At 44.8% G+C, this 72,089-nt stretch overlaps 2 protein-coding genes across 2 annotated transcripts; both read left to right on the top strand.

The window, feature by feature from the left end:
• The first annotated feature begins 30,414 nt into the window (after positions 1-30,414).
• LOC141042919 (uncharacterized) lies at positions 30,415-31,776 on the top strand. The gene is made up of 2 exons (XM_073511833.1): positions 30,415-30,485; positions 31,428-31,776. The coding sequence occupies exons 1-2, from the start codon at positions 30,415-30,417 to the stop codon at positions 31,774-31,776; spliced, it is 420 nt and encodes a 139-aa protein (XP_073367934.1).
• Positions 31,777-34,472: 2,696 nt separating this feature from the next.
• Positions 34,473-35,956, top strand: LOC141042918 (uncharacterized). Its single transcript, XM_073511832.1, has 2 exons — positions 34,473-34,720; positions 35,539-35,956. Exons 1-2 carry the CDS (start codon positions 34,473-34,475, stop codon positions 35,954-35,956), a joined length of 666 nt encoding a protein of 221 aa, XP_073367933.1.
• Positions 35,957-72,089: the final 36,133 nt, after the last annotated feature.

The raw sequence follows: 72,089 nt of genomic DNA, 5'->3' as shown, positions 1-72,089 counted from the left end.
AAGTATGACATGCTGGTAAGCAGTATGACTAGTATCACCCACAACTCACTTGTGTTCTACTCGTGCATATAACATCTACGCATAAACCTGGCTCGGATGCCACTGTTGGGGAACGTAGTAATTTCAAAAAAATTCCTACGCACACGCAAGATCATGGTGATGCATAGCAATGAGAGGAGAGAGTGTTGTCTACGTACCCCCGTAGACCGTAAGCGGGAACGTTATGACAACGCGGTTGATGTAGTTGTACGTCTTCACGATCGACCGATCCTAGCACCGAAGGTACGGAACCTCCGCGATCTGCACACGTTCGGCTCGGTGACGTCCCACGAACTCACGATCCAGCAGAGTGTCGGGGAAGAGCTTCGTCAGCACGACGGCGTGATGACGGTGATGATGAAGCTACCAGCGCAGGGCTTCGCCTAAGCACTGCAACGATATGACCGAGGTGGAATATGGTGGAGGGGGCACCGCACACAGCTTGGAACAATCAGCTTGTGTGTCCTAGGGTGCCCCCTGCCGCCGTATATAAAGGAGCAAGGGGGAGGCCGGCCGGCCCTTGGGGCGCGCCAGGAGAGGAAGAGTCCTCCTCGTAGTAGGAGTAGGACTCCCCTTTCCTACTCCTACTAGGAGGGGGAAAGGAAGGAGGAGAGGGAGAAGGAAAGGGGGACCCCCCCTTCCCTAGTCCAATTCGGACCAGAGGGGGAGGGGGCGCGCGGCCTGTCCTGGCCGATCCTCTCTCTCTCCACTAAGGCCCATGTGGCCCATTAGTTCTCCCCGGGGGGGGGGGGGGTTCCGGTAACCCTCCGGCACTCCAGTTTTCTCCGAAATCACCCGGAACACTTCCGGTGTCCGAATATAGCCGTCCAATATATCAATCTTTATGTCTCGACCATTTCGAGACTCCTCGTCATGTCCGTGGTCACATCCGGGACTCCGAACTACCTTCGGTACATCAAAACACATAAACTCATATTACCGATCGTCACCGAACTTTAAGCGTGCGGACCCTACGGGTTCAAGAACTATGTAGACATGACCGAGACACGTCTCCGGTCAATAACCAATAGCGGAACTTGGATGCTCATATTTGCTCCCACATATTCTAAGAAGATCTTTATTGGTCAAACCGCATAACAACATACATTGTTCCCTTTGTCATCGGTATGTTACTTGCCCAAGATTTGATCGTCGGTATCTCAATACCTAGTTCAATCTCGTTACCGGTAAGTCTCTTTACTAGTTCCGTAATGCATCATCCTGCAACTAACTCATTAGTTACTTTGCTTGCAAGGCTTATAGTGATGTGCATTACCGAGAGGGCCTAGAGATACCTCTCCGACAATTGGAGTGACAAATCCTAATCTCGATCTATGCCAACTCAACAAGTACCATCGGAGACACCTGTAGAGCACCTTTATAATCACCCAGTTACGTTGTGACGTTTAGTATCACACAAAGTGTTCCTCCGGTATTTGGGAGTTGCATAATCTCATAGTCATAGGAACATGTATAAGTCATGAAGAAAGCAATAGCAATATACTAAACGATCAAGTGCTAAGCTAACAGAACGGGTCAAGTCAATCACATCATTCTCTAATGATGTGATCCCATTAATCAAATAACAACTCATGTCTATGGCTAGGAAACTTAACCATCTTTGATTCAACGAGCTAGTCTAGTAGAGGCATACTAGTGACACTCTGTTTGTCTATGTATTCACACATGTACTAAGTTTCTAGTTAATACAATTCTAGCATGAATAATAAACATTTATCATGATATAAGGAAATATAAATAACAACTTTGTTATTTCCTCTAGGGCATATTTCCTTCAGGGTTGTCAATCCCTCCTGGGCAAAAAGATAGATAAATTTGTAGTAGATTCGATAAATAGATCTCGCGGTAACGTGAGATAAAATAAATAATAATAAATTGCAACAAGATATTTTTGGGTTTTTGGATTAATAGAACTGAAAATAAAAGCAAATAATAATAGATCTCGAAGGCAAATATGATAAAGAAGAGACCCGGGGGCCGTAGATTTGACTAGTGTCTCTCGAGAAAAATAGCATACGGTGGGTAAACAAATTACTGTTGGCAATTGATAGAACTTCAAATAATCATGACAATATCTAGGCAATGATCATTATATAGGCATCACGTCCAAGATTAGTAGACCGACTCCTGCCTGCATCTACTACTATTACTCCACACATCGACCGTTATCCAGCATGCATCTAGTGTATTAAGTTCATGGAGAAACGGAGTAATGCAATAAGAACGATGACATGATGTAGACAAGATCTACTCATATAGGAATAGACCCCATCTTGTTATCCTTAATAGCAACAATACATACGTGTCGTCTTCCCTTCTGTCACTGGGATCGAGCACCGTAAGATCGAACCCATCACAAAGCACCTCTTCCCATGGCAAGAAAAATCGATCTAGTCGGCCTAACTAAACCAAAGGTTCGAAGAAGAAATACGAGGTTATAAGTAATCATGCATATAAGAGATCAAAATACTCAAATAACTTTCATGGATAAAAACATAGATCTGATCATAAACTCAAAGTTCATCGGATCCCAACAAACACACCACAAAAAGAGTTACATCAAATAGATCTCCAAGAGACCATTGTATTGAGAATCAAAAGAGAGAGAGAGAGAGAGAGAGGAAGCCATCTAGCTACTAACTACGGACCCATAGGTCTACAATGAACTACTCACGGATCACCGGAGAGGCACCAGTGAGGATGATGAATCCCTCCGTGATGGTGTCTAGATTGGATCTGTGGTTTCTGGAACTTGCGGTGGCTGGAATTGTGTTTCGTCGACTTCCCTAGGGTTTCTGGAATATTGGCGTATTTATAGAGCAAAGAGGCGGTGCGGGAGTCCACCGAGGTGGGCACAACCCATCAGGGCGCGCCTGGGCCCCCAGGCGCGCCCAGGTGGGTTGTGCCCCCCTCGGTGAGGCGGTGCGGGAGTCCACTAAGATCTAGGCACATATGTCCAGTTGAATATGGATAGCATGAGTAATTATTGTTGACATCACCCTTGAGGTGTATACGTTGGGAGGAAAAACAATAAGCCCCTATCTTTCTATGTGTCTGGTTGAAACATTTTGCTCATGTGTATGCGGTGAGTGTTTGCAATCGTAGAAGACTATAAGATGGTTGAGTATGTGGAGCTCTTACTTAAACTCCGTTGAACAAGTTGAATTGCAATTGCTTGGTGACTAAGAATATAGGTTGTTGAGTTTCAAGAGAATTCATTGTTTGAACCTTAACATTTGAATTGGTTGCTACTTTAACATGAGAAATTTTAAGAGAAAGAACTGTTGTTATGATGCTAGGAAAAGTGATTGAAATTGTCATTGATCAAACTTATGCACTTTGCTAGCATTCACACTTCATAAATTATTTCTTTTATCATTTACCTACTCGAGGACGAGTAGGAATTAAGCTTGGGGATGCTGATACGTCTCCAACGTATCTATAATTTATGAAGTATTCATGCTGTTATATTATCATCCTTGGATGTTTTATAATCATTTTATAGCAACTTTATATGAATTTTTGGGACTAATCTATTGACCCAGTGCCTAGTGCTAGTTGCTGTTTTTTGCTTGTTTTTTTACATCACAGGAAATCAATATCAAACGGAGTCCAAACACCGCGAAACTTTTTGGAGATTTTTTATGGACCAAAACACTCAGGATGGGCCAAAGCAGCACCTGGGGGTGCCCTAAGGGGGGCACAACCCACCAGGGCACGCCTGGGGGCCCAGGCGCGCCTAGGTGGGTTGTGCCCACCTCGGTGGCCGCCCGCACCCCCTCTTTGCCCTATAAATTCACAAATATTCCAAAACCCTTCGGGGTTAACCTAGATCAGAATTTCCGCCGCTGCAAGCCTCCGTAGCCACTGAAAACCAATCTAGACCCCGTTCTGGCACCCTGCCGGAGGAGGGAATCATCACCAGTGGCCATCTTCATCATCCCGGCGGCCACCACGATGAGGAGGGAGTAGTCCACCCTCGGGGCTGAGGGTTTGTACCAGTAGTTATGTGTTTAATCTCTCTCTCTCATGTTCTTGAGATGTCATGATCTTGATGTATCGCGGGCTTTGTTAATATAGTTAGATCATATGGTGTTTTCCCCTCTCTATCTTGTTGTGATGAATTGAGTTTTCCCTTTGAGATTACGTTGTTATCGGATTGAATACTTTTATGGATTTGAGAACACTTGATATATGTCTTGCACTTGAATACTCGTGGTGACAATGGGTATCGTATTGGTTCACTTGATATATGTTTTGGTACTCAACTCGCGAATTCCCGAGGTGACATTGGGGTCATCTATGCATAGGGGTTGATGCATGTTCTTGTCTTTGTTTCTCCGATAGAAATCTTGGGGCGCTCATTGAAGTTCTTTGTGTTGGATTGAGTATTATGAATATGAATTTGCTTTGGTGTTATTTTAGTACAAACTCTAGGATAGATCGAATGGAAATAATAGCTTTATGTTATTTTACGAACTCTTGAATAGATCGAACGGAAAGAATAGCTTTGAGGTGGTTTCGTACCCTACAAACAATTTATTCTTATGTTCTCCGCTAGATAGGAACTTTGGAGTGGTTCATCATCGCACTTTGAGGTCTGGTAATATGATCCAATTATATTAGCACTGTTGAGAGATTGCACTAGCGAAAGTACAGACCCTAGGCCTCATTTTCAAGCATTGCAATATCGTTTTTGTGCCCGTTTACTATTTGCTACCTTGCTGTTTTTATTTATTCAGATTATAAAAATATATTTGGGAAAACTTTGTTTTTGCCACTCTAGTTTTTTGCCAACTTTGCTTATGCCACTCTAGAATTTGACATTTCACTTTTGCCACTCTTAGCTTTTTACAATATATCACTTTTGCCATTTCGTGGCAAAAGCAAAATTTTAAGAGTGGAAATTATGATACATTGTCAAAAACTAAGAGTGGCAAAAGTGAAATGAAAAATTATCGTTTTTGCCATGGAATGGCATTTGTGATGTATTGTCAAAAGCCAAGAGTGGCAAAAATGAGATGTAAAATTCTAGAGTGGCATAAGCAAAATTGGCGAAAGCTAGAGTGGCAAAAATAAAGTTTTCCCAATATATTTCTACCATCCATATTACACTTTTATCACCATCTCTTCGCCGAACTAGTGCACCTATACAATTTTCCATTGTATTGGTGTGTTGGGGACACAAGAGATTTCTTGTATTTGGTGGCATAAGTTATGTGTTTAATCTCTCTCTCTCTCTCTCTCTCTCTCTCTCGTGTTCTTGAGATGTCATGATCTTGATGTATCGAGGGATTTGTTAATATAGTCGGATCGTATGGTGTTTCCCCCTCTCTATCTTGTTGTGATGAATTGAATTTTCCCTTTGAGATTTCCTTGTTATCGGATTGAATACTTTTATGGATTTGAGAACACTTGATATATGTCTTGCAATTGAATACTCGTGGTGACAATGTGTTATCGTATTGATTCACTTGATATATGTTTTGGTACTCAACTCGCGGATTCCCGAGGTGACATTGGGGTAATCTATGCATAGGGGTTGATGCACGTTCTTGTCTTTGTTTCTCCGGTAGAAATCTTTGGGCACTCTTTGAAGTTCTTTGTGTTGGATTGAGTATTATGAATATGAATTTGCTTTGGTGTTATTTTAGTACAAACTCTAGGATAGATTGAACGGAAATAATAGCTTTATGTTATTTTAGTACGAACTCTTGAAAAGATCGAACAGAAAGAATAGCTTTGAGGTGTGATACGTCTCCGTCGTATCTATAATTTGATTGTTCCATGCCAATATTCTACAACTTTTACTTACTTTTGGCAATTTTTTATACTATTTTTGAGACTAACATATTGATCCAGTGCCCAGTGCCAGTTCCTGTTTGTTGCATGTTTTTTGTTTGGCAGAAGATCCATATCAAACGGAGTCCAAATGAGATAAATACCGACGGAGATTTTTTTGGAATATGTGTGAATTTTGGGAAGTGGAATCAACGCGAGACGATGCCGGAGGGGCCCACGAGGGTGAGGGGCGCGCTCTAGGGGGGTCAGGCGCGCCCTGGGCCCTCGTGGCCACTCCGTAAGGCGGTTGGTGCCCTTCTTTCGCCGCAAGAAAGCCAATATCCGAATAAAAATCGTGTCCAAATTTCAGCCCAATCGGAGTTACGGATCTCCGGGAATTTAAGAAACGGTGAAAGGGCAGAATCTGGGAGCGCAGAAACAGAGGGAGATAGAGAGACAGATCCAATCTCGGAGGGGCTCTCGCCCCTCCCATGCCATGCAAGCCAAGGACCATAGGGGAAACCCTTCTCCCACCTAGGGAGAAGGCCAAGGAAGAAGGAGAAGGAGGGGGGCTCTCTCCCCCTCGCTTCCGGTGGCGCCCGAGTGCCACCGGGGCCATCATCGCCACCGCAATCTACACCAACACCTCCATCATCTTCACCAACATATTCATCACCTTCCACCATCTATCTATAGCGGTCCACTCTCCCGCAACCCGCTGTACCCTCTACTTGAACATGGTGCTTTATGCTTCATATTATTATCCAATGATGTGTTGCCATCCTATGATGTCTGAGTAGATTTTTTTTGTCCTATCGGTAATTGGTGAATTGCTATGATTGCTTTAATTTGCTTGTGGTTATGTTGCTGTCCATTGGTGCCCATCATATGAGCACGCGCGTGGATCACACCATAGGGTTAGTTGTATGTTGATAGGACTATGTATTGGAGGGCAAGAGTGACAAAAGCTTCAACCTAGCATAGGCATTGATGCATACGGGATTGAAGGGGGACCAATATATCTTAATGCTATGGTTGGGTTTTACCTTAATGAACGTTAGTAGTTGCGGATGCTTGCTAATAGTTCCAATCATAAGTGCATATAATTCCAAGTGAGGGATGACATGCTAGCAGTGGCCTCTCCCACGTAAAACTTGCTATCGGTCTAGTAAAGTAGTCAATTGCTTAGGGACAATTTCGCAACTCCTACCACCACTTTTCCACACTCGCTATAATAACTTTATTGTGTCTTTATCTAAACAACCCCTAGAATTTATTTACGTGCTCTTTATATTCTTGCAAACCTATCCAACAACACCTACAAAGTACTTCTAGTTTCATACTTGTTCTAGGTAAAGCGAACGTCAAGCATGCGTAGAGTTGTATCGGTGGTTGATAGAACTTGAGGGAATATTTGTTCTACCTTTAGCTCCTCGTTGGGTTCGACACTCTTACTTATCGAAAGAGGCTACAATTGATCCCCTACACTTGTGGGTTATCAAGGTGGTTCCGTACCCTACAAACAATTTATTCTTATGTTCTCCGCTAGATAGGAACTTTGGAGTGATTCTTCATCGCACTTTGAGGGGTGGTTATATGATCCAATTATATTAGCACTGTTGAGAGATTGCACTAGCAAAAGTATGGACCCTAGGCCTCATTTTCAAGCATTGCAATACTGTTTTTGTGCCCGTTTACTATTTGCTACCTTGCTGTTTTTATTTATTCAGATTATAAAAATATATTTCTACCATCCATATTACACTTTTATCACCATCTCTTCGCCGAACTAGTGCACCTATACAATTTGCCATTGTATTGGGTGTGTTGGGGACACAAGAGATTTCTTGTATTTGGTTGCGGGGTCGTTTGAGAGAGACCATCTTCATCCTACACCTCTCACGAATTGATAAACCTTAGGTCATCCACTTGAGGGAAAATTGCTATTGTCCTACAAAACTCTGAGCTTGGAGGCCCAACACGTGTCTACAAGAATAAAGTTGCATAGTAGACATCACACCCCTCTGGTACTTCCTTGGCCCAACTTGTGTCTTCTGGTCCAGAAAAATCACCAAAAAGTTTCACTGCATTTGGACTCCGTTTGGTATTGATTTTCTGCGAAGTAAAAAAAAGAAAAAACAGCAACTGACACTGGGCACCATGTCAATAGGTTAGTCCCAAAAAATGATATAAAGTTGCTATAAAATGTTTGTAAAACATCCAAGAATGATAATATAACAGCATGGAGCAATGAAAAAGTATAGATACGTTGGAGACGTATCACAACACGCCGGCGCCGGACTCACAAACGCCGACACCGGACGCGGAAACTGATGGTGGACATGGAGAGCGAGCAACAACACGCTGTCACAGAACAAGGAGCAGTAACACGCTGGCGCCAGGCGCGGAAACTCAGGGTGGACGCGGCTACCTGTGCTCCCTCGGGACGGCGGATGCAGCTTGATCTCGGGGGCACCGCGACGACCGACGTTCATAGTGGAGGCGGCGGCGGCGGTTGCACCAACACCGGTGACCTCGTCGGTGAGCGTCAGTGGTGGCGGTCGGAGCAACGGAAGGAGGTGATGCGTCTCCAACGTATCTATAGTTTTTTTATTGTTCCATGCTATTATATTATATATTTTGGATGTTTTTATGCATTAATATGGTATTTTATATTATTTTGGGGACTAACTTATTAACCAAGAGCCCAGTGCCAGTTTCTGTTTTTTCCTTGTTTTTGAGTTTTACAGAAAAGAAATATCAAACGGAATAAAACTTTACGATGATTTTTCTTGGACCAGAATCCACCTACGTAACTTGGAGAGAGGGCCAAAAGAGTCCCGAGGAGTCCACAAGCCTCTAGGGCGCGCCCGGAGGGCTTGTGGGCCCCTCGGGAGTCCTCCAACCCTAATTCCAGCGCTATATATTCTCATATATTCCCCCAACATCAGGAGCATCCACCACAATACTTTTCCGCCGCCACAAGCCTCTGTTCCCGTGAGATCCCATCTTGGGGCCTTTTTCGGCACCCTGCCGGAGGGAGATTCGATCACGGAGGGCCTCTACATCAACCTTGCTGCCCTTTCGATGAAGCGTGAGTAGTTTACCACAGACCTACGGGTCCATAGCTAGTAGCTAGATGACTTCTTCTCTCTCTTTGATCTTTAATACAATGTTCTCCTCGATGTTCTTGGCGTTCTATCTGATGTAATATTCTTTTGCAGTGTGTTTGTTGAGATCCGATGAATTGTGGATTTATGATCAGATTAACTATTAATATTATTTGAGTCTTCTCTGAACTCTTTTATGCATGATTAAGATATCTTTGTATTTCTCTCAAACTATCGGTTCGGTTTGGCCAACTAGATTGGTTTTTCTTGCAATGGGAGAGGTGCTTAGCTTTGGGTTTAATCTTGCGGTGTCCTCAACCAGTGACAGAAGGGGTAGCAGACACGTATTGTCTTGTTGCCATCAAGGATAAAAAGATGGGCTTTATATCATATTGCTTGAGTTTATCCCTCTACATCATGTCATCTTACTTAAAGCGTTACTCCGTTCTTATGAACCACTCTAGATGCATGCTGGATAGCGGTCGATGTGTGGAGTAATACTAGTAGATGCAGGCAAGAGTCAGTCTACTTGTCATGGGCGTGATGCCTATATTCATGATTGTCGGGGGAAATCGACACCTATGGAATCACTGGGATTCCTTCTACGGTTGGCGGGCGCGGGGTTGTACAAAGAGCGGGTCTGACAGGAAGCACACAGATCGTTTACCCAGGTTCGGGCCACGAGGATGCGTAATACCCTAGTCCTGCTTTGGTGGATGTATTCGAGTGTTCTTGGGTTCTTGAGCTAGCTACGGGGTGCAACTCGCCCAAAAGATCCGAATCCTTCTCTTGGACGCCTCGGGCCTCCTTTTATAGGCAAAAGGGGTTGCCACAGTGGCACACAGGAGGTGGAAAGGTGTACAGTGGATGAGTCTATCCTCTGGCACCGTCGAACAAACGCATTTAATGCGCTGCCGACGTGCCCCTCTCCCTTTATAGGGGACGGCAAGGAAGCACGTCCCAGCTGTCGCCGCCTCGCCTGGCTTCGACACGCGTCCGAGCTGACGAGGCGCCGTGGCGCCACGTTGGCTGGCTGCTGGGCTGGCACGGTGGTGGAGCCTTCAAGAAGACTTGCATGCCACCACGCAGGTGCTTGCTAAGTCGGTGTAGAGGCTGCATGTTGCCACGTAGGCGCCTGCTCAGCTGGTTGAGCTGGCAGCTGCATGGGAACGACGGTGGAGTCTTGGCAGGTGCGGGCCTGGCTGTGGCCCCGCTGATGCCCTCAGCGAGGGTCTTGCCAAGGGCCCGACAAGGGTCTTGCCGTGGCGTTGCAGTCGTCCCCGGCAAGGCGCTTGCCGGGGGTCTTGTGGATTTCCTCGGCGGCCGAGGGTCGCCATCTTCTGGTCCTCATCTGATCCTGTGTATTTATGATCTTCACAAAGATCTGCATGCCACCACGGAGGTGCCTCCCGAGCCCTAGTCCCAATGTAGCTGTTGGCGGCGTTTGGAACCCTTGGGCTCAAGGGTGGCTCGCTCCATTGGCGTCAGGCAAGTTGACCCGGCAAGGATCTTGCCGGAGCTGCGAAGGCCGCCCCGACAAGGGTCTTGCCGGGGGAGTCCACCTCGCCCTCTTGCTCTTTGTATCTCTGGTCTTGGCGTTGCCTTGGTCGTCTTGGGCTTCAGCTTTCCTCTGGCTTCCCTCCTCTGCCCTGCTAGGTGTGGCCGCAGCGCGCGGCTCTGACTGCCCGTGCACAAGTAAAGGGGTCAAAAGGAGAGCCCCTACTTTTGTACACCGACAATGATCATTGCCTTAGATATCGTCATAACTATGCGCTTTTCTATCAATTGCTCAACAGTAATTTGTTTACCCACCGTATGTTTTCTTTCAAGAGAGAAGCCTCTAGTGAAACCTATGGCTCCCGGGTCTATTTTCCATCATATATTTTCAGATCTATAAACCAAAAAAAGCCAAAAATACCTTACTTCAATTTATGTATATTGACTTTAGTTTGCTCTTCTATTTATCTTTTATACCTATCTCTATTAGATGTCACTCTTGTTCGTGGCCGTGAGGGATTGACAACCCCTTTTTCGCGTTGTGTGCAAGTGTTTGTTAGTTTGTGCAGGTGCATATATTGGGGACTTGCCTCCTACTGGATTGATACCTTGGTTCTTAACTGAGGGAAACACTTATCTCTACATTGATGCATCACCCTTTCCTCTTCAAGGGAAAAATCAACGCAAGCTCAAGAAGTAGCAGGAAGAATTTCTTGCGCCGTTGCCGGGGAGGTTCTACATCAATCCTACCAAGTACCCATCATAAACATTCATCTCTTGCACTTACATTAATTGCCATTTGCCTCTTGTTTTCCTCTCCCCCACTTCTAAAATGTTTTCAGAAAATCACAAAAATATTTGCCTTTTTATTCGCCCTTCTTTCGTTCGCCTTTTCGTTTGCTTGTGTGCTAGATTGCTTGCTTGCCTTCATGGCTCAACCCAACAACCTTGATCCTTACAATAGAAAGTTGGAATAAATTGAAAACAATGCAAAAGTTGTATGTCCTTACAATTTGAGCATAATAGCTTCTTTAGGAATGAACTTAAAGAACAAAAAACTATGATGGAGTGTATTAATAAAGAGCTTGATGATGTTACTAAGGAAATTTATGGTCTTAAATCGCAATTTTCTCATATTGAAAATTTAGTAGGCCAGATCTCTGATAAACAAACTACATTGGTAAATAAGATGGCCGCTAAACCGGAGTTTCGCAAAAATAATGATGAAGATCTTGAAGTGATTGGTGTGACTCCTATTGAATCTTTGTTTGCTAATATAAATCTTGATAAAGATGGACTGGAGATGAGTCAGCTTTAGCTAGAAGGCGTCCCAATAATTTGGAGTTTAAAGATCTTAATGAAAAAATTGATAAAAGTGGGATTGGAGAGGTGAAAACTTAAAGTAGCGATGAACCCACTCTTTTGGATTTCAAGGACTTTAATTATGATAATTGTTATTTGATAGATTGTATTTCCTTGTTGCAATACATGTTAAATTCACCTCATGCTTGTAATCAAAATAAAGCTTTTACTAAACATATCGTTGATGCTATGATGAAATCGTTTGAAGAAAAACTTGAGTTGGAAGTTTCTATCCCTAGAAAGCTTTATGATGAGTGGGAACATACTATTAGGATTAAAATTAAAGATTATGAGTGTAATGCTTTGTGTGATTTGGGTGCTAGTGTTTCCACTATTCCAAAAACTTTATGTGATGTGCTAGGTTTCCATAAATTTGATGGTTGTTCTTTGAATTTGCATCTGGCGGATTCTACTATTAAGAAACCTATGGGAAGGATTAATGATATTCTTATTGTTGCAAATAGGAATTATGTGCCCGTAGATTTTAATGTGCTTGATATAGATTTCAATCCTACATGTCCTATTATTCTTGATAGACCTTTCCTTAGAACGATTGGTGCAATTATTGATATGAAAGAAGGAAACATTAGATTTCGATTTCCATTAAGAAAGGGTATGGAACACTTTCCAAGAAACAAAATTAAGTTTCCATATGAATCTATTATGAGGGCTACTTATAGATTGCATACCAAAGATGACAATACCTAGATCTATGTTTTATGCCTAGCTAGGGGCGTTAAACAATAACGCTTGTTGGGAGGCAACCTAATTTTTATTTTTGTGTTTTTGGTGTTTGCTATTGTACGTGAATAAATACACATTGTTTACCTCTGTAGTAATTGTGTTTTGGTGTTTTAATTAGTGTTTGAGCCAAGTAAGACCTTTGGGATGGTCTATGGTGATAGTCGATTTGATCTTGCTGAAAAACAGAAACTTTTGCGTCCAGTAGCAGATTTTTTTTAAATCACAGAAGCATGATAAAATTCTGAATGTTTTACACAGGATTGATATACAAATTTCCTAGGTTGTACTAATTTTTTAGAATTTGTGGAGTTACAGAACTATACGAAGTTTCTAGATTACTACAGACTGTTCTGTTTTTGACAGATTCAGTTTTCTATGTGTTGTTTGCATATTTTGATGAATCTATGGGTAGTATCGGGGGGTATGAACCATGGAGAAGTTGGAATACAGTAGATATAACACAAATATAAATTTAGAATGAGTTCACAACAGTACCTAAAGTGGTGATTTATTTTATTATACTCATAGAGCTTACGAGTTTTCTGTTGAGTTTTGTGTTGTGAAGTTTTCAAGTTTTGGGTAAAGATTTGATGGACTATGGAATAAGGAGTGGCAAGAGCCTAATCTTGGGTATTCCCAAGGCACCCCGAGGTAATATTCAAGGACAACCAAGCATCTAATCTTGGGTATGCCCCGGATGGCATCCCCTCTTTCGTCTTCAATCCATTGGTAAATTTACTTGAGGCTATATTTTTATTCACCACATGATATGTGTTTTGCTTGGAGTGTCTTGTATGATATGAGTATTTGCCTTTTATTTTGCCACAATCATCCTCGCTGTACACACCTTTTTGAGAGGGACATGCATTTATCGTGAATTTATTAGAATACTCTATATGCCTCACTTATATCTTTTGAGCTAGGCAGTTTGCTCTAGTGCTTCACTTATATATTTTTAGAGCATAGCGGAGGCTTTATTTTATTGAAATTGTTGAACTCTCATGCTTCACTTATATTATTTTGAGAGTCTTAAACATCATGGTAATTTGCTTAGGTTATGAATTTAGTCCTAATATGATGGGCATCCAAGAGGGATATAATAAAAACTATCATATAAGAGCATTGAATATATGAGAAGTTTGATTCCTTGCATTTGTTTTGAGATATAAAGATGGTGATATTAGAGTCATGCTAGTGAATACTTGTGGATTGGTAGAAATAATTGTGTTAAAGTTTGTGATTCCCGTAGCATGCACGTATGGTGAACCGTTATGTGATGAAGTCGGAGCATGATTTATTTTTTGATTGTCTTCCTTATGAGTGGCGGTCGGGGACGAGCGATGGTCTTTTCCTACCAATCTATCCCTAGGAGCATGTGTGTACTACTTTGTTTTCATGGCTAATAAATTTTTGCAATAAGTATGTGAGTTCTTTATGACTAATGTTGAGTCCATGGATTATACACACTCTCACCCTTCCACCATTGCTAGCCTCTCTAGTATCGCGCAACTTCCGTCGGTGCATTAAACCCACCATATACCCTTCTTCAAAACAACCACCATATCTAGCTATTATGGCATTTCCATAGCCATTCTGAGATATATTGCCATGCAACTTCCACCGTTCCGTTTTATTATGACACATACCATAATTGTCATATTGTCATGTAGTTGACATAGTATTTGTGGCAAGGCCACCGTTCATATTTTTTTATAGATGTCACTCTTGATCATTGCACATCCCGGTACACCGCTGGAGGCATTCATATAGAGTCATATTTTGTTCTAGTATCGAGTTGTAATTCTTGAGTTGTAAGTAAATAAATTTGTGATGACCATCATTATTAGAGCATTGTCCCATATGAGGAAAGGATGATGGCAACTATGATTCCCTCACAAGTTTGGATGAGTCTCCGGAGTTTACAAAAAAAGGCCAAAGAAGCCCAAATGGAAAAAAGAGGCCAAAGAAGCCCAAACAAAAACAAAAAAAATGAGAGAAATGAGAGAAGAGACAATGTTACTATCCTTTTTCCACACTTGTGCTTCAAAGTAGCACCATGATCTTTATGATACAGAGTCTCCTATATTGTCACTTTCATATACTAGTGGGAATTATTCATTATAGAACTTGGCTTGTATATTCCAATGATGGGCTTCCTCAAATTGCCCTAGGTCTTCGTGAGAAAGCAAGTTGGATCCACACCCGCTTAGTTTCTTTTTGAGCTTTCATACACTTCTAGCTCTAGTGCATCCGTTGCATGGCAATCCCTACTCACTTGCATCGATATCAATTGATGGGCATCTCCATAGCCCATTGATTTGCCTAGTTGATGTGAGACCTTCTCCTTCTTTTTGCCTTCTCCACAACCACCATATTCTATTCCACTTATAGTGCTATATCCATGGCTCATGCTCATGTATTGCGTGAAAGTTGAAAAAGTTTGAGAATATAAAAAGTATGAAACAAATTGATTGGCTTGTCATCGGGGTTGTGCATGATGAAATACTTTGTGTGATGAGGATGGAGCATCCAGACTATATGATTTTGTAGGGATAACTTTCTTTGGCCATGTTATTTTGAGAAGACATAATTGCTTTGTTAGTATGCTTGAAGTATTATTGTTTTTATGTCAATATTAAACTTTTGTTTTGAAGCTTATGTATCTGAATATTCTTGCCACAATAAAGAAAATTGCATTGATAAATATGTTAGGTAGCATTCCACATCAGAATTTCCGTTTTAATCATTTACCTACTCGAGGACGAGCACGAATTAAGCTTGGGGATGCTTGATACGTCTCCAACGTATCTATAACTTTTTATTGTTCCATACTATTATATTATCTATTTTGGATGTTTTATATGCATTAATATGCTATTTTATATTATTTTTGGGACTAACTTATTAATCCAGAGCCCAGTGCCAGTTTCTGTTTTTTCCTGGTTTTAGAGTTTTACAGAAAAGGAATATCAAATGGATACCAAATGGAATAAAACTTTATGATGATTTTTCTTGGACCAGAAGACACCTACGTAACTTGGAGAGAGGGCCAGAAGAGCCCCGAGGAGGCCACAAGCCTCTATTAGATCTCACTCTTGTTCGTGACCGTGAAGGGATTGACAACCCCTTTTTCGCGTTGTGTGCAAGTGTTTGTTAGTTTGTGCAGGTGCATATATTGGGGACTTCCTTGTGCCTCCTACTGGACTGATACCTTGGTTCTTAACTGAGGAAAATACTTAACCTCTACTTTGATGCATCACCCTTTCCTCTTCAAGGGAAAAATCAACGCAAGTTTAAGAAGTAGGAGGCGTCAGTCTAATGGGGAGCTCGGGATGAGCACGCATGGCGGCTGCTCTCGAGAGGACTCAGATCCCATAACACACCAGTTGTTGCGGTGGGGGAGATTGCAATTATGACTCAGTTGCAAAACCTAGCCTATGTAATTCATTTCTCCTAGCCATCTGATTAAAATCAGATCCGATGGCCATGAAGGTGGAGGACGCACGCTGAAAAGACGAAACGAAACTGATCCTATCAGGAGTTCATCTCGAACGCAAAACTATGACAAAAGCTAAGATTTAGTTGCGTAACGTTCGTGTGTTGTCTCATGACAATGTAAAAATGTTTGTTAATTGTGTTTTTCCTACTTCATCCCTCTCTTCAATGGTCCTATTTTCTTAAACATGCATCTTAGATTTCATACCCCACCTTGTCCCTGTTTATCTTGGTCTACTAAGTCGCTATAGCTTTGTTATAGCCACTCTTCTTCACTCCATATAGCTCCGCCATGACATGTTAAGTTTGCACTTATGATCCTCATCATCTCGATTCAGGCTGGTCTTATCCACTGCCCACCTAGCCACGTGTCAGTCTTGACGTGACGGTTAACGTGATGTGCGGGAGTGGGTCAGGGCCCCACAAATGCCACATCCATCGAGAGGGGGTGTGCGCCTCGATCACCATGCAAGGATTAATAACAACCCCTCGATTCCCTACGTCATTAAGTCTTAGCCATGGGATGCAAAGAGATTTACTCTCGTCTGGCAGTACTAGGCTGCCGCGGCTTCACTTTCCCCACCCCCTATAAAAGGGAGGAGGCGATACGAGAGAGAGCCTTATGCTCTCACTCCCCTCACAGTCATCTTCTTCCTCGTGCTTAAGCGTCCAAGTGCTCCAGTGCTCCAAGATTGTCTCCCCATGCACTGCAGCTCTCCACCACAGTGAAAGCGATGGTCGGAGAGAAACATGTGAGGAAGGCTAGCCAGGTTATCGATACCGGCAAGGCACCTACTCAGGCGCACAAAGTGGAATCCGCCACCAAAGGCAAGTGGAAGTCGTCAATGATGACGCACAACCAGCTTGACCAGCTCTCCACGAAAGTGCTACAATAGCCCTATGCACTTGCAGGACATCGGGACCTCCGTTTTATGCGGAAAAAAGTCAAGCGGCAATGAGATAATCGCGCTACATGGCAGTAAATTCTCCACTCCCCCATGTTCATGCGTAGAATGCACACGGGGATCGAGTGGGCTCTTGCTTAACTAACACGGGTGCGTGTTGGACCTAAACAAACATTTTTTTACCCCTTTCCGCGACGGCCTTCGGAACCGTCGCCAAGTGAGTGTGTGCGATAGGGGGTCCTTCCCACACGACCCAGACACCGTCGGGGATATGGAACAGTGATCCAGAGGCCTTCCAAAATGTAATCATGTGCGATGCAGCACACACTAAATTCTTTCGCACGTGTGGTATCGGTGATTAAGCGTTTCTAATGATGCAGTGAAACCATACGGTCTGTCGTAACGAACCGTTTGGGAAACAGTATGTAAGGCACACGGGCCAACATATGAACTGTGTGTGATTTGTTCCCTATTGCACATGAGTTTTCTGCGTAACCCGTCTGCCATGCTAGACTCCATCGCACACGTTTTCCAACAATTACCATCTACGATAATGTTCTATCACAAACGGTTCAGGAGCCCCTTCGCACACATACAAGTGCTGCAGACCATTTGTGATTTGTTAGGTATCACCGACGGTTGCCGCAAGAGTGACGTGTGCTTTTCGTTTGGGATCCCACACGTTTCCTGGAAAAAATACGACTGGGATTGTATTTTGCATTGGGCACGGTTTACTCCCAGTTCTCGTGTGCGATAACGTGATACCACAAACGGTTCCGGAGAACCTACGCACACGTAGTAGCGCTGCAAATCGTTTGCGATCTGTTGTGTATCACCGACGGTTCCAATACGATTGACGTATGCTTTCCGATGTGGATCGCACACACTCATTTAGTTGAATCATGTGCGGAGCAATTGCCAGGTTAAAACAAAAATATCCCATTTTGAATCGGCACGCAAAAGGCAAATTCACCACAATATTCAATTGAATAAATAAACAAAAATATCCCATTTTGAATCGGCACGCAAAAAGCAAATTCGCCACAATATTCAATTGAACAAATAGTGTCCACAGGAAGAACATTCATCAGATTTCGCAACAATTGCAATTGAACATATGGTAGCTAAATTCCAATGATTTGTCCACACATATATGCATTACATAATTAATCATAGTGTACGAAATACGAAGACCTCATTAGATGGAAAATAATGGATCCATGCGTTATATGTTTAGTGGCTAACTCTTGCTCAATGTTTCAGGAGAAACCATGCTGAAATCTTCATCATCACCAGTGGGATTGATGTAGTGATCCAGGAAGAAGTCGCTGATAAATCTCCAAACCATCAGCAATTCACCAGCCGGGAGCGGTTCAAGGGTCCTCGGTTTTAAGATGAGCTGCAGTATATTTAAGATCAGAATGTGCCATATGAGTGGAGTAGAAGATATTAATTAAGATAGACTTACTGGTACTAATTCGCGAGGATCGTCACAACTATCAGCAGATTTGCAGATGGAGATCATGTGTCTGCAAACATAGTATCCACAAAGGTTGGTCCTTGCTTCTTGCTGAGGACACTGAATTTTTTTGTACAAAATTAGTCATGTATTTGTCCTGTTAGGAACAACCTAACCGGTGTTAGATGTATTATTTTTTCTTTGGACAAAATAGAAAGAGGTTTATTTAGAAGCTTGAACATTTGACTAGCGTAAGGAAAGGTATTTACAGACTATTGGATAAATTTTCCAAAAATAAAGGATTTCGGTGTGTTCCAGAGAAACGATCTCGTGCTGCAGAGGTAGTTTCCTCTTGAACAGGTTCCCTGTTTTAGTTTCCCACAATGCCATCACACTGCAAATGATGATGAATTTTGAGAACATCAATTATTGAACCAGATATGAATGCAAATTAATTTCAACATCATATAATTCAATACCTATCCAAGAATTGCTGCAGATGCGTCAGATCCTGAGCGTTTGTTGACTCTCTAAGAGAATCGATGTAGTAAACCGTGTTCTTGTTCGGAACAATGAATACCAATATCCAGTGATTGCTACATATTAAGAAAGCCATGAACTTATGAATGATGTCGAAATCTGAAAGACAATCAGTGTATGCATGGTTGTTTACTTGACTTACCCTTCATGATATGGCCAGAGAAATGATTCTGCATGGGACGTGTTTTTGAAGATACAGACGACTGTGTTAATGGCCCAGTCCCGTTGGTCCTTTTCATGTAATGCTGTGCCATTTGCTAATGCAAGATCTATGAAATACACATTCTCACTTTGTCTTCTCTGCGCGTTCAATCCCCTAAGAGGAATAAAATGCAGTTAGCTATTTATCATTTAGAACCTTGTATGGAGAAGTTGATCAGAGTTTGTTAAGTACTTACAAAATCACGCATCTAACAAGAGTGGCATCAAGCATGTTGAAGTTGAAGAAGAGACGTAAGTCCTCGAAACTCACAATGATGGAACCAACATCGTGTCGGAAATAATCTTTGTTGTAGTGGACTAGCAAATGGTGATGACCTTCTGACATTTGATCCATGCAATATTCATGTAACTTGCGGCAACTGGAGCTGCACTCATCAAAGTATTCGCCAACAAGAAATGGCTGACCATGGACGTAATTGCGTGCTTCAAGTATGCCTGCTTTTCTTTTAGCAAGCAACAATTCTACTTCTTCATCATCCATGGCGTCAGAAATAATATTACTCCCCGATTCGAACAAGCTGCTGTTAATTTGGTTATGGGCTGTGAGTGCACGGTAGACTGCCGAGCAGACGGTGAAGCTTGGACGGACTTCTTAGTAGACTGTTTATCTATGCCGGACCGCTGAGCTAGCGGTGCTGCAGTGATGGACTGCTGGGCGATAGGAGCAGAGGCATCGGACTGCTGACCATGCGTTGAAGCTATGTCGGGTTTCTGCATAGGTGGTGCCAACTTGTCAGTGTGCTGAGGAGACCGTGCCGACGCGTTGGTTTGCTGAGCAGGAAGTGCTGACGCATTGGTATGCTGATCACGCGCCTACGGACCGATGGACCGATGAGCAATTAGTTCTAGACCTACGGACTGATGTACGCCACAAAGTTGGTCCGGCTGATCACAGGTTGATGCATCAGCCCGCGAGAGCTGCTCTGGCAAGGAGAGCATCGCCGATTGAGGGATGATAGTGGTTGGTCTTGGCGGGGCTTCAGGAATCTCATCGATGAACTCTATTTCCTTTCGTGGCCACTGGATGTGATGTAACAGTGTTTCTCCCAAGGTCCTTTTCTCATCGAAGTCTCCTAGGACATTCTTCAGGGCAAATTCATTGAATCCAGGCTTTACTTCAGTCACGTAGCACTTCACACAGCCCGACTTCAATGGCACATTGTCCAAGAAGAGGCCATCTTCCAAGAAGGGTGGGCAAACGCAGGCTGTTGCACATTTTAATGTACCTTCATAATGTGTAAGCATGCCCTTCAGTCTGTCTTTCATTCCAGATACATCAGATATAGCATCATCACGAGCAGCTGCAGTCTCAGTGTCGCTGGGGTTAGCTGATGCACAGCTACTCTTGTGAAGTGTTGTCGCACAATAAGCAGCATCATCCATGCCCACCCCCTCCCTTCTGCTGGTATCTGTCAATGTTAGAGTCTTCTGCATCATCATCATTGACTCCTCAACATCCTTTCGAACAGCCGGATAAATCTCCTTCTTCAACTTTTCAAACAATGCATTCTGCTTCGTTTCACTCCTCGCTTTTTTCATGCCGAGCCTCTCTTCTTTGCTGAGTGTGAAAGCCCTCTTGTGCGGGACATTAACGCCTATACCCCTTGCACGGCCAGGTGGCTCTTTTGTGTCCAGAGCAATGGACAAAATGTCACATGGCCCTGAGTTCCTGTAGAACCTTCCAGGGATCTTGGAAGCCTCTACCATCACTTCATACAGCTTGGCGTCACGTGCGTTTTCAAAGTAATAAGTTCCGTCATCACGCCTGTTTGCACATGCCCGCAAGTAGTCTCTGGCGCGTTCACCCTTGATTTCACTAAAGGCCGGACTCCCACCCGCCGCTACTACTTCTTTGTCCTCCTGTTCCCATATCAGTTTCATGCCGTAGTATCCTGCCACACCCATGCGGTGGGGGTGTATGTTCTTCTTCTGAAGTTCCAATTGCTTGAAACTCTTCGCAGCAAACTATGGAGTTGCCCTGACCCTTTTGAATTCTGCCCAGTCTGCCTTTGTAATTTGGGGGTATGCGGGGATTGGGTCCTTGCCTTCACTCAAGTACTTCTTGTACAGCACGTGCTTCCAGTTTCTCCAAGCATCCCTAGACTTCTTCAGTGCAGCGTGTTCCACCTGCATTCTCCACTGCTCTGGAACGTTGAAGTGATCCATGATCTCCCGGACTATCCTTCGCCGTGTTTCCGTGTCAGCCTTCCGAAACCATGGCAGATTAATGTTGAGCCTTGCCCTGCCAACAAATCCACACACACTCCTGAACCTCATGCATGCTTTATCTGGTTTAGTTGGAGCCCAGGACTTTAAATCAATCTCGATTACTTCATATACACCTTTAGGCTGGTGTGTGCGCTTCCTTGGAGCGTTCCTCCGTGTCCTGACCGGATGGGTAATTGTTGCAGCTCTATCCCGTTCAAGACTACTTGATCCCTCACAATCTGCTGAAGACCTAGGGTTGTCCAAATCAGATGAAGATACATGGCCTGAATGAGTGCTGTCGCTGCTACTCGGCATCTACAGAGAACACATGCGAAACTTAGGAAAGGAGGATAAGCATAAACCTAACAACTTGGTATCAAGATTTCTAAACATGCCATGCAATAATTTAGAAAATGTATGGCTAATTTGTTAAGTATGTGTGACTCGGGCGCCCGCAGTCTGTAAATAGGCAGTAACTTATTGGAACAAATACAACTTATATGTAGTAAGGAAGGTAGATAATGAACATATATACGCTCTCCGTTATTTTATAGCCAATTTGGGAACATATGGAACAAAATTGGAAGAGGGATTGCAAGGAAATATGCCTCACCGCGATGGAGAGCAGTAACTAACAGGCTTATTAATGCTAACCCGGCCGGACCACAGGAGAGGCAAGGGTTACTGCATCGATATGCTCGAGGGTGGCTGGCGAGCAAACGAAGATGGTGAGGCGTGGGCCGCCGCGTGTTGGGAATGGCAGTGGAGGTAGGCTTGACACCGAAGAGCGGGCACACGGCCGGGGTGAGCACGGCGGCGCCGGAGAGGGTTCTGCTGTGTATCTGGAGGAGGGGGAGCTGGCGAAGGAGATTGGGTGGACTAGTTGAGTGAAACGCGGGCGGACGATGGGGGGGGGGTGTTGGCGGCCTAGGTGAAAAGGGTGAAAAATATCCCCGGTCGCCACGCGCGTGGAAAGGCCTATGCAAACAGTTGCCTCTAAGCGCTCGTGTGCACAAACAGAATAATTTCGTTTGAAACGAAGATGTACTAATTTTGAAATGAAGACGTGAGTTCACCGTTTCTCATCTAAATTTTTCGCACGTAAACCAATCACAATTTTACCACGGGTTTGATTTGCTGGTGCATTTCAGGTCTCGTGTGCTATATGTAAGACATTTTTTGGCATTTACCGTGCATGTTTGCATATAAATCAATTCCTAGCCGGACTGCATTCCTGTCGAAAGGGATGAGGATTGCCGTTCAATCTGGGAGCATCCAGTGGTGCAGACGTACGATCCGTGGGGTTTGGGTTCTGGCCAATCAGAATGCACACGCAGCGGGGGGGGGGGGGCATCGGCCACGGTTTGGTAGGCACATGGCTTTCATGTGTGAACCGTGTGCTATTTGAAAACATTTTTTTGGGAGGGGCTATTTGAAAACATGTACATGTGTTGTCGAAAGGGATGAGGATCGCCGTTCGATCAAGGAGAATCCAACGGTGCAGACGTACGATCCATGGGGTTTGGGTTCGGGCCAATCAGAATGCACGATTCAGATCATGCGCGTGGCAGAGGGGTGGGGGGGGGGTGCATCGGCCACGGTTTAGTGGACACATGGCTTTCGTGAGTGAACCGTGTGGTCTTTGAAAACGTTTACATTACCTAACATCATAATTTTGTTTGAATGAAAACATGAGTTCATCATTTCGCTTCCAATTGTTTTCCACGGTAAGAAATCATGAGTATAGTGGAGAGTGTCATATACTAGGATCATGAATATACAGTACATATGACACTACCTTTAATTAATTATAGCGCATAGTATAATACATAGAGTATAGTATATCATATATATATAGATCATATTTATTGCCATGCATGACACAAATTAGCATCGCATTTAACATGATACGGTATCTACCTACTATATGTTACTCTAACCCTCTTTATATATATTTAATTCTTTGCCACATCAGCATATATACTTGCTATTTCCGAGTGCATGACATCGTCGGCTATTATACCACCACTATGGCCAGCCTTATATAGGGAGTATCATATAGCACTATATATATATATATAGTATCATGCATATGATACTAGTGTATGATACTACGTACGTACCTTCATAGTGCATATATAGTATCATAGAGTAGTACTAGCTCCCTCTGTAAAGTAATATAAGAGCATTTAGATTACGAAGTAGTGACCTAAACGCTCTTATATTAGTTTACGGAGGGAGTATATATCATAGATGACCGTATTTATGGCCATGCATGACACAAAGTAGTATAACATTCATTATATATATATAGGGCTGGACTATTCTGTTACCCGTAACAGAATATTATTCTATTACCCCCCGCCTTATATAGGCGCGACGCGCAGACCACCGTAGAATCCCCCCGACCCAGCCCGAACCCAACCCGCCTTCTCCGCCAAAGGCAGCCGTCGGGGGCGAGCGAGCGACGGCGGCAGCCGGAGCGAGGGAGCCCGCGGCGCCGTGACTGGCCGGCGACGGATCCGCCGCCGCCTCCTGCCTCCTTCCGTTGCTGGATCCATCGACGGGGCCGTGATCCCCGCCTCCTGCCTCCCTCCGTCGCCAGATCCATCGACAGGGCCGTGATCCCCGCCTCCTGCCTCCCTCCGCCGCAGGATCCATTGACAGGGCCGTGATCCCAGCCTCCTGCCTCCCTCTATCGCCGGATCCAATGACGGGGCCGTCATCCCTGCCTCCTGCCTCCCTCCGTCGCCCGGGCTCCTTCTCCGGGGCAGTGATCCCCGCAAGGTGCTGCCTCCCCCGACCTCTTCGCCAAACGTCCACCACAAGCAGGAGCTGCATCAATGGCGCCGCCTCCCAAGAACATGCCAATACGCCGCCCATGAGAGGAAGAAGAAGTCGGTCCATTGGAGGTAATGTCTGCTTCCCACGTTTGTGTCAGTCCATCAGTTCATCAGTCCTGCTATGAAGAAGAACCTGACAGTACATTGCAAATGCTTGATCAGTTCATTACACCCCTGCCACTTGATGCACAATTTGGATGTCGAGGTTACTGTCAGTACCTCTAATATGCTAGCTTCAGTTCAAGCCAAAAAACATAAACTTATGCATCAGTCCAAGTAGCTACTAGGCTTTATATAAGGTTCAGCTACCACTGCAAGTTGTATGATGTTATTTCTAATAGTACATGCCGTGTAGTTGCGTCAGTTCGAACTAGTGAAAGAATGTTGTTGAAAAAATATACACCTGTTACACAGTAAGTTCAATGATACATAAACTAGGATTTCTTCTAGTGTAGTTGCATAAGTTATAGATGAACAAAAGAGAAGACATGCATCAGTTTTATATATATGCATATCCATACATCTCTGAAGTTCAATGTTCAATTTGCAAGCAGTGCACCAAAATGTTTATGCATCAGTTATAGGGAAAAATAAACTTTCCATAACAGATGAAGTTCAATGTTCAGTTTGCAAGCAGTGCTAAAAAACAGTACATCAGTGTTGAACATGTACGTTCATCAGTTCGACTGAAAACTAAACCATATACAAAACAGAGAACAAAGTTTAAATAACGGCCAGCGATGCAAGTTCAACTTGTACATTGCCTTCAGCGCATGACATGTTACCCATAGCATGTATACAAGAAAAATGCAGAAAAGATTAATCCCAAAACTGTTGAATGTCATTGCAGAAGCATGCAAGGCGGCACACGCAGTGAGCGTTTGATGAGCCAAGCAGATATGGGGCACCGCCTGGTTGGGTAACACCAGAAATAGCACCTGGATACTTCAACAATACAGGCAGATTTCAAGATACACCAGAATCATCAGAAGCACAGACAGGTTCTTCTACGCAGCAAACACCAATATCTGGGAATACAAGCTTTGCCACTGCTGGGTTGCAACAAGGCCAACAATTTCCCCAAGAACAAATGTTTTCCTTCCCTAGCGCATGCAGAAAGGCAAGGACAGGGAGCCGTGGATGGGTTGCAACAAGGCTTCCACCAGTCGCTCCGTCAACATCAATCATCCGTGCTGCAAAAGCGGTTGCGATGGGAAGACCAGGCCAAAGAGACAGAAATTTTGGCCACTCTAGCAGGTTCCAAAGTACAAGATATGAGCCATATAGACAGGAGCAACCTCACAATGAATCTAAGGGGAGACAGCCGTACAATGAGAGACGGAGATCTTCGTCAACATTGCTCCCTCCAAGAGATGCATTGCTGCATGTGCCAAGGGTGACACCACCCGCGCCCATACACCAGGGTGAACAGCAAACACCGGAGGCAACACAGAGCTATACACATGTAAGTATCCATATAGAAAAAAAACATACAAGCACAGTCCATACCATGGTACTGTGACCACCCCATCTAACATTTTCATAACTGCGTTTTTGTTTGCTCACTGTTGCGTGCAGCCACCTAACATTGAAGCTTACGTTCTGCCAAGGCTAGAGATGCACTTTGAAACTTTCGAAGAAGCAAAGAACTTCTACAACGTCTATGCAAAGGACGCGGGTTTTGCTGTCAGGGAAGGCCCCAAGTTTAAGACCAGAGCATACCTTTATTGCACGTGCTATGGAGTCTATGAATCGAAGGTGTCAGAAGCTAATAGACAGCGGAACAAGACGACAACCAGGACTAACTGCGGGGCTAAAATGAGGCTGAAGAGGGAAAAGGATGGAACATTTGTCGTAAAAGAGATAGTCTGGGAACACAACCACAGGCTACAGCTCACTCCGCAAATGCTTGTCTTCTTGCACTCCCACATAAACTTTCACAAAACAATCTTGGAGTACGTCAAGTACCTGCAGTTCAAAGGCATTGAACACGCGCAAATCATGAGCATACTGGGTGGTGATGACCCTGATAGCTACTTCCTCGAAATGAATGCCAAAGACCTGATTAACCTGTAAGTACAAACTTGTTCTCCTCCCATAAACCGCCTCCGTCTTTTTTCCTGCCAGTACGAACATATTACACAACGCATGACCTGACGCCAGTTCAACATGCATTTTTGAATGAACTTTTAATATGCAGGAAAGCAAAGAATTCAAGGATGGATGATGTGGACGATGTCCTAAAGACTGTCAACTTCTTTAGGGAGATGAAAACTATAAACAGGGAATTCTTCTGTGACATGCAACTCGATGAGTCCAACAGAGTTAAGAACATATTCTGGGCAAATGCAAGCTGCCGAGGGGCCTATCAGGACTTTGGTGACTGCGTAACGTTTGACACCACATATAAGACCAACAAGTACCATATGCCACTTGGGGTGTTTGTCGGTACTAACAACCACTTACAGACTACATTCTTTGGTTTCGCCCTGATAAGAGATGAGGATGCAGATTCATTCAGATGGATGTTCAAGACATTTTTAAGGTGCATGAGAGGGAAGGATCCTACATGCATCCTCACAGGTACAACCGCCAAAACCACCCCCCCAAAAGGAAAATAACACAGTAAAAATGTTGTGTCAGTTCTATTGGTATATATGCACAACCATCTGCTGACCACTCCATGTCTCTTTTCTCATTACCAGACCAGTGCCCGGCAATGGCTTTGGCGATCCCAGATGCTTTCGGGAACATGGTACACAAGCTACGCCGCTGGCACATTATGAAGAAGTACATGGAACACCTCGCATACCTGTACTACCTCCACGAAGACTTTAAGGATGAATTCACATCAATCCTCAACTGGCCCCTCATGCCAACTGAGTTTGAGGCTGCCCTGAAAAGACTCATGGATAAGTACAACCTCCATGATGATGCCACGATGGTGGCCATGTGGAACGAGCGTGAGAGATGGATATCAGCCTACTTCAAAGAAATTTTCTGTGCCAAAATGACATCCACACAACGAAGTGAGAGCATGAACTATGTGCTCAAGAAGAACTTCGTAAGTGAGAGACAAAACCTACACCGGTTTGTCAGCCAGGTAAACTCCTGCGTCAAAACAAGGAGGCAGACAGAGAACCAGGAGACAATGGGTAACCGGGTATAGCTCTATCACCTGTCGTAAGACAAAAATAACATGCTTACTAAAGTAAAACATTATTAGTTAGACAATTTTTTACTGCGAGAAAACTAATAATTTGGTCATCATTATTGCATGTGCAGAAGGAACAAAACACGTTGACCTTCTATGGGTTTGACACCCAGATGGCAAAGCTTTACTCATGAGCTGTGTACAGCGAGATCAGAAATAGGCTAAAACTGAGCACACTCTTCACGGCGACAGAGACGGAAGAGCCCACAAAGTACCTTGTGCGCTACAACAACCCACAAAAACTGTCTGTGTGGGCTCAGCACGCGTTCCAGGTGGTTGCAGACCCCGTGGGAGAAACATATGAGTGCGAGTGCAGGCTATGGGACCACACAGGCGAGGACTAAAAAAAGATGTTACATACCGTACTACTTTTTTTGCAAAGTTTTTCTTCGAATGAAATGACAAAAAACATGCACCTCTTCCAAAAAAATACAGGTCTTTTCTGCGTGCATGTCCTGTGCATGATGTAGACAATTAAGGCTGCCAGCGTTCCAGAGAAATACATCCTCAGGAGATACTCCAAACGCCCGAACATCCAGCCAACATTCAACAGAAATGACTTGCGGACAGTAGCGTCAAACAAGGCATCCCAATATTGCATTGAAAGCTCACTGCTGACGCTGAACATGAGGGTGCATAGAAAAAGCTTGAGAAGCCAAGAGCAAATGGCGAGGTCACAGGTCGTCATGGACAAACTTGAACAAGAACTCGACGCCATGCATTCTGCTGAAAATGGAGGTGTAGCGGACAATGAAGCCATTGAGCAGGATATTGCTACAATGTTATCCGAGATGAACCATCTGGGAGCTATTGACCCGTTCGACAACGAGGAAGATGAGCAACAGCAACCAGAGCTTGCCCATGTGCACACTCAAGAGCAGCAACATGCTCACATGCAAGATCATGAGCTTGATGGTGCTGCAGGCGAACAACATGACAACATGACATCCTACCGGCAGCAGCAGGAAAGGGTGATTAAACCACCCATATTCTCAAACACAAAGGGGAGGAAGAGTAAGACGCAAGCAGCAAAAGCAGCAGCCAAAAAGCCGCCACGCCCCATCAAGCGCGTGGAATTTGGCCCGGACGGCAAACCTCTCGGGATAAGGGCATGCGGATTCTGCAACATCGTGAGCAACCATAACTACCGCACATGCCCACTCCGCACAGATGCCAGCGTCAACAATCAAACGCTGCACAAGAAAATTGGAGCCACCCAAGTTTCTACCAATAGAGACAACACACGTAACAGCTACACTTGCCGCAAGTGTGGGGGAACTGACGGACATAATGCCCGCACGTGCAAAGTGGGCAAGGAGGTAAGTGGCGCTGAACAGAAACAGGGCAAGGTACAGAGTTCCAAAAAATCAAATGAAGACGATGAAGAAGAAGATTTTGACGAGAATGACGACCAATCAGACGAAGACAATGAAGATGACAGTATCGGGGACGAGGAAACTGAAACTGACGATGAAGCTGCCAAGGCTCAACCAGAAAAGGGCGCCGGCAAGGCACAACATTCGGGGCCAGTTAGGAGAAGCTCAAGACTGAACAATCCATAGTGGTTATGCTGCTGCGTCAACTGAAAAATAAGCTTGTAGTCTTAGTTGCCTCGGTACACAATGAGGAAACATTTCAGAAACACTGTCGCTACCAAAACTTATCTAGCTTTATCATCGATTTCTCGATCAGAACTATAGTTACGATATAATTTGTGATTTGTGCCCGCTGGACCAGTGACATTATTATGTAAACCATTTGATAATCCTTTTGAATGCAGTCACAAATACATTTGAAAAAACTTATCTGGATTTATCTGACGCAAACACTACTGTCGACCAGTAACTCAGCCAAAAAATGTTAAGGAAAATTTAAACTCTTATAGTACATCAGTACTGATAATTCTCAGTCGTCAGTACAAAGGCATAGTAAAACAAACACACCCGTGAACACCTCAAAAAACATCGTTTGAAAAAACAAGCTATGTCTGCTTCTGCCAGTCCTAGTTCAGAAAGACCATCAGTACAAACAAATAATTACCTCAAGCAAAATGCGAAAAAAATACATTACTGATGAAAATCTAATTTATCTGTAAAAAATACTCAGAGATTATCTTGATATAAACAATCCTTTAAAAAATACAAAAATTGTTTTAAAAACATTAGCATCACACATAGTCTCACTGGTATTTGGTAAGTTCAATTACACTTCAATCACCAGTCCAAGTACCACAGTAGAGGAGTACATACCTCCATCATCACCAACCCTGACACGTGCAAGTGGGATAAGCAGCTGATAAGTACAGCTTGACAAGACGGATCAGTGCGATAGTAAAATGCCATCATCACCACCCTTGAGACGTGCAAGTGGGATTTAGCAGATCATAAGTACAGCTTGACAAGACTAGTCAGTGCAGCAGTAAAAACCCTTTGACTTGGACGGTTACTTCTTCCAGGCCACCACCCGCGCCACCCACTGAGCGGTTGCCACAAGGGACTACAAACGGGGACCCCCACGACCACCACACCCACGCCCCCGACGAACCGCCTCCCACACATCCCCATCGACGCACTGCAAAATACCCCTTTCTCTTCCATCTCCGCCTCATTGCCAGGAACCACCATTGCCCCCTTCCATCTCCACTTCACACAAACCAAAAACTTCTCTCTCCCAAGCCCACAACCGCCGAAGGAGGGCGATGGCGGAGGAACCGTTTGCCAAGCGTCATCATGGCGAGCCGTCGGACAAGAGCAGCAACCTCGTCGACGTTCACGTCCCCGGCGAGAAGCGCGAGTACACCAAAACCCTCACAGGGGTTGAGCTCCACGGCAAGGAGACACTGGAGATCGTCCGCACCAGCGAACCAGACAAGGCCGACGAGGTGATCTCCAGGCTCTGGAAGAAGGTTTGCGGCTAGCGTCGTAGGATCATCCGCGTTGGTGTGCACTACACCAACGAAGATGAACCTACCCAGATGGCAGCAGTCCAGCAGTTGTGCGTCGACGAGCTCTGCTTGGTGTACCACATCGCAGCGGCAACAAAATGGTGAGCCATCCTACTCATTTGCCCTGTTTGGCTTATCTGTTTCATTAGTACTGTATCCTGAAAATTTCATCAGATTTGTTTCCCCAACTAGATGTACTAGTGTGGTTTGTGAAAAGTAGATGCACTACTGCATTTTCTCAAGTAGATACACTATAAATGTATTTTTGAACCTGATGCACTGGATTACTATTTGGAAAATCTTGCGCAAGATTAATTGAAGTTGATCGACTAGTGTAGTTTCTGAACTTGATCCAATAGTGTAGTTTATGTGCTCGATGTATTAAAAAGATGTTTCTGAACTTGATGTAGTGAAGTATTTTCTGAATTTGATCTAATGTTATTTTCATAAGAAAATAAACTAAGGACTTGGTGAAGCACTGGTTATGTGTTATCCTATTCAACAAAAGTAAACTAAACTAGTACCAAAGAAGAACATACAACATTGACTGAAACTATGTATAATCCCAAAAAAATAACATGATGTACTTGAATTTAATTTCAGAACTTTGTTTACTAGTTTCTGAAGTACATTCATCCATTAATTATGCTATATAAGCATCTACTTCATGGATTCATGTTTCTGAACTTGATGTAGAGAAGTATTTTCTGAATTTGGTCTGATGTTATTTTCGTAAGCAAAAAAACTAAGAACTTTGTGAAGCACTGGTTATGTGTTGTCCAATTGAACAAAAGTAAACTAAACTAGTACTAAAGCAGCACATACAACATTGACTCAAACTATGTATAATCCAAAAGAAAAATAACATGATGTACTTGAATTTAATTTTAGAACTTTGTTTACTAGTTTTTGAAGTACATTCATCCATTATTTATGCTACATAAACAACTACTTAATGGATTCATCGCTTGTAAAACAAAACAAAAATGAATAATTCAAACATCAAAGTAATGCTAATTTTCAAAATGTCTCTCCCCTTGCAGGCCCAAGCGCCTGAACGACATGCTGCAGCATGAGAGGTTGTTCACATTTGCCGGTTTCAGCATTGAAAGCGACAAAGAGAAGCTGAAGTTGTCCGGTTTGGAGATCAACCCCAACAAGTTCATCGACATTCAGCACAAGTGGAGAGTTCCATACACTGGAAAAGAGTACGACTCCTTGACTGATGTTGTAGCCAGCGTCATCCACCCATTCTACAAAGGCATGAAGAAGAACATCAACACGCAGGAAGACCACAAACTGTGGGGGACCAGCCCGCTGCCAGACAACCTCATCGAGTATGCAGGAGTAGATGCGTACGCCACGTACAAGTCATGGATCATAATCGACTAGATCACAGATGGTTCAGAATTTGCAAAAGAGCGGGAGGCTGAAAACTTCTACGACCGCCCCTAGTGCCCCTTTATGAGATGAAGATACATCAAAACCTGCCTTCGTTTTCCTTCCGCTTGTGCTTGCCTTTTATCTTGTTGTTTCAAATTAGTAGTTTGCTCTTGTTGGGTTGAACCAGTATGATTATGTCGTGCTTGTCATGGTTGAACAAGTTTACTTATGTCATCAAGTACAATGTTTTGCTTATCTCATTATATAAGTTTGGTAGCTTCGTATGTTGTTAATCCATCATTTCAAATTCAAAAGTAGCTTCTGAATGGAACTTTGTGGCTGCTCTAAAGTACTAGTTATGAAGCAACTAATCACACAACGTTGTTCCATGTCTAGTTTTGATTCAGTATTGTATAGAAAACATAACATTGAAAACAATCAGCACAATTTGAGTTCCTTAACAACGCTTCAAAAGTTGAAGCAAAAATTCTTAGTACTTCATGTAGTGTTCTCATTCGTATGTAGCTGCTAGAAAATTAACAAGTACTACAAATAGAAAAAGTTAAGAAGCATCAGCACACACTTATGTTTGTCACTTGCAGATTAAGAATGATAGTACTAGTACACTTGATCGGACAGTACATACTTACTACAATAAAAAGTACAAAGAAGCATCAGTCCGTAATCACCCAAAAAAATGTCAGACTAAGAACATAAGCGCTACTATGAATGGACTATCAGTACAACCTAGTCTACACGCAAGTACCATAGTTCTGAAAATGACACCAGAAGACCCTTGAGAATAATCACAAAAACAAACACAAAAAAGAAGGCAAAAAACTCAAAAGAAAAAGATTACACTTACACAAAACTGACAAGAAACAGAACAAAAAGTATTAGTCCAAGTTACTGGTGGAGTCAAGTACTAGATTCAAACAAACAAAAAAAAGAAAAAATTGACCACTCAAGGTCAGGCGCAGGCCCTGACGCTGCTAGATACTTGAACTCGAGCCCGTGGGCGAATCCCTAGTAATCCGCACAACGCAGGGCCCGCCGACCAGGGCCCACAGGTCACGAGAGAGAGCGAGCGCCGTGTATAAGCGCTCAGGGAAGTATTCAGAGGAGTTCGACCAGTGAGCCTCGGCTGCGCTTATAAACAGGTCCGGAGCCCCCTCGACTAGCGAGGTGGGACTAAACCCAGAGCGCACGCGCACGCCGCACTGCACAGCCCCGCGGACGAGCTATCTGGGCCGGAAAATGGCCCAATAGCCTGCATCGTCTACAAACACCCCACCAATAAGCCAGTTAAACAAACCAGAGGGCGGGGCAAAGAAATATAAACTACAAGAAAAAGTGTTTTAGTTCTTGAAACTGAAAATATCTTGAAACTGAAAATATATAAATTCAAATACTAGTTCGCAGGCAATAACTTTAAATACTAAAAATAAAAATAAAAATAATTTTAGCTCTCCACCACGGATGATAAAAGAAAAGGAGAAAATATGATACAAAAACAATGAACCTCTAAAAAGAAGAGAACTTAATAGCCTATCTGTTAAGTGTACATAATTTAAAAAACCGAATTAAATATTACTTTCAAGTTCAACTACTAAAATGCAAAAAGTTCAAACATATAATGTTTGTCAATTATGCTAAATTTCTTATTTATATAAAATCTAACAAGTTCAACTACTAAAATGCAAAAAGTTCAAACATATAATGTTCATCATTTATGCTAAATTTCTTATTTATATAAATTCTGACAAGTTCAACTACTAAAATAAAAGAAGTTCAAATATATACTGTTTGTTAATTATGCTAAATTTCTTATTTATATAAATTCTGACTACTTCAACTACTAAAATGCAAGAAGTTCAAATAGAATTTATTTGTCAATTCTGCTAAATTTCTTATTTATATAAAATCTATCCACACGTCAACGAACGATCTGGTCGTAAAATAATCTCAATCCCCCAACCCACCCGAAAAAACAAAATAACTCAGTTCAAACATACATATGACATCAGTACTAAAAAAGCAGGATTAGTCAGGCCACTCACACCACCGTGACACCAAATTTCAAAACCGCACGCTGTATGAAATTACATTTCAGTTCACACATCACTAAACCATAAGTGCACTAAAATGAGAATACAAAAACTATAAAGGCCTAACTTAGGTTAGTACAGATGAAAATAAAATAAGTACCAGTTTTGAGCAACAACTCCCAGGGCACTCAAAAATGTTTTGAGATAAACTAGTCTATAAGACTTCAGTGGAAAAACAATACTTAACATCCACACGGAAAAACATCACAAAGCATACGTCACTTAAACAGTGCAAAATGCCATCATCACCACCCCTGAGACGTGCAAGTGGGATTTAGCAGATCATAAGTACAACTTGACAAGACTAGTCAGTGCAACAGTAAAAACCCTTTGACTTGGAGGGTTGCTTCTTCCAGGCCACCACCCGCGCCACCCACTGAGCGGTTGCCACAAGAGACTGCAAACGGGGACCCCCACGACCACCACACCCACGCCCCCGACGAACCGCCTCCCACACATCCCCGTCGACGCACTGCAAAATACCCCATTGTCTTCCATCTCTGCCTCATTCACAGAACCACCATTGCCACTTCAATCTCCACTGCACACAAACCAAAAACTTCTCTCTCCCAAGCCCACAGTCGCCGGAGGAAGGCGATGGCGGAGGAACCGTCCGCCAAGCGTCATCATGGTGAGCCGTCGGATAAGAGCAGCAACCTCGTCCATGTTCACGTCCCCGGCGAGAAGCGCGAGTACACGAGAACCCTCACAGAGGTTGAGCTCCACGGCAAGGAGAAGCTGGAGATCGTCTGCACAGCCGAACCAGACAAGGCCGACGAGGTGATGAGCAGGCTCAGGATAAAGGGCGGCGGCTTGTATCCGAGCTTCATCGGAGTTGATGTGGAGTACACTAGCGACGATGAACCTCCCAGATGGCGGCAGTCCTGCAGTTGTGCGTCGAGGAACTCTGCTTGGTGCACCACATCGCAGGAGCCACAAAATGGTAACCCATACTACTGTTCATTCATCTGTTGTACTAGTAATACTCACTAAAAACTTCATTAAACTTGTTTCCCAACTAGATGAACTACTATAGTTTGTGAAGTGGATGCACGAGTACATGTTTCTCAAGTTACATGCATTTCTGAAACTGTGAAGTGGATTGTTTCACCAGATTAGCATCTGAAAAAATGTTTATAGAATTCTGAACTTGATGCACCAAATTAATTTCTGAACTTGATGTACTAGCATAGATTCTGATATTGATGCACTAGTATAGTTTATAGAATTTATGTATTAAAAGATGTTTGGTGAAGTGGTATAGGTCCATATCTTGATGCACGTGTTTCTCAAATTAATTTCTGAACTTGATATAGAATTGATGCACAAAGATGTATCAAGCACTGGTATAGGTCTTTTATTCAACAAAAAAGAAAACTAAACTTGAATCAAGCAGCACATATATCATTGAATCTGGTAAAATGATTCTTGAATTTGGTGAAGCATTAGGTGAAGCACTGAAGATAGCAAAAAAGAAAAATAACATGGTGTAGTTGAATTTAATTTCAGGACTTTGTGTACTAGTTTCTGAACTACATTCATCCATGACTTATACTATATAAGCATCTACCTCATGGATTATCACTTGTAAAACCAACAAGCAGAAGAATTAAATCGTCAAAAAAGAAGACTAATCTTTAAATGTGTGTCTCCCCCCTTGCAGGCCCAAGCGCCTCAAAGACTTCCTGCAGGAGGAGAAATTGTACACATTTGTCGGTTTCAGCATTGGAGGTGACAAGCGGATGCTGAACAAGTCTGGTTTGGAGATCAACCCCAACAACTTCATCGACATGCAGCGCAAGTGGAAAGATCCAAAGACCGACAAATACTATGACTCCTTGGCCGATGTTGCAGGCGGCGTAATCCACCCATTCTACAGCGGCATGAAGAAGAACATGGACAGGGCAGACCACAAACTATGGGGGACCAGCCCGCTGCCAGACAACCTCATCACGTATGCAGGAATAGATGCGTACGCAACGTACAAGTCATGGAAGACAATCGACAACATCGTGACAGGTTGGGATATTTCAAAAGAGCAGGAGGCTGACCCCTACTACCACTGCAACTTCGCGGGATGAAGATGCATGAAAGTCTGCATTCGTGTTGCTCGCACTTCTGCCTGTCCTTAATCTTGTTGTTTCAGATTTGTAGTTTGCTTTCGTTATGTTGAACCAGCTACCTTATGTTATGTGTGTCAGGGTTTGAACAAGTTTGCCTATGTCTATCAAGTACATCGTTTGCTTATTTCGTTCAACAAGTTTGCTAGCTTCCTATTTTGTTGATCCATCATTTGAAGTTGAAGTAGGTTGAAGTTGAAACTTGATTGCTGCCACGCAGCACTAGTCATGGAGAAACAAAAATCACACATGGATATTTTCACAAAAAAACAAAAACAGTGGCAGACTAACTAAGGACAACAGCAAATAGTAGACTTGGACGCTCAGTACAGCTTAGACATTTACAGTAGTACTATCACACTAAGAAATCAGTTTTTAGTTTCAGAAGAACACTAAGAAGACTAAGTTTCAGCCGAGGACAACATTCACTACTAACAGCATCGTGCTAATAGTAGTTAGAAATTTACTGAGTACTGCAACAGGAAAAGCAAAGAACAATCAGTACGTATTTCCTAGTCACTAGCATGCTAGGACTGGGAGTTCTGGTACACTTGAACAAACGGTACATTCATTCTACAAAATAAAAAAAGGAACGGGAACCTTCAGTTCGCATTCCATAAAACATCGACACACTAAGAATAACAGTAATAGTACAACTGAAATCTCAGTACAACTTAGTCTATAAGGCAAGTACTATGATCATACCAAACATTGCCTTGAGAAGAACCACAACCTAGAAAAAAGAAGGCCAAAACTAAATCAAAAGGATATCAGTTCGACCAAGGAGAAAAATCACAAGAAAACAAAACAGAAGCATCAACCCACATTGACGAGTGAGGCACTAGTTTCAAACAACACAAGAAAATGAAATGATCAAAGTACTAGCACAATTGAAATCTCAGTACAACTTAGTTTATTCGGTAAGTGCTATGATGATACCAATTAATGCCTTGAGAAAGAAGGCCAAGACTCAACCAAATAGATTACAGTTCAACCAAGGACAAAAATTAACAAAAAACAAACAACAGAAGCATCAGCCCACATTGACTAGTGAAGTAATTATGAACTTTATATGGCTGTCTGTTAAATGTAGCCAATTTAAACCAGTGCTTTAACTTTTACTATGAAGTTCAACTACAAAAATTCAAGAAGTTCAAACAAAAGTTTGGCTCTCAAATTTTGCTAAATTTCTTATACTTAAATAAAATCTGGCCAGAGATCACGTAGCAATTTGGTCGTAAATAATTTCAATCCCAAAAAAAACTTCAGTTCTAATACATTATATGAAATCAGTTCTACATAACAAGGAAGCATCACTCCACTCACGCTAGATCCACAAGTGTCGTCGTGACACCAAATTTTAAAAGCCTTACGCTGAATGACATTACAATTCAGTACTAACAGAACTATACTATAAGTACAAGAAAAGAGGGTACAGAAACTATAAAGGTCCAACCTAGGTTGGGACAGATGAAAATATAATAAATCTCACTTTTCCAGCAACAACTCGTAATGAACTTGGAAAAAGGTGTTTTCAGTTCAACTAGTTTACAAGACTTCAGTACAAAAAATAGAACTTAACCAAAACGAATTCCCAATGAAACATACACAAGTGAAAACAGCTATTCAACCACACTATCATCATGGAAAAAAAGATTGTTAAACATTGTGCCACACTTAAACACAACACAAAATATACCAGTAATTACATAGTACTTGACAAGACATCCAAACACTACAATCAAAGCCTACAATGCTTTCAAGAGATATATCACACAACTATCCATTTAACTATGCGAATGATGACATTTCTTCTATGCACCAGGAGCCAAAGCCTGAAACTCCTTGGGAAGCTCCGTCACCAGAAGCTGGTTATTCCGGTTGAACACAACTCTATACGGATCCTCAGCATCCCAATCAACAATACGAGGCTGCAAAACAATAAAACAAATTATCAAAAATCATGACACATTAAAAAGAAGAATACACAATCAGCCAAACACAGAAAAGTGAAAAGCTCAACTAGAACCCACATCATTATGTCGAATGTTCCCAACAATCTTTTCACCATCATAGGATCCCGCATACTTCACTGTATAATGGCCACATTCATTCGCCCCTTGAAGTGGAACCTTCACAAACGTTGGTTTCTTTGCAAAAACCTCCCATTTGGGCTGCTTGCTCACATTGTACTGAGCATCACCATACACAGCCTTCATTACTTGGACCATCCCGGAGATCTGTAAAAAAAGAAAAGAAACCACACATTTTCAGGTCTATGAAAAGCAGAAACAAAGATGCGGAAAAATTAATCCAGTACAGATAATAAATGTCACTCACAATCTTCTCACAGTCTTTATGATAGGTGTTCTTTGAAGGACGATGGTTCTTCGGATAAGGTAAAGAGTCAAGGATGTCGATGCTACTGCGGTACCAATCCATGACATATAAGGAAAAGTGGTTCACTTTCTTATCCTTTGGTAAAACCATAGGCTTGAATAGAGGCATCATGATCTAAAAACAAATTACCAAAAAAGAGATATTAAATATTCAAAATAAAAAACTAGCATGACAACAAACAAATAAAACAAAAAATCAGCTAGTAGAACTCACAAGGTCGGCAGTGAGCAAATCTTCCTCTTTAACATAGCTCCTGAAATCTCTCGCTGCACTCTCCACATTAAACTCTTTATCTTCACCACCGTAAAACGTACAGTCAAGCACAACCTGCAAAAAGCCTAGAAAGAAATAGACAGGGGAAAGGATCAACAAGCAAAGTATTATTAAAACTCGTAAAACAATAGGCAGTCTTGTTTAAGAGAAACAAACGATCTGATTGATTACCGTGATGAAATATGGACTCAGCAATACCCTTTTCCCAGACGCAAAATCAACATTTCTATCGGGATCTTTCTTCCAATCATCAATGAGGAAGTCCAATACATCACCCTCCATCATTTGCCCAGGTGCAAAAACTTCCCAGATGCGTTTCCCAGTGAAGTTGGTTACGCTACCATCGGGCTGAGGTATCATTGAGAATGTATTCCTGCAGCACAGACAAGAACAAAAAACAGGGGAAGCAAGATAAGGCATTCATAGCAGTTCAAGTTGTATAAAAGGTAACAGTTCAGGTCATATTTATCAAGCAGTTACAAACAACAGAGGAAAAGAAGAGGAAACGTAATGAGAGATACTCACTCGGCATACTTCTCACATGCTTCATCGCTAAGCAACAGATTATACAACTTGCAAGCCTTGTCCAGGTGAGGGAAATTATGAGGGTGAAGCTGCTGCACAGGGGAGCAAAACTTTATAGGAGCTCTGGGTGCACGCTCCGTGCTTGTAATATTGCCAGAATACAAAGCAGGATCCTTCCTAGCACCACCAGCTCTACGGGCCACTATTCCAGCAAGTGGGGATAAACCCTTGGCAGCAGCAGCGCTCCTGGTGACTCTTCCCATGCCAGCAATCTTGTCAAACGCATCATCATCACTGTCTATCAATTCCACAATGGGATTCTTGGGTGTAGAGGGGCTCTCTGCACAAGCAGCCGTAGAACCTTTCAGAGCTCCCAACCGCCCCTTAATAACACCAGATCTTGTCTTTTCTGGAGAACACCCCTAGCTAAGATCAATAGATACGCGGTCGAGCTCCGAGAACTGGCTGCCAAAGATCCTGTAGTCATGCTCATCAAGATCCAGCCACTCACCTGCAAAAATAAAAAAATAAAAGACCGCATCAACGGTGAAGTTCAAATACATAATTCATGACAGTACCAATCAAGAAGTACAAGCTGCAAAAAATTACAAAAGGTCATGCATTATGTACAGGGTTCGATGCCAAACAAACCACGGAAGTCAACATCAAACACATCGCTAGTTGCGCAGGTATACAGAAAAGTCTTCCTAATGTCAAGAATGTCTTCGTGGTTGTAATCCAACATTTCAATCACACCATCCTCCCGGCAATGATAGGTCTTGCAGCTTTGTAGCATAAAGAATCCACAATCATGCCTGTTAACAAAAGAAAAAACAAAAGGGTACATCACAAATCCGAAAATAGAGGAACACCACCCTCCCAGCAACAAAAACAACTAACAAAAAATCATTAAAAACGGATACTCACGTGTTTTTCTGCTGCGGCACCCGCACAAACTCGCAAGAGAAACCATCAATATGCACTGGCGAGAACGGTTTGGCCCTGTCTACGCTGGACTCCCTCCAAAGCTTCTTTATGTTATCTGTCATAGTCCTTAAGAATCTAACTGCATCACTCCAGGTTTCATCACGCAGTGAATCAAGACACTCAAAACGACGGAACCTCAAATTCAGAACAATCAAGCACCAATGCCCAGATTCTTCGCTAGGCTTCATGGTAGCCGCAAATGACGGCGGATCAAAAGTAGGGAAGAGAAGCTGACAAAAAAATCACAGAGGAAAAATTAATTTAACAAATCATAATGAAACAAAAAATTCAGCCTCTAAACAATAAAATAAAAGAAGGAAATTGAAATTCAGAAGTACAAACAAAAATCAGATAATCATAAGTTCTAATTGAGTAATCAAAACACTACAAAAAATAAATGCTACTCAAGTTTATATTGCAACAAACATATCAGCTCAATTTCCTTGCGGCAATAAGTTCAGCTTTTAAAAAAGAAGCACACATCATTCATAAGTGCAGGGGTAAAAGCAGGCTACTCAAGTTCATTCCCCCACCTCCCAAACTTGCAAGAAAACATGACAGTTCTAGTTCATGAGTACAAAAAGTTCAAGTTCACCTACTTGGTCAAAACCATCAGCCCCTGATCTCGTGTACCAATTTAGCACATTGGAACCAATATTTCCATCACGGATCTTGGTCTGTTGTACAAAAAGAACAACAACAGTTAGAAAATTGGCAAAAAAAGTTATCATCCTATCTACAAAGCAAAATACTGACCGTCACCCATCTGGGTACTATCAACTTGTCAGTGTCTCGGTACTTCTGACGTAGAGAATATAAAACAACGTCAGCACTGTCTGAGTTGAGCATGCCAATGGGGACAAACCCTTTAGCAATAGAACCAACACTGGCATCACATTCTTTATTTTGAAACATCGGCTTGTCACTAGGAAAACACAAAAGATTACATGAATTAAAACTACTGCAATAACAACAATAATCATATGAGAGAAAGAAAAAGAGACAAAAATGGTACGGGCAAAATCCCAAACTAACCGTTTCGTACGTTTCGTGCGCAACCTCGTAACAGCGAAGAAAAACATATCAACCTTAACAACATTACCACTTTCTACTTGCAGAAAAAGAAGAAAAATAATAAGTTCAAGCACTACAAATGAACATGTCCAAAATGCCAAAATTGAGAACTACGCCTCATTTACAAGTACCTATCTGCACCATCAGCGTTTGACGACGACAGTAGTTCCTGTGATGAGACCTATATGCCTCCAGTTTCAGGGTTTGACGATGTGAGATCTTGAGAGGACACCAATATCGCTGCGCTTTCAGGGTCTGTAGAAAGAAAATCCTGGGACGACACGAGCGCCTCCTGCGTCAAGGGGCCAGAAGAAATCGACAGAAGTAAATCATCATCCTCGGATGGCACCTCCTCCACGCTAGAGGCATCTTGCAATGCATCACCGTAATCAAGACCTCCAGGCGGGAAATTCTCCGGCGGCAAATCTTCACAATCAGAAAAATTTTCATTCCCAGCAATACCAACACCAGACGATTTGGCATCAAGTATGCTGGCAGCACCAACATCCTCATCAGCAACTTTGGTACCAACATCGCGCCCACTACTCAATGGAACACCACGAGCATCATCTCCACCACTAACGACAGCCTCACACTCAACATTAGTCATCTGAAGAAATAAAAATTCAGAAAAAGTGAATAATATGAGCAAAACTAACAATCAAAAATAAGCTAGCAAGAGGTGCATAGAAAAAAAAACCTTAGAAGCATTCACAGCAACATCATCCATCTTGTTGCTGCTAACATTCAAAGGAACATCACCAACGGGCGAACAAGGCTCGTCGCCAACAACAAGACCCTGATTCATATGTAATGAAGCAAAAAACAATGCTATTATTAGCAACAATAAACACAAGGAATTAAACCACAGTAACAAAAAAGGTAGGTATCACCTGCAAACTCTTAACGGTGTGGGATAGAAAAATGAACAAGCAAGGCACATTGGTGCGCATGAAAATTCAAGAAATATGTATAAACACACTAAAAATAAAAATAACCTTGCACTTATCAGTAGATGGATCATTAACTCCACGGTCAACGGCAGCCTCAACATTATGACTGGTCTCCTGCATGAAAAGAAAAATTAATAAACAGATGAAGATGAGGAAGTTCAACTACAATACTGACAGCAGAACAACATAGTAAAAACATACAAACACCGAGGACTGACTCGCATCACCAACAGGGTGCTCCAAGCCAACATCGTTCGTATGGTGATCAGAAACATTAGCCTCAGTACCATCATCAGCCCTACTGTCGGTGGCAGCAGCCTCATCCTGCTCAATCTGCATGGAAGAAAAATAAATAAACAGATGAAGATGAGAAAGTTCACCTACAATACTGACAGCAGAACAACATAGTAAACATTGCAAACACCGAGGACTGACTCACATCAACAACAGGGCGCTCCAAGCCAACATCATTCGTTTCGTGATCAGAAACATTAGCCTCGGTACCATCAACAGCCCTGCTGTCGGTGGCAGCAGCCTCATCCTGCTCAATCTGCTTGATAACAACATTTGCACTTTCTTCATATGGCTTGCAGCGAGAGTCTTGCATAGTTTTGAAACGCTTCATGTTGTTCAATAGACGAACCGAGCTCTGAACTAGATCAGCAGCACCGTCACGCATATCACCAATTTAAATTCTCTCCATCTCAATATAGTCCACTGCTTCCTCAGCGTTAAATTGATGACCTTCAGGAATGATACCATTGATACAGCTCAGACGCTCAACTGTCGTTGGGACCTTTTCCAGCTCAGAACACACATTTCTAAAAATATGCTCAGCGCGCTCCAACGCAGAAACAACAACATCAATACCAAAACCCTGCCTCTGTGAAGTACTAGCATTACTAGGGCCAGGGGGGACATAACCAACACCCTCAACACCACGGCCATCTCTCAACTCATCATGCAGAGATGAAAACTTGGGAACCTGAGACGACGGCATCTCCAGGACTGACCGTTTATACACTCGGAAAAAACAACCTTCTCTTGAGTTTTCCACTACAAACAAGGGGAAAAAGAGTTAATTAATCAATGCAACACACAGGGGAAAATAAAACATGATATTAACAGATTTAAATCAACAGCACTATCAATCTTTAACTGTCAGTGCCAATTTGTTAGTATTTACCGACAGGACAGTTGAACAAAGATATTCAGTTCAACCACACATGAAACAATAGTACTAAAAATCGTACCTAAACCTCACAAAGCTTAAGAAATGACAAAATCTAAATAGGTAACTCTGCGGGACACATGTTCACTCGAGCAAAAATAGCTATACCTAAATAAAAAAAGGTCTACAAGACACAAAAGAAATAAAACTCACCGGAAGCTTCCCAAATACCCAAGTCTTTGAATCTGCGTTGCCTTTTTTTTATCAAATCTGCATCAACCAGATCGGAAAGCTTGACAGGATCCATGAAACATATGCGGGGAACTCGCATGTCAGGCTCCGCAGTCTTGCCACGGATAAGGCAGTCAAGGTACATTAGTACAGGCCCTATAGCACAGCCTGTGATTGCCTTCCCAAGGGAAACACCATCTTGGTACCTGACAACAGCCCTTCTAAGCTCATCAACCATCAGCTGGCAATAATCCATATTAGCCATGTCCTCAATGACGAGATTCTCAAACATTGCTGCCTCTCTGGAAACACGCGGGGCGGCACCAAGCAACACAACCTTCATAAACACAATAATGAAGAACACTTTCAGAGCAAGGTCATCTTTGCTAGGATCCTTGACAAGCTCCTTGAGCCTAGCCCTCAAATCCTTTGTCTTTATATCTTTGTTCCTGCTAATGTGAAGCTCCGATCTTAACTTCATCAGAGCGTTGTCATATCCGTCCTCTGACGGCCTTGGTGCAGAACGACCACCACGAGGGAACCCAAATAATTGTTGTATACCATCGCTAGTGATGCGAAGCTTCTTATTAGCCTCACCCATGTCAAGAGTCATCGTATCAGGATCTATCCTCAGGTACAAAGCTCCCATCAGATGGCGGGAAATGTTAGACTTCACCCTCCACTTGAAGATAGAACCAAAACCAGCTGCATGAACCCTAGCCACATGGCGACTCTCAAGCAATTTAGCACAAGCTTCAACCTCTCCCAACGAACATCGCACAGTTAAGTTCAATTTCCGTTGGTCACCTTCATCCAAGGCAACTTTTCCGGCATTGCCTCCCACAAGCTTGACCGGACTCATAACGCTAACAGGCTGTAAATGAAAATAAACAAGCCACAGCTTAAATAAATGAATATAGAAAACAAAACAAGCATATGAAGGTAAGTAGAAAAAACAAAAGATTGCACAAGTTCAACTCTTAAAGCAACATCAGTACCACCTCTCAATTGATGCAAACAATGACCAGCCTCAACTGGCCAGCATACCAGCCCAGACACAATTAAATCATTGCAAGTACAACTAGTAAGCCACATACAGTACAAACACGTACCACTACAAATTCATCTTCAGAATCAACTTCAATATCATCTTCTTCAGATACAACATCTTCAGCTTCGACACGAGCACGCTTCTTCACACCTTTGTTCACCTTCGCAGGAGCAACTTTACGCTTCTTATTTTCTTTCAACAAAGAGCGCTCTGGAAGAGGAGACGAAGAAGGCTTCTTATTTGTAAAAACTCATGGACTCCGACGAACAGGGGAGCCACCAAGTGTGCTTGGACCAATCTTCACGGCAACACTATCCCCATCAGCTTTGCTATTACCAGGTTGGGAACCAGCTTTCACACATGGGCTACGCCTCTGTGTGACATCAGCATTTCGATCTGACATCTTCCTCTTCAAAACAACTTTCTTCTCCTTAACTGCATCACGAGTAAACACTTGCATCAAACGAGTTTGCATCAGGTTTGTCTTCACAGGCATGTCACTTCCATGAGATCCACCATCAACAATTGAAAAGGCCGCGTCACCACCTTCATCACCTACACCTTTAGGAGCTTGAGCAACATCACCATCACTTCGTTGCACACAGGCAGCCTTTTGACGCTGTTCCAACTCCTTTCTCCTCTGGAAATAACACTTCTTTTTTCTTATCCTTTCATGCTCAAGCTGTAACTGCATAGGAACATCCTCAGCCTGAGTAACTGGCTCAGTGCTATCAACACTCTGTGACTGAGTAACGGACAACTGCAAGCTGCCATCACCATCATCAACGTTAAGAGAATACATTCCATCATTAATATCTTTGACAACATCAGAAATGTCCTCAGGAGCACCATGGCTGTCATTAACAGCATAAACCAATAACATAAGCACACACATATAAAATTAAAACAAAATTAACATTGCAGAGACAAGATAAATAAAGCTCATAGCATCAGACACAAAGAAAAGGAACAACTGATCTAGCTAATCATATTTATGTATTCAAGGCTGATAAAAAAGAGCAAATATAAGGGAAACACCAGCAAGATTAGAAAGTCCTTCTAGAGGGTTTGGTGTCTCAAAAATAACATTCACAAGATCTTGAAACTGTTCTGATTTGTCAGAATCAGGAGGCACCGGCACTCCAACATCTCCAACAACATCATAATTAGCAAAAAAGTACACGAACAAAGCTATCAGTTCAACTATAAGAACACCACAAGTGCACCCAATAAAACAATATCAACCCACCCACTGGCACAACATCATAATAGTTCTTCACTGACTATGACACCGTATTTCAAATGTCAGGACAGCAGTTCAAACTACATATGGTGATCAGTACTACAACCTGTCTGTAGGTCACATCAACCGCGAAAACTATGCACACCACACATTCCAGGGCAAAATTAACAGCTATCAAAATACATACAACTTATAAAGTCGATACGACAACACCTATACAACCTAAAAACCAGATCTGTTAAAACATCATCCAAATTACAGGGAAAATCAACTGCATTCAACTTGTCCGGACTGGATGATGTACCCATTGAGATCTACAGACCTAAAATCTGCCCAACCATATCTGCAAGACACATGAACAAAAATTAGGGCTCTGACCTATTTCAGAAACGAAGCACGCCATACAAAGCAAAACTCTTACCAGCAAACACAAAATCCACCACGGAATCCAGTATCACTGTCGCCAACCGCTCGTTCAAGAGCAAAGGAACCCTAGCGAATCCAGCCTGAGACATCAAGAGAGCAATAGCTTAGAAATAGAGGAAAAATATGTACATAAGAGGACGCAAGGGAAATCGACGGCAGAGCAAAAGGAGCAAATAGAGCACCCAGACATCCACCCCTAGGGTTCAACCCGCCGGCCGACGCTCCCGCGGCAAAACAGGAGACGCAACTTTTCTGCGAGAACAGAAGAAGAGGGGAGCGAAGAAGGAATCGATTTGGGGAGGGGAGCGGAGCGAAACAGGGGAGAGAGGAGGTTAAAAGGTGAGTGGGAATAAACCGCCGGCTAAATCCCACAATCGTGGCAAAGCCCACTATCTCTGGGCAGTTACCAAAGGTAATAGCAAAAATTAAATATAATAAAAAAATTAATATACAGGGAGAAAACAAACGGCTAAAGTCCAAATAATAACTCACAACAGTACAATAAAAATTATCAAAAAAGTACAAATGAAATAATAATTCATAACGGTGCTGTTTTCCCCCTAAGAAGATAACATAATGGGGGCAAGTCATGTTATGGACTCGCCTCCGCATGCCTCTCGGTGCGGTGCGGTGCGGGGGCAAGTCATGTTACGGACTTGCCTCCGCATGCGACGTCGCAGCACGCCGCGTCGTTGCCTGCTACGGCTCGTTCCTGGCTCTGCCTCGCCGGGATGGGGGAGGGGGGTCCCGACCCCCTCCCCCCGGCTCGGCCTCGCGCTAACGCGGCAGTGCGCTCGTTTGACTGGCGTAGTGCGGTTATTCTGTCCTCCCCCACACGCACCCACACACCCCTAAGATAGATAATGGGGGCAAGTGCATACAAGGAAGATGTGTGAGTACAACTATGCCCCTCGGTGCGGTGCGGGGGCAAGTCATGTTACGGACTCGCCTCCGCATGCGACGCCGCGTCGTCGCCTGCTACGGCTCGTTTCTGGCCCGACCTCGCCGGGATGGGGGAGGGGGGTCCCTCCCCCCCGGCTCGGCCTCGCGCTAATGCGGCAGTGCGCTCGCTTGACAGGCGTAGTGCGGTTATTCTGTTCCCCCACACGCACCCACACACCCCTAAGATAGATAATGGGGGCAAGTACATACAAGGAAGATGTGTCAGTACAACTATGCCCCTCGGTGCGGTGCGGTGCGGGGGCAAGTCATGTTCCGGACTCGCCTCCGCATGCGACGTCGCGGCACGCCGCGTCGTTTCCTGCTACGGCTCGTTCCTGGCTCTGCCTCGCCGGGATGGGGGAGGGGGTCCCAACCCCCCCGGCTCGGCCTCGCGCTAACGCGGCAGTGCGCTTCTTTGACAGGCACAGTGCGGTTATTCTGTCCCCCCCCCACACGCACCCACACACCCCTAAGATAGATAATGGGGGCAAGTCCATACAAGGAAGATGTGTGAGTACAACTATGCCCCTCGGTGCGGTGCGGGGGCAAGTCATGTTACGGACTCGCCTCCGCATGCGACGCCGCGGCACGCCGCGTTGTCGCCTGCTATGGCTCATTCCTGGCTCGGCCTCACCGGGATGGGGGAGGGGGGTCCCTCCCCCCGGCTCGGCCTCGCGCTAATGCGGTAGTGCGCTCGCTTGACAGGCGTAGTGCGGTTATTCTGTTCCCCCACACGCACCCACACACCCCTAAGATAGATAATAGGGGCAAGTACATACAAGGAAGATGTGTCAGTACAACTATGCCCCTCGGTGCGGTGCGGGGGCAAGTCATGTGACGGACTCGCCTCCGCATGCGACGCTGCGACACGCCGCGTCGTCGCCTGCTACGGCTCGTTCCTGGCTCGGCCTCGCCGGGATGGGGGAGGGGGGTCCCGAACCCCCTCCCCCCGGCTTGGCCTCACGGTAACGCGGCAGTGCGCTTGTTTGACAGGCGCCATGCGGTTATTCTGTCCCCCCCCCCCACGCACCCACACCCCCCTAAAGATAGATAATGGGGGCAAGTCCATACAAGGAAGATGTGTCAGTACAACAATGCCCCTCGGTGTGGTGCGGTGCGGTGCGGGGGCAGGTCATGTTACAGACTCGCCTCCGCATGCGACTCCGCGGCACGCCGCATCGTCGCCTGCTAAGGCTCGTTCCTGGCTCGGCCTCGCGGGGATGGGGGAGGTGCGGGTCCCGACCCTCCTTCCCCCCGGCTCGGCCTCGCGCTAATGCGGCAGTGCGCTCGCTTGACAGGCGTAGTGCGGTTATTCTGTTCCCCCACACGCACCCACACACCCCTAAGATAGATAATGGGGGCAAGTACATACAAGAAAGATGTGTCAGTACAACTATGCCCCTCGGTGCGGTGCAGTGCGGAGGCAAGTCATGTTACGGACTCGCCTCCGCATGCGACGTCGCGGCACGCCGCGTCGTTTCCTGCTACGGCTCGTTCCTGGCTCTGCCTCGCCGGGATGGGGGAGGGGGTCCCGACCCCCTCCCCCCCGGCTCGGCCTCGCGCTAATGCGGCAGTGCGCTCGTTTGACAGGCGCAGTGCGGTTATTCTGTTCCCCCCCACACGCACCCACACACCCCTAAGATAGATAATGGGGGCAAGTCCATACAAGGAAGATGTGTGAGTACAACTATGCCCCTCGGTGCGGTGCGGGGGCAAGTCATGTTACGGACTCCCCTCCGCATGCGACGCCGCGGCACGCCGCGTCGTCGCCTGCTATGGCTCGTTCCTGGCTCGGCCTCACCGGGATGGGGGAGGGTGGTCCCTCCGCCCGGCTCGGCCTCGCGCTAATGCGGCAGTGCGCTCGCTTGACAGGCGTAGTGCGGTTATTCTGTTCCCCCACACGCACCCACACACCCCTAAGATAGATAATGGGGGCAAGTACATACAAGGAAGATGTGTCAGTACAACTATGCCCCTCGGTGCGGTGCAGGGGCAAGTCATGTGATGGACTCGCCTCCGCATGCGACGCTGCGGCACGCCGCGTCGTCGCCTGCTACGGCTCGATCCTAGCTCGGCCTCGCCGGGATGGGGGAGGGGGGTCCCGAACCCCCTCCCCCCGGCTCGGCCTCGCGCTAACGCGCCAGTGCGCTCGTTTGACAGGCGCCATGCGGTTATTATGTCCCCCATGCACCCACACCCCCCTAAAGATAGATAATGGGGGCAAGTCCATACAAGGAAGATGTGTTAGTACAACAATGCCCCTCGGTGCGGTGCGGTGCGGTGCGGGGGCAAGTCATGTTACGGACTCGCCTCCGCATGCGACTCCGCGGCACGCCGCGTCGTCGCCTGCTAAGGCTCGTTCCTGGCTCGGCCTCGCCGGGATGGGGGAGGTGGGGGTCCCGACCCTCCTTCCCCCCGGCTCGGCCTCGCGCTAACGTGGCAGTGCGCTTGTTTGACAGCCACAGTGCGGTTATTCTGTTCCCTCCCCACACGCACCCACACACCCCTAAAGATAGATAATGGGGGCAAGTCCATACAAGGAAGATGTGTCAGTACAACTATGCCCCTCGGTGCGGTGTGGTGCGGTGCGGGGGCAAGTCATGTTACGGACTCGCCTCCGCATGCGACGCCGCGACACGCCGCGTCGTCTCCTGCTACGGCTCGTTCCTGGCTCGGCCTCGCCGGGATGGGGGAGGAGGGTCCCGACCCCCCTCCCTCCCGGCTCGGCCTCGCGCTAACGCGGCAATGCGCTCGTTTGACAGGCGCAGTGCGGTTTTTCTGTTCCCCCCCCCACACACACGCACCCACACACCCCTAAGATAGATAATGGGGGCAAGTCCATACAAGGAAGATGTGTCAGTACAACTATGCCCCTCGGTGCGGTGCGGGGGCAAGTCATGTTACGGACTCGCCTCCGCATGCGACGCCGCGACACACCGCGTCGTCGCCTGCTACGGCTCGTTCCTGGCTCGGCCTCGCCGGGATGGGGGAGGGGGGTCCCGACCCCCTCCCCCCGGCTCGGCCTCGCGCTAACGCGGCAGTGCGCTCGTTTGACAGGCGAAGTGCAGTTATTCTGTCCCCCCACACACCCACACACCCCTAAGATAGATAATGGGGGCAAGTCCATACAAGGAAGATGTGTCAGTACAACTATGCCCCTCGGTGCGGTGCGGGCGCAAGTCATGTTACGGACTCGCCTCCGCATGCGACGCCGCGGCACGTCGCGTCGTTGCCTGCTACGGCTCGTTCCTGGCTCGGCCTCGCCGGGATGGGGGAGGGGGGTCCCGACCCCCTCCCCCCCAGCTCGGCCTCGCGCTAGCGCGGCAGTGCGCTCATTTGACAGGCGCAGTGCGGTTATTCTGTTCCCCCCACACACACGCATCCACACACCCCTAAAGATAGATAATGGGGGCAAGTCCATACAAGGAAGATGTGTCAGTACAACGATGCCCCTCGGTGCGGTGCGGGGGCAAGTCATGTTACAGCTCGCCTCCGCATGCGACGCCGTGACACGCCGCGTCGTCGCCTGCTACGGCTCATTCCTGGCTCAGCCTCGCCGGGATGGGGGAGGGGGGTCCCGACCCCCCTCCCCCCTGCTCGGCCTCGCGGTAACGCGGCAGTGCGCTCGTTTGACAGGCGCAGGGCGGTTATTCTGTCCCCCCCCAACACGCAGCCACACACCCCCTAAAGATAGATAATGGGGGCAAGTCCATACAACGAAGATGTGTCAGTACAACTATGCCCCTCGGTGCGGTGCGGGGGCAAGTCATGTTACGGACTCGCCTCCGCATGCGACGCCGCGGCACGCCGCGTCGTCGCCTGCTACGACTCGTTCCTGGCTCGGCCTCGCCGGGATGGGGGAGGGGAGGTCCCGACCCCCCGGCTCGGCCTCGTGCTAACGCGGCAGTGCGCTTGTTTGACAAGCGCAGTGCGGTTATTCTGTCCCCCCACACGCACCCACACACCCCTAAAGATAGATAATGGGGGCAAGTCCATACAAGGAAGATGTGTCAGTACAACTATGCCCCTCGGTGCGGTGCGGTGCGGGGGCAAGTCATGTTACGGACTCGCCTCCGCATGCGACGCCGCGGCACGCCGCGTCGTCTCCTGCTACGGCTCGTTCCTGGCTCGGCCTCACCGGGATGGGGGTGGGGGGTCCTGACCCCCCCTCCCCCCCGGTTCGGCCTCGCGCTAACGCGGCAGTGCGCTCGTTTGACAGGCACAGTGCGGTTATTCTGTTCCCCCCAACAGGCACCCACACACCCCCTAAAGATAGATAATGGGAGCAAGTCCATACAAGGAAGATGTGTCAGTACAACTATGCCCCTCAGTGCGGTGCGGGGGAAAGAATGACAAGAAAGAGAAAAGCGAGGGAAACACACTATAAAAAAGATGTCAATTCAAGTAGAGGACAACATTTAGTACTTCAAAAAATTCTTATGTTAGGTAAAAAAATAATAATTACTAGAAAGAGAGAATGCTAAGAATCAAAAATATTATACATTACACTTACACAAAACTGACAAGAACCAGAACAAAAAGTATCAGTCCAAGTTACTGGTGGAGTCAAGTACTAGATTCAAACAAGAAAAAAAAGAAAAGAAAAAGTTGACCGCCCAAGGTCAAGCGCAGGCCCTGACGCTGCTAGATACTTGAACTCGAGCCCGTGGGCGAATCCCTAGTAATCCGCACAACGCAGGGCCCGCCGACCAGGGCCCACAGGTCATGAGAGAGAGCGAGCACCGTGTATAAGCGCTCAGGTAAGTATTCAGAGGAGTTCGACCAGTGAGCCTCGGCTACGCTTATAAATAGGTCTAGAGCCCCCTCGACCAGCGAGGTGGGACTAAACCCAGAGCGCACGCGCACGCCACACTGCACAGCCGCGCGAACGAGCTATCTGGGCCGGAAACTACGACTCAGGCGGATGGCCCAACCCAGTAGTTCGCCCCATTACAAAATTCCAGCCGATCACCCACAACCAAAATAAAAAAACAAATGCAGATAATTTTAAAAAAACCTCACAAGAAATCAGTTCAAAACAAGTAATGTAAAAAGTTCAAACACATGTTAATTTTCAAAAATTAAACGTAGAAGATTGTAATAAAAATTTCAGAAACAAATTTATAAAAAGTTCAACTACTACAATTCATAAGGTTCAAGTAAAATTAGCACTGTGCAGCAAAAAGATTAAATTCTTGTTATTTAAAAAAATACTAGAACTATCATTTTTCAAACTGGAAAAATGATAAATTGTGCTCCAAAAATCACGTAAAAAGAAAGAAAAAATGCTATACAACAAACAAATTTGACTGCTCATTGACAACCTAAATAGTTCAGTACTATCATTAACAGCATGTAAGTTCAGCAAACTCAAAAACCAAAAGGGGTCCTACAAACATCATCAGCGTATAGTTCCGTCTGCGAGCCGTGTACATGAAAATATCACAGTCAATACAAAGGATGCCCATCACTTGAACTATAATTGTCCAGTTCAAATATAAAGAATATATATAAAAAAAGTTATGCTTGAGCAAAACAATAGGAAAGCATTACATAAAATTTTCCGAACCATCTGATAACACCATAGAATTCAACCATCCCACATGCAAATGTTTTAAAGAAAAAATACTGCAACATAATCAAATCATTTGCCACATTTAAATATACAGCACATAAATTCTGAACGTCAGGGCCTGGAGAACATAACCATAACCACATCACCATCCTCAAATCCAGACTCTGCCACAAACTCCTTCCACCCAGTAGTTAGGTTGATGCAACCATCAAAGTCGATGTGGTAGCCAACTTCCATCAACTGATACCCATTTTTGTCTGAAGTCTCCATCTTCAGTACGCCGGAACTAGGAGCAACAATCCTGATCTTGGGTGACATTTTCTGCAAATGGGCATGGGAGCACAAAACAAAGTGAACACCTGACATAATTGAATTTTTACACAGATATAGGAAAGGTTTGCATAACTAACTAAAAAGAATAAATCTGAACCAAAACAATAACACCAAACTAACTAGTCATGTGAACTAACTAAACTGAAGAAATATACATATCAATACACCTACAGTAAAAACATCTGACAAAAAACAGATCAAGGATTATACAAAAATGGATAAAATACTGTTAAGTAATGAACAAATACACACAGAAATCCCTACTGTTAAATTATGAAAAAACCAAATAAAAAATATAGACAAACTATTGATAAAACTGAACTACAAATTCAGTCCATGGGATTCAAAAAGAGACCTACAAAAAAGTAGAAAACAAAACGAATAGAAACACATACCCATGATTCCTTCAAGTCACCAACCGTCAGGCGACAAACATAGGGTGCACGAAACCCATGGTTGTTGTACAGCAGACAAGAAAGTTGCCCACGGCGCTGAGTCTGGGTGAGCTCCAAACTAGATTCGTACACACAGCCGTCAGCTATGCGCGCCATCTTTGCCAGGCATCCACACAAACAATCCTCCATGGAACACACATGAACAGCAAAGAAAACAACGGAGAGAAGAGGGAGGAACCTAGATCTGATTCTGGAAGAAGGAAGAAAAAGGAGGGGGAGACTGAGCCACACACCACACATAGATGGATAGAATTTATAGCCAGGGAGACTCGCAGATTATAAAAATAATAAATAGGCAGGTGGGCAGCCAGCTGGTAGGAAATAGTTATTATACAACCCATGCAACATTTGACAGCAAATCAGTTCAACTTTAGATAAACCAGCAGTTCAAAAGTGCACATAACAAACATATGCAGATAAAACAACACATTCAGAGGTAAATTAGTTGAATTCATTTAGTCATTCAAACATCTGCTCCCTCACAACACAAATCTTAAAAACATAATATTCACTACTTCAGTCATAACGATCAAAGAAACGACGCCATTTGGCCCTGGTGGATGGATGTGGAGCCGTGGCTGCTCTCACCCTAGCCCAACTGATGATCTGAATATGGTTCCTTCCCCTACCCTCTGGGAAAAGAAGCTCCAGTTCATTGGAATTGCAAGTATCCATCACCTCGCACGCAAGGCGTCTGTTCAACTCTGCCTCCAGTTCCTCCTCGGCAGCACATCGTGCCGCCATCTGCCTGCGCCTCCTCCTCCTCCTCCTCTGCTCCGCTACTGCAGCCCTCATGTTGACGGCATCCCCCTCCTCCTCTGTGACCTCTCCCAGCTCAGGATCCATCTCGCTTTTCTTTGGTTGCAGCTGGTAGAATGAAAGTGACAGAGGGCTCAAGCTTTATACTCAAAGTGCAGAGGTATCGGTAGGCAGCCAGTAGAAAAATACTTACTCCGATGTCAACGCGGCAGTAAGATAACTTTGACACGAAGCAGTCCAACTACACATACGGTAGCAATTCAAACAACACTGAAAAACACGCAGCTTAATTACACAGTTTGACCAGATTACAAGAAATCACAGGCTCCAGCCGGCCGCCATACACCACATCCGCAAACGACAAAATAACATGGGAATATGGGGTAGAAACAACTCAAAGAAGAAAAATTGACAACGCAAATATTTCATACAATCCTCATATCTCTCCCTGCAACGCCAATTCGAAAGTAAAACAACAGAAAAAGAAGAACACATTTGCATGGCGGGCGTGGAAAACGACCAAAAACACCAAAACTTGTAATCAGAAATTACAGATGAAATTAATCTCCGAAAACTCTAACATACCGATAATTCTCACTTCCAAAACAACAAACCGGACGTAAAATGAGGCCTACGAACACCACGGTAAACACCAACGCCCAAAACACGTCCGCCTGCCAAATGACCACGCCGTCACATCCGATGACTCCAGATCGCAAAACACGACCAGGTGAGCGCGCGCACGTGCGGAACCCCTTAAACGTCTCCTCTGGAAACAAATGGCCCGCAGCACCGTGCCGGAGAACGCCCGGAAGCTCCACGTTGCATCCCCTGTTTCCGTCTGTCGTACATGCAAGAAAATCAATTCAAGTAGAAAACCACATCAGTCCAACCTGTAAACTACGTCAGTTCAAGTAGGGTAACAGAATAATATTCTGTTACGCGTAACAGAATAGCCCAGATGTATATATATATATGTTACGATATCTACCTATGTTACTGCTTCTTTGCCACATCATCATATTTTCTATTCCCGGGTGCATGATACCGGCTATGATACCCCCACTATGGCCACCCTAATAAGGCTGGTCATAATATGGGAGTATCAAGCGGTATGATGCATGCCAACTAGACTTTTTGGATGATGTGGCACACAGTTAAATGATGAAAGAGAGGGTGTGTGGTATCATATCATGATATCGTATCATATTAAATATTGTACTACTTTGTGTCATGCATGGTAATTAATAAGGAACCTAAGATACTAACTCATGATACTATGCATGCGCGCATTACGGAGGTATTGCCGATCATATACTAGTATCATGCATATATACTCCCTCCTTTCCGGTTTATAGGATTATCTCAAAATTTTAGTTTTTCCATTTTATAAGGCTCAATTTGGTTGTTCCCCATCACATGTCCAGATTCTAAGGTGCATTAAATCATTGCATGCAAGTATTAAGAGAAAGTTGACCAATGCATGTACTTTATATATGCATGCATGTATTGCAATTAATACATTGGAAAACATAAATTTTTGAGGAAAACAAAAGCATTAATTGGGTGTTCTTGCAAACTACAAAAGGTATTCCACCACCTTGGTTGGTGAGATTTTTGAATTGAGCCCTATAAGGCTGGTTGTAGTGGGGAGTATCATATATATATATATACAAGTAGTATCATGCATATATATGATAGTGCAGCTAGGATACTAGCTACTTCCGTAATGCATATAGTATCATAAGTTAACATCTTAGGTTGCCTTACTAATCACACAAAGTAGTAGTACACCATTTAATATGATACCACATCCTCTCTTGTGTGCCACATCATCCAGAAAGTCTAGTTGGCATGCATGATACCGCTTATGATAATACCATTCCAACCAGCCTAGCTAAACCGGAAAGGAGGGAGTATGAGACTAGCTAGCCACAATGGAGAGTAGTACACTGGTAACATACACATATCCCTAGACTATATATGTTACTACCTTCATAGTGGGTAGTAACATAAGTGTAGTGTCATGCAAAGCTTCATTTCTTAGGTTACAGACTCATATGGCATTGGGACATGTGATGCTACAATAACTATCTAAGTTACTGAAACTATCTCTCTCCTCATTAACTTATTGCCACATAAGCAAGTTTGCTGAGTTGGAGTCAGTGTTACTGCTGAAGTTACTCCCACTGTGGCTAGTCTGATACTAGCTAGTCGTCTATGATATACTAGCTACCTCACTAAGAGCATGGTTAATAATACACCCAAGGGTCGGCTATAAGAATTTGACATGTCATATATAGCCAACCTCTTAGCGGGTATGTATAATAAGTTTTATATACGTACTAGTTTATCAATAGTTGGCCCACCTTACATCCTCACAAAGTGTCTTGGGTCTCCTGTTGCAGCTGGCTCTACTAACCAACACTACAAAGAAATACACTTCCGTGATGATACGTGTTTGTCACAGTAGGTCGCGTTTTTTGTCATGCATGTACATCCATGATGATTTTATGACAGAATCAAGATAGTCATACCTGTGCTGTCGTAGAAGTGTTCCATGACATTACCAAAATTATCATCACGGAAGCGTCCACTTCCATGACGATAAATCGCGCGTCACAGAAGTGCTTTCGTTAAGGGTGACCGACACATGGCATCCACTGTAACGGAACGCCGTTAAGCTATCGGGTCGGGTTTTGGATCCGATAACCCGTTAACAGCCCCGACCAATGGGGATTTTCCACGTGTAAAATCATCATTGGCTGGAGGAAACACATGTCGGCTCACCGTTGGGACAGATGTCATCCGCTCATTGGACCGAAGGCGCCTATGATACGGCGACACATGGCATGGCCCAATAGAGGCCCATTCCTGTGAAAAGGCCGGCCCGTTTGACTTGGTCAAAAGGTGGCGGGCCGGCCCACGGAAAGCCTGTTAACGGCCTATTCGCATATAGCCCATTTACAGCCCGCTAACCCAGGGCCCGTTACGCCCTATCTGAATTAGGCCCAGTAGCGTCATGTGGGCCGTCCAATATGATTCAGCCCGTTTTAACTTCCGGCCCATGTGTGGCCCATGACTTCTTTCGGCCCATATGAGGACCTTTGTAACTCTTGGCCCATTAACGGCCCGTGGTGAAACTGGCCCGTAATGAACAGTGTATCACTTTATACCCATTAACGGCCCGTTATTCCATTGGGCCGTTTCCAGCCCAAGTTATCTTTCGGCCTTCTCAGGGCCCATTGATTCTTGGGCTCATTTGCAGCATTCGGTTACATACGGCCCGTTACTGTCATTTTCTGCTTGTGGGCCAAATTCAGCCCGTCGTTACAGTCGGCCCGTTTGCGGACCGTTAATATGTTGGGCTGTTTTCATGTAAAAAAAACGTCGGGCTGTTTTCATAGAGTTATCAAATACGACCTATTAACGGCCCGTTATGGTCCACGAATAGTACGGCCCATGATTGGCGAAATGATGATACGCCCCGTAGAAGGCCCATGGATCCTACGCCCCGTATGAGGCCCATGGATAGTACGGCCCATAGAAGGCCCATGGATCGTATGGCCCGTAGAAGGCCCATGGACCCTACGGCCCATAGAAGGCCCATGGACCCTAAGGCCTGTATAGAAGGCCGATGGATCCTACGGCCGGACGAAGGCCCATGGATCATACGGCCTGCAGGAGGCCCATGGTTACAACGGTCCGTGTGTTGCCATGATTATTTTGGCATAGTTACCAAAAATAGGCTATTGTGGCCACTAGAAAAAAAACAGAAAAAGAACTACAGTGACTACAATCAAACAACTAAACAAGACAATAAGGAAATAAATAAGCAAGCAATTAACGCTAGCCTATTACCGCTATTACACATATTACATCCACTGGGCATCAAAGTTCGCCACCAGTGCAAATATAGGGAACAAAGCAGCACATTACATACACTGGCCATCAAAATTGGCCACCAGTGCAAATAAATGCGGCAGCAAAACAAGAGCATAACTGAAACAACTTCAGAAGAGCTCAAGAAACGTTATCCTGGGTATCCACCATGCTGGCAATAAGCTTAGCAAGCTGATTAGCTTTGTCCTGTTTGGCGCTAAAGTCCTCCAACGCTTGCTGTTGCACCAGAAAGTATGCATCTGAATGCTCTAGGGACTTCCGCAGTCCTTCCGCTACTTGTCGCAGCACAGCTGATCGATGTCTTTCAGCTTGTAGTTGAGACTCAAGAAACCGAACTGATTCAGACAGTGAGTTTGAATAGCTTGTGCAAGCGGTAGTGGCCAGTAACTCGAACACTAAACCAAGATAGGACTTTGGGGTTGTCTCGCTGTCTTCAAGATAGTCTTCCTTAGCTTTGTTAGAGACCAACAAGGATGTGTCACTATCCTGAACCTTATCTGCATTACTTCCTTTACCATTGCTTAATAAGGCACTCTTCCCCAATATTCTGTCAGCATTCTAAAAGAAGAAACAAGCAGACAGATAACAAGTTTAGCATGTACTAGTATATGAAACTCATTTCGGTGAACCAGTTCATTAGTAAGGTGGACAGGATTAAACTACCAAGTCTTCTATTGCCAAGTACTAGTACATAATAAAAGCATCAAACAAACATATATCTATGTCCTATGGTCACTGCATTGTCTTGCCAAATCAAAATAGAGACACGGTTCAAATCATATCAGTTCAAGACAAAGTAGCAGTGAAAGAATACAAAGCGTGGGAAACTACACGGCACAACAAGATTTCAGATGGGTACCACGGGTCTACATGTACAACAACACTATTGGCTCTGTTGTGATGCTAGTAATGTGCATGATATGAAAGTCAACCGTATACACAATTGAAATTGAAATCAACAGAGCTATTGATAAGAGCAAACCTGTTAAAGAAACATGCGTGAACATACCTGCTGTGCCATTGGAGTTTCGATTGGATCCTTCAATTTAAAAATAAGTTTGTATGAGTTAATACAGTGATACAAGAGCAAAGCAATCATAGATAAAAAAAGGCGCGCTTAAGCGAGCGCTTAAGCGCGCCTAGGCTCTAGGCGTTGGCAAACACATTGCGCATAACTACGCATAATCTGTGCATAACTGCGCATAAGCATGCGCTTTGGTCAGTAAAGCGCAAGGCGGTGGCAAAACGCACAATTAACGCCTAGCGCTTTTTTGAACTATGATAGCAATGGAATCTTAAATTAGAACAGTTGTTCTTCAGGTTTAGGCACTTGTTCTACATGAACAGAGTACAGTAAGACACAAGGATATAATACTTAAAAATAGAAAATGAGCTCATAGACCTTACCACATTCTTGGTTCGGGACCAGTACAGAACAAGGCGTTCCCAATCATCGTCCAGTAAATGTGTCTCAGGAGAACGTAAGGGAATTTCATGAGTTTCTTTGCCGGTGAAGTATGTTTTCTTCAGGTAATTACGATACTGCCAGCAAGCATTCTTGAAGATAGCAGAGGTATTAGCACAGGTTACCTCATCCTGAGTTTCCAAATCGGTCCTTCTCTATAGAGAAAAATGGGAAAATTTGCTGTATTATAACCATCATGGAGGTAGGATGTATGGGATGAAGCAAAGTAATTGCCATGAATAACATTACTTACACATAACTCCTGGACAAACACCTGCAACTGGCATTTTCCTTCATCTTCAGTATAATATTTCCAAGATGGGAAGATACGCACATACGATTTAACAACATCAAATGCGATAGATGCTAAACTACGACTAGCTGGTTGTGCTTCCTCCACGGGAATAGGCGTACTAACTGGTGGAGTTGGGGTTCGCCGTGATAGTACTGGCCCTTTGGGCACTGGAGCTGCCTTTCTAACTGCTCTTGTTTGGGAGCTCTGTGGTGGAGATGGTGTTGTGTCAACAGGAACTGGGTTACTATCGGCTGGGGTTGGGGTTAGATTGGGTGAAGCTGGTTCTCTGTCCATCGCAGTAGGGGTACAATCTGCGAGAGTTTGGGTTATGTGTGGTAGGGCTGGTTCTTGTGCATGTACAACCGGGGTGCTATCTCCACCAAGAGGTAGCATTGTTTTATTTGAAGACCGTGTTTTTAGTCCGCTAGATACTGGCATCACCCGCTCCAATTCAAATGGCTGATAAACAGGAAACATGGTTGAATGTACAGACATTGTATGAGAGACAGATGCAATAGATAGTGTGGAAAAAAGAGGGCATGAAATAGTTGACATGCATATTGTTTAACTAAAACGGATAGCATGACATAATTTCACATATATGATGTCTACCTAAACTGGATAGCATAGCATAACATAATTCAAAGATATGATGAATAACTAAACAGGATCGCATGACATAATTCACCTACATGTTATCTAAGTAATCAGGATCGCATCATTTAATTCACATATGTGATTTATATGCTAAACAGAGGGCATTCGATAAGATGTCTGAACTAAGAACATGGTGTTGAATATTGTGTATATGATGTCTAAACTATGCAATGCAAGACACCGTATGCATGATATGAGCAGTATAACCGTGCCAAGTTAGAGCATACACCTCAGTGGGGGAATAGGACTGGTCATCTATCTCTGAATCCATCTCTGAGGAGCTATCGGGACCCAACAAGAGATCTGCTTCGACAGGTAGCACTGCCTGCTCTGAAGGCCTTGTTTTCACTCCAGATTCTTCCATCTCCCACCCAAATGGCTGATTCATAGGATGAGTAGTTTAATGTACAAACATTGTCGACAAATGGAAATGTAATGAAGAAAAGGATGGGCAAGATATCATTCAAATATATGATGCCTCGTTAAACAGGATGGCATTGCACATTTCACATATATTATGGCTGGTTAAAAGACATGAGACTGCATAGTTCCCATATATGATATAGGAACTAAACAAGTGGCATTACAGAACATGTCTAAACTAAGCAGATGACATATATGATGTCAAAAGTAGGCACTACAAGGCAACATATGCATGATATGACTAACATCATCATGCCAAGGTAGAGCAAACACCTTGGGGGGTAAATAGGAGTGGTCAGCGGCGTCTGAATCCGCCTCAGAACAGATATCTTCCTCTGGATTACAATCTGGAGAGGGGTGGGGAGGGTTTGCCATTGAACCCATCATGGAGCGATGTCTGCATGACATTGTATTGCCGCGCAAAACTCTTCTCTTTTTATCTACATGTTCAGCATGACTGTGTACAATATCTGACATGCATACGAAAAAAATATGGTGACATTATGTAAGGAGAGCATGCAGAAATTTAGAGTGATGGTAACAACCAGTGGATCAACGTTTTTTCATTGAACCAAAATAGCCCTAGTGGATCGACGTGAATGTATAGTAATAAGTGATGCAACAAGTGTACAACCTCTTTGCCGTAGCCGTGTCGACCTCAGCATCATTGGGTTGGTCGCTGAAGCAATTGAGGCAGAGGTGGCTGTTGGAGGTGTGGAGGAAGATCTGAGGAATCTGTAGACGGCGTCCAGGGCACTGCTCTGTTGTGATGGATCGTTCTGTCGTTGGAGCACCTCCGGTGAGCCGTAAGACGTCAAGGCTGAAGCAGCACAAGACAGACATCGTCAACCTCAAGTGGGATTCTAATAGCATCTCCAATAGATGATGTAAAATGGATGTAAAATTAACATCACCAAAAACCACCTGACTACAACAGATGAGGTAAAAACTGTTGACTCTGAACTTAACTGTCGAAACTGAAATTTACTGTGGAATCTGAATGCTACTGTCGAAACTGAATGCAATGGTAGCAGAGAGGCACTTGACATGTAGTTTAGGGAGGGCCTGCAGTTCATCTTCAACCTGCACCCCCCTGAGCCGCCAGGCACCACCGGCCGAACCGCCGGCCCCAGCGCCGCCTCGCCGCCCCGAAACAACTCGCCACCGCCGCCCCGGCCAGCCCTCTAGGCCCCCCGCCCCCCACCCTGAACCCTAAGATAGATAGTGGGGTACCTCTCCGGCGAGCCCCCGACCCCGCTGCGGGTGGTTCTTCCTTAACTCTGGCGAGCCGCCCCAACCCCTGAAAATCGACTGACCCAAAAGTTGATTCAGTCGACTGAAGTGTGGCTTAATCAGAGCAGAGCAGCAGCACGAGCGAGGGGGAGAGTAGCAGCAGCAACTGGGCGAGCGAGCGATCGAGCGAGAGCCGGAGCAGCAGCAGCAGCGCGAGCGAGCGAGCGAGAGACGGAGCAGCAGCAGCAGATCCAGCTGGTATGGACGCCGCCGCCGAAGGGGCCTCGCACTGGGGGAGAGCCGCCGTGGAGATGTCGCCCGCGGCGCCGGCTTCAAGGTAGCCGCTCCATGGGGGTGCGGGATGGAGCACCGTCGGCGCCGGGAGTACGAGTTAAGGAGAAGGTGCGATGCGATGAGTGTACAACCTCTTTGGTGGCGCCGAGCAGTATTTGTGTTTTTGAGGCGTGAGCACTGCAGAGTTTTTCTTGGCGATGATTTCAATGTTGTTCAGAGAAGAGCAGGGTATTAACTGGGCGGGCTGTGGCCCGTCTAGCCCAGGCCAGATATCCAGCCTAGATACTAATTTTTTCAAGATGAAAATGGCTAGCCCAGCTATACGTCTTTTTGAGGAATACCCAGGCAAGGTCAACTTGTTATTCTCCGCCCCGCTGGGCTGCAAATCTTTCCTAGGAGGGATGCATTAGGCTTAACAGTTAAATGGGCTTTAAAAATAATAAATGGGATGTAATTATAAAAACTGGGCAGTAACTATAAAAAAAGCACCAAACACGAAATTAGTTTATAAAATATTATTTATGGATTTTGAAAATCTTAAATTTTCATTGTTGCGCGCGCAATGTTTCGTTGGATTTTTACGTAATACAAATTTATATTTAATCTGACTAGAAATTTCGGGATAAAAATATTTCGGATCCCATCAAAATGTGGGAAATTTAATTGAATTCTGTCTTCAACGGTTGGTTGAAATTATTAATCGTTGTCCTATCTAGAAAATGGGATGTACTTTTAACAAACTGTAAATGGGCTGTTGTAAATTCCATTAGAATTCAAAAATGGGTTGTACATTCTTACAAAACGCAAATGGGCTATAAGTTCTCTGCCACACACTTGTGGGCCTACTAAGTGACGCGTCCCCTAAAAAAAATAAGTTGACGCGTATGCAAGGCTTTGTCAACTTATTATAGTCAACACACGGTTCTAGCAGCAGTGGCCGTTGGATGTCTATCCAACGGATGTCGTGCTTCTTCTTCAATCTCGGATATTCTTAGCTTTGGCCGCCCAAAAAATGATTCCTCCCCCTGACATCTGGGGCGCACCGTTTCGGAGGTTGACCTATGGGCCTACTAAGTTGGAGCATACCAAGGGCTTTGTCAACTTAGTCAATATAAACGATTCTAGCTTTAGTAACCGTACGATGTCCATCCAACGGCCGTAGTGCTTCTTCAACCTCTGGTCTTCTTGGTCCAGCCGCCCAAAGCAACGCCGGTCGTGCCGCCTGCTCCTGCCTTCCGTGGCCGGCTGTGCTGCCGCGGAGGCCTCACCGCCCCCATAGTACTCCCACCGCTGGCCAGGCCATCCCTCCACTCACCCACACCCCCTGTTATTCTGCGGCGACGGCAGCCTCACACCGCAGCCGAACCAGTGAACCCTCGTACTCCTCTCCGTGCGGGCTTCCACTGCTGCGTCTTCCCCGGCTCTGCGTCGTCCCCTTCCTAGGCCTCGCCATCGTCCACCGCCCTGGTGCTCTCGGCGCGGCGTGGTCAACGACCGACTTCCATCGGAAGAGTACTGTACATGGAGAGGCTGACAGCTGGGTCCACGGCGGCAGCAAGGAAGTGCCTCCTTATTACGCGGAAAATAATGATTCCTCCACCCGACAGCAGGGACCCACCGGACGGGCCACCGTATTTTGCGAAAAAATGTTTCCCCCTGACTGCTGGGACCCACCAGCTGCACCTTCGCACGCAAGGAAGTGCGTCCGGGCAAAAAAACGATTCGCCCCCCTGACTGCTGGGACCCACCAGCTACATCTTCGCACGCAAGGAAGTGCGTCCGGGCAAAAAAACCAAAAAGATTCGCCCCCCTGACTGCTGGGACCCACCAGCTACATCTTCGCAGGCAAGGAAGTGCCTGACAGTCGGGACCCACCTGGTCAAAGCGTACGTAGCGTTGTCATTCTGGTCGCGAACGTGTACGTACATATATACTGGTCGATGTAGAGGCGCGCACATGTCGTAGTAGAGGCGCGTACGTGTCGTAGTAGAGGCGCGCACGTAGCATGTACACGTACGTATAGCGGCTAGGGTGCAAGAAAGAAAATACGGCCAGGTACGTACATACGGGCAGGGTCTCGAACGCCTACTCGCGCATACGTACGGCGAGGGCTCGTGTACATGGCTGGGTCGGAACGGAGAAACAGCGTCGTCGTCGTGTTCATGGGGAGGCAACGGAATGCGTCGTGTTCATGGGGAGGCAACGGAATGCGTCGTGTTCATGGGGAGGGGTGTGGCGTACCGCAAAACGGAGGAAACGGACCTCCTACGGTCGAAACAGGGGTCCTGTTGATCGGGAGGGGTGTGGCGTACCGCAAAACGGAGGAAACGGACCTCCTACGGTCGAAACGGGGGTCCTGTTGATCGGGAGGGGTGTGGCGTACCGCAAAACGGACGAAACAGACCTCCTACGGTCGAAACGGGGGTCATGTTGATCGGGAGGGGTGTGGAGTACCGCAAAACGGATGAAACGGACCTCCTACGGTCGAAACGGGGGTCCTGTTCATCGGGAGGGGTGTGGCGTACCGCAAAACGGGACTCCACGGGATACTGTTCATCTCCACCGTCGACCTCCTCCAGCCTCCACGGGCTACCGTCGACCTCCTCCAGCCTCCACGGGCTCCTATTCATCCAGCCTCCACCGCGCGCTACTCCACCGGCTACTGTTCAACCACCCCTCCACCGTCTACTGTTCATCCAGCCCTCCACACCACGGGGTCCTGTTCAACCACCCCTCCACGGGCACCCCTCCACCGTCTACTATTCATCCAGCCCTCCACACCACGGGGTCCTGTTCATCCAGAGGCAACGCCACCGCTCACTGTTCATCCAACCCCCCCCCCCCCCCCCCCCCGCAACACTCACTGTTCATCCAATCGATCGGCTTCAGTTAGCAGCAGTAGCGAAGGAACCGCTCGATCAGGTTCAGTTAACAGCCATCGATCGATCGCTCGGGTTCAGTAACGCGTAGCCTGTAGTGCAATCGCTCGGGTTCAGTTAGAGCCCAACGCCTCGCTCGGGTTCAGTTAGAGCCAACGCCTCGCACACACGCGCGTATGTGTATGAGAGAAACGCGCATCGCTCGGCCCCCGACCTCCCACCGTAACCGGGAACTCCCCGAATTTTCCTCCCCCTCGCTTCTACCACGGTTTTTTCTGTCATGGACGGCCCAAAGAATGTCATGCAGCTGCGTCTCCGGCCCGCCCAGGACAAAAAGCCCATTTTCTGTCATGATTTTTTGTCATAGAAGTAGGAGCCCACCACATCTATGATGATACCGGGTTTTGTCACAATTATCGTCATAGAAGTCATATGTATGACAAAAAAAAATCGTTCGGCCCAAAATGTCACAGATGTGTCTTTTTTTTGTAGTGCAAGAGCCTGCTTCGCTTCTCTTTCCTCGAACTAATAAGCACATATATATTATTCTATTCCTTATAGCCAGACTACCCACAGTGGGAGTAACATAGGTAGTAACATCACACATATCTATATAAAATAGATGATGTGGCAAGCATTAAATGAAGAAATGGAGGAAAGTGGATATGTGTGATGTTAGTACCTATGTTTCTCCCACTGTGGGTATAGTCTTACTACAGTATGAGACTACCCACAATGGGGGTAACATAGGTAGTAACATCACACATATCTAGATAAAGTAGATGATGTGGCAAGCAATAAATGAAGAAAGAGAGGAAAGTAGTAACATAGCTAGTTACTAGTAGTATGAGTAACATCACATGTACATATCAAGGCAAGATGTGTTTATAGCCTAATAAATGAAGTGTTGCATGTTACCACACATATATGCTACTCCCCACTATAGAGGTAGTAACATAGACTAGTGTAACACATGGGCATGTTACTAGTCTATGTTACTACCCATTGTGGCTAGTCTGAGTAACATCACACATCTCAAGGCAAGATGAGTCTATAGCCTAATAAATGAAGTGTTGCATGTTACTACACATATGTTACTCCCCACTATAGAGGTAGTAACATAGACTAGTAACATTCTATGTTACTACCCATTGTGGCTAGTCTTATGTCACTCTATTGTGTACTTACTTGCTCTAATAATGCATAGTATCATAGAGTAGTTAGTATCATATGTAGTACTTTATTTATATTGTCATGCATGACACATAGTAGCATAACATTTATTATGATACGGTTTCATGATATGATAACCCTCTCTTTCTTTATTTAATTAATTCTATGACAGCTCATCAAAATTGCCTAGTTGGCATGCATGATACTAGCTATGATACCCCCTTACTATCAGCCTAGCTAGCAAAGGTGTATAGATCATTTGAGCGTCACTTTGTGAGTTTTCATCCGTTTGTTCGAGAAGCGGGGAGAAGTTTCAAACATTTCGGCCGCGAGGTGCGGCCACTGGCGTGGGCCTAGTTGGTATTTTAATTACAGAAAATTCAGATGGAGTTCGGACATCACCAAAATCGATGTGTGCCTGTGGCATGCTCTCACGACCCCGTGGAAAAAAATTTGGTAAAGTTTGGCACAAGTTTTGATGACCGCTCCTTCCAAACCGGAGCATCTCACATGAAGGATCATGGTGTTCCAAACGGAGACGTGTCAATTCAAACTCCTATGGCCAGTGACTTCATCGTTTGGCCTCATAAAAATTTCCACGGTACGCAATCACCATTATACCACGGGTTTGATTTTCTGGTGCTTTTCAGGTATTGTTAGCTATATTTAAGACATTTTTTGATACTACCTGCATTTTGTGCATAAAAATAAAATTACAACCGGAACTGCATGTGCTGTCGAAAGGGATGAGGATCGCCGTTCGATCTGGGAACATCCAACGGTGCAGACGTACGATCCGTGGGGTTTGGGTTCTGGCCAATCAGGAAGCACGACTCAGATCGTGGGCGGGGTGGTCGCGGGGTTTGGTTGGCACATGGCTTTCATCAACGAACCGTGTGCTATTCGCAAACCAGATTGCATATTTTTGTTCACACATACTGTAGTGAGATTGATTGAGTGTGCTACCTCTATGATATAATAATAATAATAAGAAGAAGAAGAAAAAACAGTTCATATTCATTGCCTGAGTCGACAGCATATCAAGGTCAACATATTAATGGTTCTTACATCAACAGAAAACCAGGCATAACTCACAAATTCAGTACACGCGACAGTTCTAAATTGAACGAATTAAGTTGCAGGGTAGGCATAAAGACTAGTCTTACAGCTTAGTTCCCATGTACATGTGGGAACTGGGATCATTAAGTTGACCCCGAATGAACTTGGGTTTCCTGATGATTTTAAACTTCTTCTCTGTTGCACTGGTGCGTGATCCCTTGGCTGGCAACTCATCAAATTCATCATACTCATCCTGATCGGCGACATCGTCGACACCCAGTACCCTTCTCTTCCCATGCATCGCTAAATGGCCGTTCTTATGCAAGGGGTCTTCCACAAAGAAAATCTGGGTAGCATCCCTGGCAAGAATTAATGGGTCCGCGTGATATGCCATCGTTGTCCTGTTAACACAGGTCTTCCTGCACTCATCAATCCTGACCTGGCCAAGAGGGATCCATGCGCACCTGAATAATGCCACCTTAACTTTCACATAGTCAAGCTCCCAAATATCATTGATGATTCCATAGTATACCCTTTTATCACCTTCATTTACAGTCATGCATTCTATTCAAACAGAGCTGTTATGATACGAGGTCTTCTTATCACGTTCCTTAGTGTAGAACGTGTATCCATTTATGTCATATGCTTGGTACGTTAGCACTGTAGGTGATGGCTTTTGTGCCAACCACATAGCAATGTCATCGATGGATCCTTGTGCCAAACGATTCTTCAGCCATTCGGCGTAGTTCTTAGTGTGCTCCTTCATCTCCACCTCTAATGAAGACACCATTGGTAAGAATCTTTGGCGTATCTCCGCCAAATGTTCTTCGGCATAAGCGATGAGAACTGGGCTGTTAAGCAGTACCGTCAAATGGGCTTTCTCTGCCAATTCTCCGGGTGCAGCCATTTGCGTGCCAGCAAGGACTGGCTTACCTTTCAGCCTTCCCTCATGGCGAGAGAGGGGCAAACCTATAGGTCTTTGTTTCATGTATTCGGTGCAAAACTCAACCACCTCCTCTGTGGTATAACCTTGTAGGATGCTTTCCTCTGGATGGTTTCGGTTCCGACAAAAGCGCTTCAGGATTCCCATGAACCGCTCGAAGGGTTACATGTTGCGAAGAAACACAGGACCACAATACTTTATCTCGTCGACAAGGTGCATAGTGAGATGGACCATGATATCAAAGAATGACGGTGGGAAAAACATGTCTAGGTTGGACAATATTCTTGCAATATCATCTTGCATACGATCCAACTCTTGAGGATCTACAACTTTCTGCCATAGTTGGTTGATGAAATCACAGAGGTCAATGAGTGTGTTTCTTATATCTTTGTCCATCAGATTCCTGATGGCCACCGGGAGGATTTGTGTCAACATTACGTGGCAATCATGTGACTTCATGTGTCCCAACTTCATTTTACCTAAGCTCACATCCACGAGACTTCTGATGTTTCCGGAGTAGGAAGATGGTGTCTTAACTAACAAAAAATAGGTGAAGAACTATGTTGCTTCTTTTGTACTGAAATTGTAACTCTGGCGAGCTTTGATGAATTTGTCATAATCTTCTGCTTCACTCTTGCGTTGTGATTGATCAGCAAGCATATCGAGCCGTGAACCGTCACCATCCTTTCTTTTACCTTTAATCTTGAGCAGAGTACCATGGATGCTTTCACATACATTCTTCTCTACGTGCATGACATCGATGCAGTGACGTACACGTAGAATCTCCCAGTAAGGTAATTTCCAGAACACCGATTTCTTCTTAAACACTTGATCCTTGGGTGTTAGTTTCACCGTCAAAGGGTGCTTCTTGCCAAGCACAACATTAATTTTTTAGGCATGTTGTGGACCACCACCCCTTCATAGGGTCTTGGGGCTCCAGCTGCCTCTGCCGTACCATCAAATTCAGCTTTCATCTTTCGGTATGGGTGATTTTTCCGTAAGAACCTGCGATGACGCAAATACACTGTTTTGTGTGAGTTGGGAAGTCTTCTGCTAGCTGTCCTATCCATGCATGTGACACACCCTACTTCTCCCCTTGTTTTCTGCCCCGATGTGTTGCCTAATGCCGGCATATCTTGAATGGTGTGCACCAGCATGGCATGTAGATCGAAAATCTCCTTTCTGTAAGCATCATAACATTTTACAGCAGGCGCATCTATCCACACTGTCAACAGTTCTTCTACCAGTAGCTGAAAGTAAATGTCGATGTCATTTCCAGGTTGCTTCGGGCCTTGGATAATAATTGACATCATAATGTATTTTTTCTTCATACACAACCAAGGAGCTAGGTTATATATGCACAGAAGCACCGGCCATGTGTTGTGATTGGTACTCACCCTGCTGCTTTAAATCTGAGAAGCGCCAGGGTGGCACTCAACCTGGAATATTTCTTTTTGCAACCTGGATACAATTCTTTCTTGGAGTCTGCATCAATGGTTGGCAGATCCTTATACCCAATCATATGCTTAGCTGGGCCCTCAAAATGTGCAATCATAGCAGCAAAATCAAGCATATCAAGATCATCGTCATCTGCGTCGACGTCTTGGTTTTCCAGTGGGCGTTTCGGCTTTTTGGTGTTCCAATTGTAGGTTGACGCCTCTGCCCCGATGTTAGATTCAACATCCATGTGACACTTATCGGGGTTTGGCATCTCGCTGCCCTGGGTATCTTCATCCATGACCTCCTCTTCACCGTGTCTGGTCCAACGTGTATATCCATCCATGAATCCCCTAGAGACTAAGTGCATCTCGACATCTGCAACTTCATTTGACTCTGTATTGGCGCAATCAGTACATGGACACAGGATGTAATCCGCATCACCAATTCTCCTCTTTGTACTTTCAGCCAAATTCATGAACTCAGTCACGCCACTGATAAAATCTGCGGTTTTCCGATTCTTCATCCATCGAGATCGTTCTATCTGCAGCACACGAATGGTAATTAAAAACAAAACAACAACATTAATACACGGATTAACTGCTGTCCAAAGATGTGTGTATAAATCACAAGGTTTTATTTTAATAATTACTGAGGGCGCTCCATGTTGTTATCCAGACGTGCTATGACAAAAATTAATGGCCAGTCAATTTACACGCAGAGTACTAGTACAACACTACACTTAGGAATTGAATACCTAAATTTAGCCACTCACGAAAAGAATACCTTAATTAATTAGCCGCGCGGCGACCTCCACCCAGCAGACAGACAAGCGCGATGCGGCGGCACGCCGAGACAGCAGGGTCGAGGAGCAAAGCTTAGTGCGGCTGCCGCCTGAAGTTCGACCTCCACTATCCCGCCATCGACCGCGATGGATGTGCTCGAATCACGCTGCCGCCGACCTCGATGGTTGAGCTCCTCCTATCTCCCACCGCAGAACGAGGATTGACGTCCTATGACGCTGCCACCGCCCACCGACCGAGGATTGACCTCTTCTCCGGTAGCCACTGCCTAGGCCGTCGCCGCCATCTCTATATGCAGAGCGGCTGTTTTTTACGGATATCTGCGGAGCGGCTGTTTACACGGTATCTCACCGTAACTCAATTATATGGACAGGGTAGTACATCACATACGGTTATGTAATGACAACCGTGTCTAACCTACGTTGTCTTTTCACACGGTTTGGTGTGGAAATCGTGTGTGACGTTGTAATACCTAACATAAACGACATGTACAAACAGTGTGCCTGTAGCGACCAGACCTCAAATGGCCTCTGCTGCTGTGCACCAGTGTCATCCCTGGATCAGTAATGCTGACACGCACAGTACAAATGGAGGATTTATAACAGAGTAGCAATCACACACTTATTACATCGGATATCTCCATAGAGTCTAAGTATAATAAACATGGCTTAAGGCCATCTAATAACGATAACAGCGGAAGACTTGGAAGATAAGTGAGTCCATCAACTCCAGCGGCATCACTGAGTATAAGACCACGACCTAAGGCACCTTACTCGTCGTCTGAAAAGTCTGCAACATGAAACGTTGCAGCCCGAAAACGGGTCAGCACATAGAATATGCTGGCAATGTAGCACATAGAGAGCAATGAACAATAATAATGCTATACTACATGCATATGTGGCTGGTGGAAAGCTCTATGGTTACATTTTTGCGAAAAGCAAATTTTATCCTACTTCAAAGGAATAAATTTTATTTAACTATCATGGTGGTTGTGAAACATTGAGATGGTTGACAGCATCTCAATCCCAATTAAAAAAGTCATCAATAACCCAACAAAATTAATTAGATGTAACATAGTGTTGAGATTCACATGATAATCCAAGTACTAGATACTCAAGTTGTCCATAACCGG

Source organism: Aegilops tauschii, chromosome 3 (genome assembly GCF_002575655.3).
Source record: "Aegilops tauschii subsp. strangulata cultivar AL8/78 chromosome 3, Aet v6.0, whole genome shotgun sequence".
In the NCBI taxonomy this organism is placed as follows: domain Eukaryota; kingdom Viridiplantae; phylum Streptophyta; class Magnoliopsida; order Poales; family Poaceae; genus Aegilops; species Aegilops tauschii.
This window is presented reverse-complemented; position numbering and strand designations above follow the sequence as displayed.

Coding starts and splice junctions, on each gene's coding strand:
- LOC141042919 (XM_073511833.1), top strand. CDS start 30,415: ATGGCAGCAGTCCAGCAGTTGTGCGTCGACGAGCTCTGCTTGGTGTAC. Junction 30,486..31,427: donor ATCGCAGCGGCAACAAAATG/GTGAGCCATCCT, acceptor CTCCCCTTGCAG/GCCCAAGCGCCTGAACGACA.
- LOC141042918 (XM_073511832.1), top strand. CDS start 34,473: ATGGCGGAGGAACCGTCCGCCAAGCGTCATCATGGTGAGCCGTCGGAT. Junction 34,721..35,538: donor TTCATCGGAGTTGATGTGGA/GTACACTAGCGA, acceptor CCCCCCTTGCAG/GCCCAAGCGCCTCAAAGACT.